This window comes from Bos grunniens, chromosome 2 (assembly GCF_055505025.1).
Source record: "Bos grunniens cultivar Pamir isolate PY7600 chromosome 2, Bosgru_T2T1.0, whole genome shotgun sequence".
Taxonomy (NCBI): domain Eukaryota; kingdom Metazoa; phylum Chordata; class Mammalia; order Artiodactyla; family Bovidae; genus Bos; species Bos grunniens.
This window is the reverse complement of record NC_141166.1, coordinates 41,276,295-41,343,960: the sequence shown is the minus strand read 5'-3', so window position 1 is coordinate 41,343,960 and position 67,666 is coordinate 41,276,295. Positions and strand designations below refer to the sequence as shown.

Sequence of the window (67,666 nt, the reverse complement as noted above, 5' to 3'; positions counted from 1 at the left end):
AAAATAGAATAGTTGATACAAATAGCAAATAGTAAGATGGTAGCTTTAGGCCCAAGTATATCAGTTTATTTCAGTAACTGAAAACAGCTAAACTGCTCAATTAAAAGGCAGTGTCAAACAAAAAGCAAAACTCAAGTACAATGAAATTTCTATTTTTGCAGATCAGAGTGGTATAATATTGACCATTTGAAATTTTTCTACCAGAAATATATGCTGCTTAAAGGGAAAAAAAAGGTTGAGTATGAAAGAAAAATGATAAATCTCACATATGTAACCAAAACAAATCAGATCTAAGATTATTAGACAAATTAGACCCTATGTTAATAAATTAGGCATAAAAAGGGTAGCTTATGAGTCCACTGAAAAGAGAGAACACTTCTAAAACTATTAATTTAGCCTCAAAATGACAAAATAGAAGAATAAAAGTAGAATAATTTGGAACCATACTGAGTTTAATTTTTAATTTTTTTTTAATTTTTGAGTTTAATTTTGTTTGGTACTGATAGAACAAACAAACAAACTAAAAGTAAAGAGAGAAAGAATTTTATCAAATTGTCTACCTAATTGTCAAATATAGAGTATGGCACTTAATGCCTATAGAAAACATATTTTCAAGTGCATGTGGAACATTTACCAAAATAGGCCATATGTTGTGCCATACACAAATCTCAGCAAACTCCAAAGAGTGAAATTATGCAGAATAGATTATTTTACCATAGTTGGAATTAAGCCAGAAATCAATAGCTAAAGATAACTGTAAAGACCCCATGTGTTTGGAAATTAAGAAATAAACTAGTAACATCCTATAGGTTAAAGACAATATCACAATAAAATTTTAATGTACCTTAAGCTACTTAAAGATGATATTTAGATAGATGTGTAACAAGTATAGCAAAATGGTACTGATGGAATACTCACTGGAAAATTTTGTTGTATTCAGCTCAAGTTTCCTTTCTGTCCAAAAATCTAAATCTAAAATGTTCTTGATTTCATAATCTAACACATTTGCTGTCCCTCTCAACTCCATGTCACCTACAAATTGGTTAGGCCTAATAATAACATAATGGTCATCTGAGTTAAATTCACCCATTCCAGTCCATTTTAGTTCGCTGATTCCTAGAATGTCAACATTCACTCTTGCCATCTTTTGTTTGACCACTTCCAATTTGCCTTGATTCATGGACCTGACATTCCAGGTTCCTATGCAATATTGCTCTTTACAGCATTGGACCTTGCCTCTATCACCAGTCACATCCACAGCTGGGTATTGTTTTTGCTTTGGCTCCATCCCTTCATTCTTTCTGGAGTTATTTCTTCACTGATCTCCTGTAGCATATTGGGCACCTACTGAGCTGGGGAGTTCCTCTTTCAGTATCCTATCATTTTGCCTTTTCATACTGTTCATGGGGTTCTCAAGGAAAGAATACTGAAGTGGTTTGCCATTCCCTTCTCCAGTTCTAGGAATCAGCGAACTAAAATGGACTGGAATGGGTGAATTTAACTCAGATGACCATTATATCTACTACTGTGGGCAGGAATCCCTCAGAAGAAATGGAGTAGCCATCATGGTCAACAAAAGAGTCCAAAATGCAGTACTTGGATGCAATCTCAAAAATGACAGAATGATCTCTGTTCGTTTCCAAGGCAAACCATTCAATATCACAGTAATCCAAGTCTATGCCCCAACCAGTAATGCTGAAGAAGCTGAAGTGGAACGGTTCTATGAAGACCTACAAGACCTTTTAGAACTAACACCCAAAAAAAGATGTCCTTTTCATTATAGGGAACTGGAATGCAAAAGTAGGAAGTCAAGAAACACCTGGGTAACAGGCAAATTTGGCCTTGGACTACGGAATGAAGCAGGGCAAAGGCTAATAGAGTTTTGCCAAGAAAATGCACTGGTCATAGCAAACACCCTCTTCCAAAACACAAGAGAAGACTCTACACATGGACATCACCAGACGGTCAACACCAAAATCAGATTGATTATGTTCTTTGCAGCCAAAGATAGAGAAGCCCTATACAGTCAGCAAAACAAGACCAGGAGCTGACTGTGGCTCAGACCATGAACTACTTACTGCCAAATTCAGACTTAAATTGAAGAAAGTAGGGAAAACCACTAGACCACTCAGGTATGACCTAAATCAAATCCCTTATGATTATACAGTGGAAGTGAGAAATAGATTTAAGGGACTAGATCTGATAGATAGAGTGCCTGATGAACTATGGAACGAGGTTTGTGACATTGTACAGGAGACAGGGATCAAGACCATCCCCATGGAAAAGAAATGTGAAAAAGCAAAATGGCTGTCTGGGGAGGCCTTACAAATACCTGTGAAAAGAAGAGAAGCGAAAAGCAAAGGAGAAAAGGAAAGATATAAGCATCTGAATGTAGAGTTCCAAAGAATAGCAAGGAGAGATAAGGAAGCCTTCCTCAACGATCAATGCAAAGAAATAGAGGAAAACAACAGAATGGGAAAGACTAGAGATCTCTTCAAGAAAATTAGAGATACCAAGGGAACATGTCATGCAAAGATGGGCTCGATAAAGGACAGAAATGGTATGGACCTAACAGAAGCAGAAGATATTAAGAAGAGGTGGCAAGAATACACAGAAGAACTGTACAAAAAAGATCTTCACGACCCAGATAATCACGATGGTGTGATCACTGACCTAGAGCCAGACATCCTGGAATGTGAAGTCAAGTGGGCCTTAGAAAGCATCACTACGAACAAAGCTAGTGGAGGTGATGGAATTCCACGTGAGCTCTTTCAAATCCTGAAAGATGATGCTGTGATAGTGCTGCACTCAATATGCCAGCAAATTTGGAAAACTCAGCAGTGGCCACAGGACTGGAAAAGGTCAGTTTTCATTCCAATCCCAAAGAAAGGCAATGCCAAAGAATGCTCAGACTACCACACAATTAAACTCATCTCCCATGCTAGTAAAGTAATGCTCAAAATTCTCCAAGCCAGGCTTCAGCAATACGTGAACCATGAACTTCCTGATATTCAAGCTGGTTTTAGAAAAGGCAGAGGAACCAGAGATCAAATTGCCAACATCCGCTGGATCATGGAAAAAGCAAGAGAGTTTCAGAAAAACATCTATCTCTGCTTTATTGACTATGCCAAAGCCTTTGACTGTATGGATCACAAGAAACTGTGGAAAATTCTGAAAGAGATGGAAATACCAGACCACCTGACCTGCCTCTTGAGAAATCTGTATGCAGGTCAGGAAGCAACAGTTAGAACTGGACATGGAACAACAGACTAGTTCCAAACAGGAAAAGGAGTATGTCAAGGCTGTATATTGTCACCCTACTTATTTAACTTATATGCAGAGTACATCATGAGAAATGCTGGATTGGAAGAAGCACAAGCTGGAATCAAGATTGCCGGGAGAAATATCAATAACCTCAGATATGCAGATGACACCACCCTCATGGCAGAAAGCAAAGAAAAACTAAAGAGCCTCTTGATGAAAGTTAAGGAGGAGAGTGAAAAAGTTGGCTTAAAGCTCAACATTCAGAAAACTAAGATCATGGCATCTGGTCCCATCCCTTCATGGGAAATAGACGGGGAAACAGTGGAAACAGTGTCAGACTTTATTTTTGTAGGCTCCAAAATCACTGCAGATGGTGACTGCAGCCATGAGATTAAAAGACGCTTACTCCTTGGAAGGAAAGTTATGACCAGCCTAGATAGCATATTGAAAAGCAGAAACATTACTTTGCCAACAAAAGTCTGTCTAGTCAATGCTATAGTTTTTCCTGTGGTCACGTATGAACGTGAGACTTGGACTGTGAAGAAGGCTGAGCGCCAAAGAATTGATGCTTTTGAACTGTGGTGTTGGAGAAGACTCTTGAGAGTCCCTTGGACTGCAAGGAGATCCAACCAGTCCATTCTGAAGGAGATCAGCCCTGGGATTTCTTTGGAGGGAATGATGCTGAAGCTGAAACTCCAGTACTTTGGCCACTTCATGCGAAGAGTTGACTCATTGGAAAAGACTGATGTTGGGAGGGATTGGGGGCAGGAAGAGAAGGGGACGACAGAGGATGAGATGGCTGGATGGCATCACTGATTGATGGACGTGAGTCTGAGTGAACTCCAGGAGCTGGTGATGGACAGAGAGGCCTGGCGTGCTGCGATTCATGGGGTCGCAAAGAGTCAGACACGACTGAGCGACTGAACTGAACTGAACTGAATAATAACATATATGTAGCTTCCCTTATGCTCAGCACTGTTCTGGGTGCTTTACTTGTATTATTTCATGCTCATAATAATACCCTAAATTAGCTACTAATTGTTTACCCATTATACAAAACAAAACAAAACAAAACAAAAACAACAACAACTGAAGCTTGGAGAGATTTAAGTAGCCAACCCTGGGCCACACAGCTCCTAATTGATAGGCCAAATCTGAACCAAAAGTCTCCATGCTTAGTCATTACCCTATGGTTTGCCCCTTTAAATCTCAGGGCAATCTAAAACAGACAAGATTAGAATGCTGAACAATTTAAAGACTACACTCTAAGTTAACCCACTTCAGTTCAGTTCAGTTCAGTTGCTCAGTCATGTCTGACTCTTTACGACCCCATGAACCACAGCCCACCAGGCCTCCCTGTCCATCACCAACTCCCAGAGTCCACCCAAATCCATGTCCATTGAGTCGGTGATACCATCCGACCATCTCATCCTGTGTTGTCCACTTCTCCTACCCTCAATCTTTCCAAGCATTAGGGTCTTTCAAATGAGTCAGCTCTTCAAATCAGGTGCCCAAAGTATTGGAGTTTCAGCTTCAACATCAGTCCTTCCAATGAACACCCAGGACTGATCTCCTTTAGGATAGACTGCTTGCATCTCCTTGCAGTCCATGGGACTCTCGAGAGTCTTCTCCAACACCACAGTTCAAAATCATCAATTCTTCTGTGCTCAGCTTTCTTTATAGTCCAACTCTCACATCCATACATGACCACTGGAAAAATCATAGCCTTGACTAGACGGACCTTTGTTGGCAAAGTAATGTCTCTGCTTTTGAATATGCTGTCTAGGTTGGTCATAACTTTCCTTCCAAGGAGTAAGCGTCTTTTAATTTCATGGCTGCAGTCATCATCTGCAGTGATTTTGGAGCCCCAAAAAATAAAATCTCTCACTGTTTCCCCATCTATTTGCCATGAAGTGATGGGACCAGATGCCATGATCTTAGTTTTCTGAATGTTGAGCTTTAAGCCAACTTTTTCACTCTCCTCCTTAACTTTCATCAAGAGGTTCTTTAGTTTTTCTTTGCTTTCTGCCATGAGGGTGGTGTCATCTGCATATCTGAGGTTATTGATATTTCGCAATATCAATATCAATATCAAGATTCCAGCTTGTGGTTCCTCCAGCCCAGCGTTTCTCATGATGTACTCTGTATATAAGTTAAGTAAGTAGGGTGACAATATACAGCCTTGACGTACTCCTTTTCCTATTTGGAACCAGTCTGTTGTTCCATGTCCAGTTCTAACTGTTTCTTCCTGACCTGCATACATGTTTCTCAAGAGGCAGGTCATGTGGTCTGGTATTTCCATCTCTTTCAGAATTTTCCACAGTTTCTTGTGATCCATACAGTCAAAGGCTTTGGCATAGTCAATAAAGCAGAAGTAGGTGTTTTTCTGGAACTCTCTTGCTTTTTCAATGATCCAGTGGATGTTGGCAATTTGATCTCTTGTTCCTCTGCCTTTTCTAAAACCAACTTGAACACCTGGAAGTTCACTTATGGGACCTATAATGTCAGTAGGCTGGTTATCACACACACCTTTCATCTTGTCCATGAGGGTACAATGAATGATTTCATTGGCTGCTTTGCATAGATGTCTGCAGTCCGTCTGCCTCTGGCTAGCTCATCACTTAAATGAGGACATTGGACTGTTTGGCCTGACTCCATCTTGGGGCATAGATGCTGGATCCTGGGGATTGTGGCTTCTCTTTTTGGGTCCACACAAATTTTTGGTTTAATAATTCTAGAATTTTGCTTAGAAATGGTGTCAAGATTTAAAATACAGTCTGACCCAGGAGGGGAGTTGGTAAACCCCCAAATACATTTTTATCAGGACACACATGGTATTAAGGGAAACAGGATTCTTGGCTACGGGTCTACCTCATTGGTACACTAGCATTGCTTTGCAAAATTTAACTAATTTTAAAATAACATTAAAATAACTTTTAAATAATAGTTCAGTCTGTCCTAATTCCATCTAGACAAGTCTATACCATTTGCTTATAATTGTCCTTGATTATATGTTTCTCCTTCCAACTTTTATACATTATTTTAGAAGCTGAACTTATTGAAGCTACTCTAGGACAGTCAAAGCAGTATCTTTAGATTCCTTACAGTTTTTTCCTTGGTGGAGTCCTGCGACCCCATGGACTGTGGCATGCTAGGCTCCTCTGTCCATGCAATTTTCTAGGCAAGAATAATGGAGTGGGTTGCCATTTCCTACTCGAAGGGATCTTCCCAACCCAGGGATTGAAACCCCGTCCCTTGAGTCTCCTGCACTGGGAATCAGATTCTTACCAACTGAGAACCTGGTGCCGCCTGGGAAGCCCATTCATCAATATGTTGTCAGAATTTCAGTTCTGAACAATTCCTTTCCCTTTTGGGTTCAGCCTTCCTTTCAGTGATGTAGATATTGCTATTCAAAGTGTGATCCTTGGACCAGTAGCACTGACAACACCTGAGACTTGCAGAATTGCCACCCACACCCTAGACCTACTAAACTTGCAATCTGGTTTTTAACCAAATCCCTGGATGACTTGTATGCATGTAAAGTCTGAGAAGCACTGTTATACATCAAGGACTCATGACTTCTCTTTTTCTGCACTTGTTAAAAACGGCTGCCTGAATCCTACAGCAAGTTCTATCTGGCTGTACCCACCTGCCTGACTTCTATTTACTCTGAGATAATGGGGTTGTTTCCTGTGGTGTCACTTCATCAGATGGTGCCTTCTTTTGGTAAGCATTAGATTTAGAGAAACTGCTGTTCCTCTTTCACTTCCTCTAACTCCTAAGAGAAGTCTGTTTTTGTTTCTACTTTCCTTTATTTCCAAGACACAGAAGCTGAGATATCTCCTCCTTAATTATCCTTTTATATTGAACAAACAATTTACGATGTACTATATGTTAATTCAAAGGCACTTTCATATTGGCTATTTTATTTGGACCTCACAACTGTTCTATGATGTAGCTAGGGTTAAAATGCTCAGAGCATAAATTACTATTCTTATTTGTCAGATAAAAAAGCTGAAGCTTAGACGCTAAAGCAACTTGTGTGGAACCATACAGTAAGTAGCGGCAACGTCACTGCTGTTATGCGGACCCCTTCTATTCTTGCCACTACTTGTATTCGCTCAAATCTCTGGGCTGTGTCAGAGGGATAACTCCCCACCCTAGCATCACCTACCAAGATAACACTCCCCTATGAAAAGTGCTCTGGCTTATCTACCCAATGCTCAACTTCCTTTTAAAATTTGCTAATTTTAAATTAGCAGAATCCTGATGCTACAGATGGATTGTGTTCAGCTGTATACATATTGCTCGGCCTCCCTTTATGTTAGGGGTGGCCAGGGACACCCTTCTGGCCAAGGAGATGTGAACAGAGGTCATGAGGCATGGATTAGTATGCTGGGGCTGCCATAACAAAGCACTACCAACTGGGTGCTTAAACAACACAAGTGTATTATCTCACTGCTTTGGAGGCTTTAAGTCTGAAATGAAGGTGTTGGCAAGGTTGGCGCCTTCCACGGGCTGTGAGGGAAGGATCTGTTCCAGGTTTCCCTCTTCAGTTTGGAGTTGGCTGCCTTCTCATTCCCATGGTGTTCTCCCTGTATGTACACTTTGGTATCCCAATGTGGTCTTTTCATAAAGACATCAGTCACATTGGGTTAGGGCCCACCCTAATGACCCCATTTTAATTTTATTACCTCTGTAAAGACCCTCTCCAAATCAGGTCACATTCTGAGATATTTAGGAAACATTCTGGGGTGTTGGAAAAGACCCTGATTCTGGGAAAGATTGAAGGCAAAAGGAGAAGAGGGTGGCAGAGGATGAGATGTTTAGATAGCATCACTGAATCAATGGACATGAATTTGAGCAAAGTCCAGAAGATAGTGGAAGACAGAGAAACCTGGCGTGATGCAGTCCATGGGGTTGCAAAGAGTCAGACATGACTTAGTGACTGAGCAACAGCAACTCCAACATACCCTTTTTAGGGGTGTGCAATTCAACCCTGACATGGGAGACCATGGGCTTCTGGGGGAGACTTTGCTTTCCTCGTAAAACGGGACAGCCAGAGGGTGCCGTCTTTCTGCCTTGTATTCAGTCTCAGGAGTTGGAGCTGCCCGTCTTATTGGGATAAATAGGGAAAAACCAGGAGAACTAAGGAGTTGAACCAACGTTAGGAACTTCCTGACTCTTCATCTTTTAACATGAGACAAATTAACCCCTATGCTAAAAGTCCTTGTAGCAGGTTTTCTGTTATTTATAGCCAAACACATACTAATATATCACATTCTCAAAGAGCTAGCTTTATGTGATTTTATCAAATAATACCAATTAATCCAGAGTAAAAGTGCTAGTTATTATCAAGCTATGTGTACAAATGATTTAGATTGAAAATGAGATGGACCGAATTGAATAATGAAAGTACTGTACCTCTGCAGACATTCTAGAAAACAATGTCTAAGAAAAATATGTATGTTGGAGGCTGTCCACCAACTGCCAGCCAACTCACTTTTGTTGCTAGTTCTTGAAGGTGACTGGGTCTTCCAGCCCTCAGTGATGTTCTTGACAAGCCAATAAAAAAGATCCTGCTTGCTATTCTTGCGTTTATACTAAGGCTGCAGTGTGAGAAAACGAGGTCATGACTTGTAACCCTCAACAGTGGAAGTTTCAGCAAGTCCCTCCTTGTACTCCTTTGATGGCTGAACATGAGATCACCTCTGCAGTTAAAATTTAGAGTCTTAAATGCACCTCTGTCCCCTTTCACAGGCAGGCATCCTGTAATGATCTCTTGGAATTCTTGGGGAAGTTAAAGAAGTCTGATAGCAGTGCCTGTTGTGTTTCCAGATACTCTTTAAGTGTAAAACAAAACACTGGGGAGAGAGCAAGCTTCAGTTATCAAGGCAGGAAGTATCTCTCTGAAGGGGAACAGGCACTAGACTAAGGCAGGAGGGGAACCTTGGAAGAAAAATTTAAGGAGGCGCTCATGCGCAGCGCAGGGCAGCAGAGGGTCAGCCCCTCTTAATGTTTGCCCTGGGTGTTTCTCCTGCCTTCTTCCCAGCCCTGCCTATCAGTAAGAATGATCTCTAACGGACACTGTTATCCCCTTGAATTCATTTCAGTTGCTATACATCTGCTTTTTACTTTTAGCTGGTATGTTTTTATTAATTTCAGTTGACTAGTTATACTTTTCACCATAATCCTGGTAAGGACACAATCACAGAAAAAGATATTTTCTTTCTACGCAAGCATTTAATGTTTTACAATGATAACTCCAAATAAGTGAGTACCTATGTGACCAAATATATTATGTATAATAGACACTGAGAATTTCTGCAGTCCAGGCATCCGCATCCCACTTGGTAGATGAGTCTGTGCTTAGCATGTGTGCTCAGTCATTCAGTCGTGTCTGACTCTATGCAATCCCATGGACTGTAGCCCGCCAGGCTCTCTCTGTCCACGGGATTTCCCAGGCAAGAATACTGGAATGGGTTGCCATTTCCTCCCCCAGGGGATCTTCCCAATCCAGGGATCAAACCCTCGTCTCCTCCCTCCTGCACTCGCAGACAGATTTTTTACAACTGAGCCACCTGGAAAGCCCACAGATGAGTCCCAGAGAGAATAAATGACCGGCCTTCACAGCCCCACAGAAGACAGGCCACTCCAACACAGCACCATGGCTGCACTCACTTCCTACACTCTCGTCAGGCCTCGAAATCCCTGCTTTCTAAGCTTTTCTTGCTTTAATTCCCATAATCACCACAAATTCTACCTCTTCGTCTCCTGATCAGGTTTTTCTTTCTTGAGTAAAAGATTTTACTATTGCTTTGCTTTTGTGGTTTCTTGTTTTCCAGCTTTAAAAAAATTTTTCATTGAGTTTCAGAGTAGATCAGTATGTCAAGTTTTCTTAAAACATTCTTCAAGCCATTTTTTTAATTTAAATGTCTAGAGGGCAGAGCTAAATGGGGCCACTAGGTAAGAAAGCAGGACGGCTCCACACACATAGAGGGGATGAGGAAGGAGAAATGGAAAGGCAAAATCTTATTAGGCTTTGTAGGTCAGGGAAATCCTTTCTAGGCTGGATTTTTAAACCTTCTGAATTTTAATTGGAAGCATTTCTCCAGGGTATTTACTTTAACATGACTGTGCACTCTCAAAAAAATACTCCCTATCCATATTAGAAAAATATTACAAATCCCAGGAAGACAAAGTTGCATTAGAAGGAAGAATTTGATGATATGCCCTTTCTGCTTCAGATGTAACCATGAAATTTCTGGTAACTACAAAAGTTGCCAGACTTCTATTGAGCATGTCTGCTGAGAAAAACCCAATGCTCACGGGTGTGATGCATGACTATCTGGTCCCACCTAGGAATCACCAACAATTCTTAAAAGAAGTGAGCAGTACTCTCTTTGAGAGATTTATGTTCATCCTCACCAGAAAATACTCCCAAACGAGACAGTAAAAGATTAGTTTGAACATATCTTTATTAACCTGGGGCTATTGTTGCTGCCAAGTCGCTTCAGTCGTGTCCGACTCTGTGCGACCCCATGGACTGCAGCCTACCAGGCTTCTCTGTCCATGGGATTCTCCAGGCAAGAACACTGGAGTGGGTTGCCATTTCCTTCTCCAGGGGCTATTGTTAGAAAGGTATAAAAATTAATGAAAAAAAACTTGAAGTCACCCCAATTTCCAGCTTTGACTTGAATACAATATATTGCTTATTCTCTTTTAAGGAGAATAAAGAATCTACCTGCAATGTGGGAGACTTGGGTTTGATCCCTAGGTTGGGAAGATCCCCTAGAGAAGGGAATGGCTACCCACTCCAGTATTCTGGCCTGGAATGGGGTCCCAAAAGTTGGACACGACTGAGGGAATTTCACTTTCACTTAAAAAAAATTTTTTTTAATATTATGTTGAAGTATAGTTGGTTAGGTCTTCCCTGGTGGCCCAGCAGTAAAGTATCTGCCTTCCAGTTCAGGAGACCCGGGTTCAATCCGTGGGTCAGGAAGATCCCCTGGAGTAAGAAATGGCAACCCACTCAAGTATTCTTGCCTGAGAAATCCCATGGACAGAGGAGCCTGATGGACTATGGTCCATGGGGTCACAAAGAGCCAGGTACGGCTTAGCGACTAAATAACAACAACAACAAATAGTTGGTTAACAAGGTTGTGATAGTTTAGGTGTACAGCAAAGTGATTCAGTTATACATATACATGTATCTTTTCTTTTTCAAATTCTTCGTACAGTTTTACACACACACATACAAATACACATTCCAAAAGATAGAAAATTTCAATTGTTTCCTTATAACAAATGCAAAATCAAGGGACAGCTAAGTTATTGCTCATCTATTTTTAATTAGTGCGTACGTACATTTTTACCCAAACTGGAAATGATTCTCTTCATCTGGCATATAGGCATATTACTACCACTGCGACTATTGGTAACAAGGCAGATTATAATAGTACATTTGTTTAAATAGTACTTTTTGCCTTTCTGTCTGGCTTAACGTATTTTTATAGTATTGTCTTCTCATTATTATCTCCCCATAAAGGAGGTGACATCATTTCTGATTTATAGATGTAAAAGTCAGGTACTGAAAATCTAGGTGATGAAATGTGAGGTCAAACTGTCATGAAAAGTTGATCCTTCAATACACTTCCTATATTCGAATTATTTAGCTCTTTTTAAAGACAGAAAATGGAGTAGAGTAAAATGTAAGGAAGAATTTTCCATTGAAAGAGTGCTTCAGCCTTAGAACACATTTTCAAGTCAGGATCCTCCTTTCCAAATTCCTTTAAACATAGCACAGAAGACTAGGGATTTTGGATGGTTCCAAAGCTGACCCACCTGAGCCAGGGCATTTCCTGGACAAGCTTGAAAGAACTCTGAGTAAGAATTCTTGTGATGCTATGACTAAGTGATCGTGCCTTGCCTGCTTCATCCACCTCTTACTCATATTTTCCCAGAACTCTGCTTATGAAGAATCACTTTGGCCTCTCCTTGGAAACATACTCTCCCACACTACTTTAGAGTTTTTGCCTTACTCCAGGGCAGTCTCCCCATTTGACACTGGGGTTAGAGGGAAGTTTCCTGTCCATGAGATTCAAAGCTAGAAGTGGTCTCAGCACTAATGAGGGATACACGACATGTCCATTGATTAGCCATTCATTTGGGTAGGGGTATCTCTTCTCTCCAGGTTGCTCCCTGATTCATTGGAGCCAACTCCCCACCTTCAACTTCATTTCTATTCTGCAAGTCTCATGGATCTTTGCAGTCACAGGAGGCTCAGAGAGACAACAGTATATGGGCATGGCCATGACCTCCACTGTCAGCGTTTAACATGCAGGATGATTCAGCCCAGCCATGAAACAAGAAGTGGATGAGAGTGGAGATGGGGGGGCAACCATCCACACTCTGCAACCGGTAAGATTGTTAACCTCCCACCTTAGCAAGGGCAGAGTAGAAACTGCACGAATCAATCTAACATGCAGGCTCTGTGCGTTTTAACTCTAGCTTAGGTGCTTTCTTTGCTGCCATTTTCACATTTAGACCTAACAACATCTTTTCTTGAAAACGACTGTGCTTTGAGCATATGTTCAATGCTTTTACATATACTAGTTCTCAGTTCAGTTCAGTTCAGTCGCTCAGTCATGTCCGACTCTTTGTGATCCCATGAATTGCAGCACGCCAGGCCTCCCTGTCCATCACCAACTCCCGGAGTTCACCCAGACTCAACATCCATTGAGTCGGTGATGCCATCCATCCATCTCATCCTCTGTCATCCCCTTCTCCTCCTGCCCCCAATCCCTCCCAGCATCAGAGTCTTTTCCAGTGAGTCAACTCTTCACATGAGGTGGCCAAAGTACTGGAGTTTCAGCTTTAGCATCATTCCTTCCAAACACCCAGGACTGATCTCCTTTAGAATGGACTGGTTGGATCTCTTTGCAGGCCAAGGGACTCTCAGGAGTCTTCATTGCACCTTGCTTCTATCACTAGTGGATAGCTATTGATTTTTGGTCCTCTAGTATCCTGAATTATCCCCATTGATAACCCTACTCTGATTTTCCTCTGAGAATGACCTCTTTTCCCCTATCAGCCCATGAACTTCAGGATAAATTTCTCACTCTCAGCTCCAGGGCTGTCAGTCAGTTCAATTCAGTCACTTGGTTGTGTCTAACTCTTTGTGACCCCATGGACTGCAGTATGCCAGACCTCCCCGTCCATCATCAACTCCCAGAGTTTACTCAGACTCATGTCCATTGAGTCAGTGATGCCATCCAACCATCTCATCTTCTGTCATCCCCTTCTCCTCCCACCTTCAGTCTTTCCCAGCATCAGGGTCTTTTCAAATGAGTCAGTTCTTCACGTGGTGGCCAAAGTATTGGAGTTTCAGCTTCAGCATCAGTCCTGTCAATGAATATTCAGGACTGATTTCCTTTAGGATGGACTGATTGGATCTCCTTGCTGTACAAGGGATTCTCAAGAGTCTTCTCCAACACCACAGTTCAAAAGCATCAATTCTTCGGTGCTCAGCTTTCTTTATAGTCCAACTCTCACATCCATACACGACTACTGGAAAAACCCTAGCTCTGACTAGATAGACCTTTGTTGGCAAAGTATTGTCTCTCCTTTTTAATATGCTATCTAGGTTCATAATTTTTCTTCCAAGGAGCAAGTGTCTTTTAATTTCATGGCTGCAGTCACCATGTGCAGTGATTTTGGAGCCCCCAAAAATAAAATCTCTCACTGTTTCCACTGTTTCTCCATCTATTTGCCATGAAGTGATGGGACCAGATGCCATGATCTTCGTCTTCTGAATGTTGAGCTTTAAGCCAACTTTTTCACTCTCCTCTTTCACTTTCATCAAGAGGCTCTTTAGTTTTTCTTTGCTTTCTGCCATGAGGGTGGTGTCATCTGCATATCTGAGGTTATTGATATTTCTCCCAGCAATCTTGATTCCAGCTTGTGCTTCATCCAGCCCAGCATTTCTCATGATGTACTCTGCATATAAGTTAAATAAGCAGGGTAATAATATATAGCCTTGACATACTCCTTTCACTATTTGGAACCAGTCTGTTGTTCCATGTCCAGTTCTAACTGTTGCTTCCTGACTTGCATACAGGTTTCTCAAGAGGCAGGTCAGGTGGTCTGGTATTCCCACCTCTTTCAGAATTTTCCAGTTTGTTATGATCCACACAGTCAAAGGCTTTGGCATAGTCAATAAAGCAGATGTTTTTCTGGAACTCTCTTGCTTTTTCAGTGATACAACGGATATTGGCAATTTGATCTCTGGTTCCTCTGCCTTTTCTAAATCCAGATGTCCAAGTTGGACATCTGGAAGTCCACAGTTCACATACTACTGAAGCCTGGCTTATATAATTTTTTTTTTTTTGGCTTATAGAATTTTGAGCATCATTTTGCTAGCATGTGAGATGAGTGCAATTGCGGGGTAGTTTGAGCATTCTTTGGCATTGACTTTCTTTGGGACTGGAATGAAAACTGACCTTTTCCAGACCTGTGGCCATTGCTGAGTTTTCCAAATTTGCTGGCATTTTGAGTGCAGCACTTTCAAGCTTCATCCTTTAGGATTTGAAATAGCTCAACTGGAATTCCATCACCTCCACTAGCTTTGTTCATAGTGATGCTTCCTAAGGCCCACTCGACTTCACATTCCAGGATGTCTGGCTCTAGGTGAGTGATCACACCATCATGATTATCTGGGTTGTGAAGATCTTGTTTGTACAGTTCTGTGTATTCTTGCCACCTCTTCTTAATATCTTCTGCTTCTGTTAGGTCCATACCATCTCTGTCCTTTATTGAGCTCAGCTTTGCATGAAATGTTCCCTTGGTTTCTCTAATTTTTTTGAAGAGATCTCTAGTCTTCCCCATTCTATAGTTTTCCTCTATTTCTTTGCACTGATCACTGAGGAAGGCTTTCTTATCTCTCCTTGCTATTATTTGGAACTCTGCATTTAAATGGGTATATTTTTCCTTTTCTTCTTTGCCTTTCACTTCTCTTCTTTTCATAGCTGTTTGTAAGGCCTCCTCAGGCAACCATTTTGCCTTTTTGCATTTCTTTTTCTTGGGGATGGTTTTGATCACTGCCTCTTGTACAATGTCACGAACCTCCATCCATAGTTCTTAAGGCACTCTGTCTGTCAGATCTAACCCTTGAATCTATTTGTTACTTCCACTGTATAATTGTAAGGGATTTGATTTAGGTCATACCTGAATGGTCTAGTGGTTTTCCCTACTTTCTTCAATTTAAGTCTGAATTTGTCAATAAGGAGTTCATGATCTGAGCCACAGTCAGCTCCTGGTCTTGTTTTTGCTGACCGTATAGAGCTTCTCCATCTTTAGCTGTAGCCAAAGGGCTGTACATCCAGGGCTATAGCTTGCAAATCAATCCTGGCCCATCAGAATTTCATATTTCCCTGGATTATGTGGAATGAGTCTCATGCATTCTCTAGAAGCTGCCTGTAGAGGATTGCTCTAGCTTGATCAGTCTGAGTGCTGGGTGTTGTCATGCTGCTGCTGCTGCTGCTAAGTCACTTCAGTCATGTCCGACTCTGTGTGACCCCACTGATGGCAGCCCACCAGGCTCCCCCGTCCCTGGGATTCTCCAGGAAAGAACACTGGAGTGGGTTGCCATTTCCTTCTCCAATGCATGAAAGTGAAAAGTGAAAGTGAAGTCGCTCAGTCATGTCCGACCCTCAGTGACCCCATGGACTGCAGCCTACCAGGCTCCTCCGTCCATGGGATTTTCCAGGCAAGAGTACTGGAGTGGGTTGCCGTTGCCTTCTCTGGTTGTCATGCTAGGAACCTAAAATCGTTGAGCCACATCACATAGAGGCTAACAATGAGCTAGCCCAGAGGAATCTATGACACAGAGCCAAGAAATGGGTCCTCATGGCAGGTTTGTTGAGGACTGAATCATACGGACCCAAAGCTCTACGTATTCCTACACTCTTAGTAATAAAATTCCTTTTTAGCTTTAGACAGTTTGAATTGGGTCTTCTGTCACAGTATCATTTTGCTGAAAAACTGATTGAACTAATACACAATACTGTTGTAAACACTGTAAAATGTAAAAACTTAGGTAATGCATAGAAGGGGTATTTCAAGAGTATAAGCAGAATTATGAAAGCGTGAAACATTATTCTTGATCTACCCTAAAAAGTAACCCCCACTTCCTATTTTCCCTCTTCAATCATGATATTTAAAGCATGATTCCTGTGAAGAAATTGTGCAAACTGATATATGCATATCTAGCTCATTAAAAGTTATTTGGCTGGATTTTTCTTTTACTCCTTTTGGAACTGAGTGCAGTACAACACAAACTGATCAACAAGTCTCTAACTCTGAATCCTGTCACTCTTTAACTCTTCCTTCCTCCCATCACCAGTTCTATCAAATACTTCCTTAATGTCTATTTAGTCCATTCATCTCTGCCAATTTGTTGTCACTATTTTAAACAGAGTCTTCATTATTTCTTACATGAATTGTTGAAATTAGGCATGTACATTGTGGTGTACATGTCTGAAGAAGGGGACACAGGAAAATATTTCAAAATTTTGTTGAAATATTGATTATATATTTGCTTCATGGCCCCAACTAAGTGTCTCCAAACAACAATAAACATGTATTATTTCACACAGTTTCTGTGACATAAGGTTTGAGAGTGGCTTAGCTAGATGGTTCTGATTCAGGGAAAGAGATTACAGTCCTAATGTTGGTTGGAGCTACAGTCATCTGAGGGCTTGACTAGGGCTCGGGCTCTGCTTCCAGGTTGGCTCCCTCACATGTCTGGCAAGTTAGTGCTCATTGTGGGTAGGGAGCATCTTCCATGCTGCACAGTCCTCTCCATAGGGACGTTGAGTGTCCTCATTGACATAGCAGCAAGCTCCCTCTAGAGCACATGATCAAGAGTGAGCAAGAAAGAAGCCATAATGTCTTTTATGTCTAAGCCTCAGAAGGCACTCTTCATTATCTCTGCATGTTCTTTTGGTTACATTGGTCAACCCTATCCAGTGTGGGAAGGGGTATGAGGGCATATAAAAACAGGTGGGGTCATGGCGGGTGTCATCCTGTGGCTAGGCTACTACTGAGAACTTCAGTCTGGAATGTTCAGTTTTGAACAGGAAGTACTTATCAAGCAGTATTGAGGTGAGAATGAGCAGCAGAGAGCTGGACTTCTGGATTGTGAATCAGGAGAGAGGTGTGCACAGTGAGTCATCAGCAAGATGATGACAGCAGAAGAAGTGGGAGTGAATAAGATCACCCAGAGACAGTGAGAAGAACATGAAGGACAGAAACACTGATACCTGCAGATGGACAGAGAAGGAAGAGGCTGCACAGAAGACTGAGAAAAAATCAACTAGAAAGGTGGAAGAAAAGCCAAGACAGACCAATTCCATCACAGCCAAGGAACTTTCAAGAAAGTATAATTTCTAACTTCCCACTGAATTCTAGAATTCTATGATCCCAGTTGACAGTTGTAATGATATCAGGCTTTGCTAAGAGACTGGTAAGGAAGGGAAAAGTTCAAAGGTTTTTGGAAGTCGATGCCTTACAGTTTCATTTAATGTCTAATTGTCTTTGCCAGCACAAAACAAAGAATAATTTTGTTTCATCTTTGGTGGAGTTGGTTGAATATTTTATTTCTCTACATATTCTGTCCATATATTTTCTCAGATTCTTTCCTGGTTATTAAAATAATACTCATCATTATCTGAAACGCCAGACTTGGTTATCAACTGCTCCTATTCTCCTGTCTCTTGAGGCAGCAATAATTTAGTTATGTTCTCTGTGATTTTTGAGGTTTCTAAAATCTCCAGACCACGTCTCTGGTCTGTGACATCATGGGATATCAAAGTTTGTAAGAATTCTGTCAGGATCACAGTTTGGGGTTGGTTGGTTGGTTCTCTGATTATCAGTTTGTTCAGTTGCTCAGTCATGTCCAACTCTTTGCAACCCCATGGACTGCAGCATGCCAGCCTTCCCTGTCCTTCACTATATCCCAGAGTTTGCTCAAACTCATGTTCATTGAGTCGATGATGGCATCCAACTGTCTCATCCTCTGTTGCCCCCTTCTCCTCCTGACTTCAGTCTTCCCCAGCATCAGGGGCTTTTCCAATGAGTCAGCTCTTTGCAGCTTCAGCATCAGTCCTTCCAAAGAATATTCAGGGTTGATTTCCTTTAGGATTGACTGGGTAGATCTCCTTGCTGCCCAAGGGACTCTCAAGAGTCTTCTCCAGCAACAAAGTTTAAAAGCATCAGTCCTTCAGCACTCAGCTTTCTTTATGGTCCAACTCTCACACCTGTACCTGACTACTGAAAAAATCATACATTTGACTATATGGACCTTTGTCAGCAAAGTGATGTCTCTGCTTTTGAATATGCTGTCTAGGTTTGTCATAGCTTTTCTTCCAAGGAGCAAGTGTCTTTTAATTTCATGGCTTCAGTCAACATCTGCAGTGATTTTGGAGTTCCCCAAAATAAAGTCTTTCACTGTTTCCATTGTTTCCCCATCTATCTTCCATGAAGTGATGGGACCAGATGCTATGGTCTTAGTTTTTTGAATGTTGAGTTTTAAGCCAACTTTTTCACTCTCCTCTTTCATTTTCATCTAGAGGCTCTTTAGTTCTTCTTCACTTTCTGCCATAAGGGTGGTGTCATCTGCATACCTGAGGTTACTGATATTTCTCCCAGAAACCTCAATTCCAGCTTGAGCTTCATCCAGCCTGGCATTTTGCATGATGTACTCTGCATATAAGTTAAATAAGCAGGGTGACGGTATATAGCCTTGATGAACTCCTTTCCCAATTTTAAACCAGTTCATTGTTTCATGTCCAGTTCTGACTGTTGCTGAAAAAAAAAAAAACTTTAAGAAACATATCTTTAATAGAAATATGAACTAGTCATGAATATACTAGATATTTGGGTTTTTTTTTTTGCCTTTGAAAGTCTTTAGATTGGATGTGTGTGGTTTAGAGATTTGTTGTGTTTTATTTAAGACTGTTTTAGTCAATCTATGATCTATTTATCCTGCACTTGACCAAATATATTTGCTCTGACCCATTTCATAGATAGTTGTTTGCTATTTACTTTCCAGAGAGAAAAGTGCTTGGTCAGCCAAGGAAAATACTGCCAATGTTAGCAAGAGAATCTTGTGTGATAGCTTAGCAAACCAAATTGCATTTTGACCCTCTTCTCTATGCTCTAAAGAGTTTTGACTTCAAGAGGAAAATAAAATTTATGTTAATGTAGAAATCAAAATTCTTTCCATGAAAATGAAACCTACAAATACATTAAAACTTCTACTCCTAAGTACCTTATAACAGTAACTGACAGAACTGCTCCTAATTTTTTTTCTCTCCATATCTTTTCATTCATTTCTGGAGTATGGCCTCTTCTGGCATGGAAAGCAACAAACTTTAACGGCTGCACAATAAGGCGTTTCACAATAATGTACAAAGATAGTCCAGGCCAAAAATGCTACTGTCCAGGGTGAATTTAGCTATAACTTAGTTATAGCTGGAATAACTTAGCTATAACTAGAATGCTGTTGGGTTGACCTTGGTCACTATTTATGAGTTGAATTGTGTTCCCCCCAAAATTTGTATATTGATACCTAGCTTCCAGTGTCTCAGAATTACTATGTTTTGAAATAGGGTCTTTAAAGAGGTAAAATGAGAGTTGAAATGAAGTCACTAAGATAGATCCTACTCCCATATGACTTGTATGTTCTTATATGGTATATGTCTTTATAATATAGTATGTCCTTAAAAGAAGAGGAGACTAGGGCATAGACACACTCAGAGGGAAGACCACGTGAAGACACAGAAAGCAAGTAATCCTCTACAAGCCACAAGAGAGACGTCAGAAGAAAGTAGCTTATCGACGACTTGATCACAGACCTCCAGCCTCTAGAACTGAAAAAAAATGATTTCTGTTGTTTGAACCACAGTGTGTGGTACCTTATATGGGGCCCTAGCAGACTGATGCAGCCACAGTGTCAGACGTAAAGAGTTCTGCAGGACTTCCCTCATGGTCCAGTGAATTAAGAATCCACCTGCAGGGGACACAGGTTCAATCTGTGATCTGGGAAGTTTCCATGTGCCACAACTGTGGACCCTGCACTCTAGACCCCATGGGCCCACAACAAATAAGCCTGTGTGCTGCACCTACTGAAGGCCCTGCTCCCTAGAAGCTGTGCTCCGAAACAAGCCACCACAATGCGAAACTTGTGCACCGCAACTGGACAGTAGCCCCTACTTGCTGCAACTAGCGAAAGCCTGCACACAGCTACAAAGACCCACCAGAGCCAAAAATAAATGAATAAATAATTTTAAATAAATAAATAAAGAGTTCTGGGGGATTGCATCTCTGAATTCCAGAAACACAAGGTACATTAGGCACACTGGTTCTCTCCACTTTGTCCCCATCGGTCAACCAATCAGCTCTATTCCTGACTCTCACATCAATTCACTCTTAAATATCTATTTTTTAAATTCATCCATTACATGTTACAGTCTAAGCTAGCCCCAACAATAAGTAGCTAGAGAGCTATGTCTCGCTCAGCATGTGCACACACGTGCACACACACACGAACATTTTCTTGTGCTAATAACTAATAAATATTCTAGTAAGTGTTCTAATGGCCAACAAGAGGCAAATTCTTAGCAAGCCAAGGTACTCTTGTAAATGAGCTACATGGGAGAAATTCAGAGCCCATTTATGTTATTCCCCTTCAGTCATATATTAAGACACAGGATTTAATATGAATCTGTTGGGTGTAGTGAAAAGCATCTCCTAGACATTTTTTTTGGCCCCTTAATTTAACTCAGAATATATATTTGGGATAATGCCCACAAACATGAATTAAACATAGGAAATGGAGACTATTAACATATGAACTAAAATAAGTGCTATAAAACAATCTTTTAACCTGAATTAAATCATCCCACTTATTGCAGAATGTTTATGGAATTTTTGTTCTGTAGGGCAATGATGTTCTCTTTGGATCTCCCAGCTTCTCTGAAAGGGAGGAGGCAGAACAAAATGAGACAAGCTTCACTTTACAAACAGGAAGACAGAGGTTCAAAGAAAGACTGGCCTTGCTCTCACCGTTTAATGCAGCAGTCTTGTCTGGGCATTCCTGTATTGAAGAAAATTTTAAGCTTGAAGTGTATCTTTTTATTCATTTCTTTCTAAGTGATATATACTTGTTTCACTGTAATACATTATGTACATTATAGAGCATACACTAAAAATAGAGATTTTGTAAGGATGAGTTTAACATTCATTTTCTTCTCACAGATTAGCATGTGTTCTCTCTGCTTTGGAAACCACTGAATTATTGAGTGGGGTGTGGGAGTAAGGGGGCAGATCCTTAGGTTCCCTTCAGCATATTTATTTGATCACTCTGCCTCTCACCAGTTTTCAAAAGTAAATAACTTTGTTTGTGCAAAGGAGCACATGCCAGGCACTGCTTATACTCAGGGTCACTGTATCATCTCGCTAGTATCTCCCTCAGGACAAGACATTAAACACAAACATATGGACTTTCTTTCCTTTTGGCTTGGCAGTAGCTTTCCCAAGGGTACCAGTGGTCAAACACTCTGGTTGAACTGGAATTACACTCTCCAGTATCGTTGCATGTTGCAGTTAAATATCACAGAAGAAAATAATCAAGTGATGGGGATGAGTTCAGCATGAAACATTTTGGTCTCTGTAGCTCCTTGTTGTTCAGTCTCTAAGTCGTTTCTGACTCTTTGAGATCCCACAGCCTGCAGCATGCCAGGCTTCCCTCTCCTTTTCTGTTTCCCAGAGTAGCTCCTTGTAAGTGATCATAAATGTGTGGGATAAACTAGGGCAGAGGTCTCCCCACAACAGATATTTGGGAGCAAGCATTCATTTTTAAGTTCAATAATTCTTTTTGTTTCACTTCAGTTTGTTTTTATTTGTATTAAATTTGAATTAAATTAAAATGGATTCTTCCTTTATAAGACAGTAAATATAATATGACCCAATGTTATAAAAACATCTCTATCTATTCTGAGAGCAGCTTTACCTGAGAAATCAATGATTCTTTCTGCCTTTACTCTTCTGTACTGCTTACAATATCTTTTATAATATAAAAATATATTTTGTATAAAAACTATAAAGTAATTTTCCTTTTAAAAAAGTCAGATATTCATATCTAAGTGAATGAATAAAAAATCTGGAAAATCAGTTATGCCTAAAATTGAAAGGAGACTTGGTAGATCAGAGCAAAGGAAGACATCGTTTTGTTTTGTTTTTTCTTTTTGCACGTGCTATCCCATGGAAATGAAGTTGTGGTCAGCTTTGAGCCCTCTACCATGAGAGAGACGTTCCACATTTCAGCATTCTCCTGAACTGTCTACACCGTGATCACCAGTACCCTCATCTGCAAGATAATAGTCTAGACTTAGAAGATACACCCTCAGCCCTAAAAACACTTTTTTTTCCTTTATATTCAGCAGAATGATTCATGAAAGCCCTAAATTCTAGAAACCTTGAAGTTTAAAGCTGGCTGATTTTTCAGAAATCATCTAAGAATGTAATCCCTATACGTTCCAGTTGAGAAGGTCACAGACCAGAGAGGTGCAGCATCTTGCTCACGGTCACCATGATGCAGACAGACCCTGGATGGTAACCCTGCACTCTGACTTCAAGTTCAACAAGAGCCATTCTGCTAACTCTAGGCTGGCACATTTCTGGTTCTCTTTTCCTTTCATTTGTTCTGACTTATTACTCCCATTTATGGCTTTATTATTGCTGCAATATTGTTGTAAATAGTCCCAAACCATCTGTCAGTGATGGGGGACTAAATATTTACACCACTGACTATACCAGGGCAGCTCTCCTAACCCGCAATGCAAGTGCTTTCTCCAAAGAGGCTGGGGTGTCAGAAGCCTGGAGTTCACTGTTACTGCACGGTCACTGATAATATCTGCTGTATCCCTGAGGCCATGAAGACTTGCAGCAGTGAGCAGCATACTGTACATACACAGGCTTCCTTCATAGTTGGAAATTCCTTAAAAGTGATTTTTTTAATGTTTTTGTATCCAAAAACTTATTTAATAATCACAAATAAAATTACCAAAGGTGAGAGCAGAAGTCCTTATTAGAACAGACTCACAGACATACAGAACAGATTTGTGGTTGCCAAGGAGGGTAGAGAGGTTGGCGGAAAGATGGATTGGGAATTTAGGATTAGTAGATGCAGACTAGCATGTATAGAATGGATAAACAAAAAGGTCCTACTGTGTATCACAGAGAACTATATTCAATATCCTGTGATAAGCCACAGTGGAAAAAGAATATGAAAAGAATATATAAATAACTGAATCACTTTGCTGTACAGTAGAAATTAACACAAAATTGTAAATCAACTGTACTTCAATAAAATAAAATCTTTTAATGAAGAAGTCCTTGTTAGAAACCATGACAATTAGGAGATTTGACAAATAATAAATAAGCATCTATTTGGGAGAAGGGAAATTCGTATGACATAATTTTGTATTGACTTAAGAACTCAGATATAGAAGCTAAAAAGGAAACATTTGTAAAGATGGTTTGGTAAAACAACGAGAGTAGAGATAGTAGACGTTGCTTAGAAGATGAGAGCTATTCTCTTCTGGGAAATAGACTTGATCTTTTTTTCTGACATCACTTTACTTTTCATGTAAATACATGATGATATCAGAAGGACAAGAAGGTGGAAAAACATAAGGTCTTTGATTATGAATGAAATCAACAACTAAACTATATAAAAATATTTATCTATATAACACTTAGGTGGTGGAAAAAAATGCATTGACTATATCTGACCCTGAAAACACAACTGATTAGTAATGACACTGAAAGGAACAGTAAGTTGAGTTTCCAGGTCTGGTAGGGTATTAATAATGACTTGCAAAAATTCAATTATAATCCACTTATCTCATGCTAGACGGTTCCTCAGATTATTGTCAATAATCTTTTAACCAAAGAAAATAAGAAGGAAAGAAGAACCTATTATATTAACATTTTAATACATTTATGTTTTTGTGCTCTATTTCCACTCTTTGTGTGAAAAGCTATAACCAAAGTTATGGATTGTGTATCTTCTATAGACCATTGACATCCTGACAGGACATAGTGGCCATCCTTGAACAACCTGTCTTTAACTTAACTGATCTTGAATCAGAGCTGTCAATCATTATTGGAATAGAACAGGGTGAAATTAATGCAGTGAACATATAGCCATTAAATTCAAGTCAAAGAGTATGAACTATTTTAAATAAGGCTTAAACATAATACAAACCCTTCTATGGTCAAACACAGAAACAGGGTTCTTGATTATTCACTCTGTTTGGGGAGGGGGATAGTTTACATACCATAGGAATCAGATATAAAGAAATGTCAAATTCCAAAGCAAAACTTTTAAACCTAAGAATTGTATTAAGAAGTATCCTAGTACCAGTTTTTATTTTCTAGATTCACATAAAGTAGTGTTCATCATCTCGTTTGAAAAATAAAAACTTACTATGTAAATATATATTGATTTCATCTCAATAACAAGATCAACAGTAAAAATAATAATTAGACAATCATCACACAAAATTAAAGGTTTTATACTCTGTTTGTGTTTATTATAATAATAATAGAACTTCAAGGTGTAGCAATGAAGAATTAGCTTATTTTAGAGCAATTGTGTGGGAGGCAACTAATAAAATTACATTGACATTATATATACTTGTCTTTCCACAAGAATCACAGCAATCAAGTCAAATTAAATTTAAAAGAATACACTAAAATACTCACTGCTCAAAGGTGATCAACAGTTCTTTCTTAAGCATCTAACTGTGATAATTAGGAAGATAATGCTTGATTTGCCCATAAAACTCATTATTTCTTTTTCTATTTCTGGGATTCATTTATCTCACTTACCTGTGACCTGTTTAGTATGGATCTGGGTCACTTTTAAATTAAAGAGTATACATCCTAGGGTAATGAAAACTCCACAAAAGGACTGTGGATATAAATAAAATGCAGGCATTTCCTAAATTACAAATATCTAGCTATGAACACACATGCATGTGAACAGAGGCCTGGAGAATAAAAAGTATAACCAGTTTTGCCAACCCTAATGCTTACAATGTCCCTGGTGGCTTAGATAGTAAAGAATAGGCCTGCAATGAGGGAGCCCTGTGTTCGATCCCTGGGTTGGGAAGATCCCTGGAGTAGGAAATGGCAACCCACTTCAGTATTCTTTCCTGGAGAATTCCAAGGACAGAGGAGCCTAACGGGCTACAATCCATGGGGTCGTAGATTTGGACACAACTGAGCAACTCACACAAACACACACACACACACACACACAATGCCTACAACATCAGGTAGGTAAAATATATGTGAATAGAGCCACTCTTTCTTTGTTTTTGGCTGTGCTAGGTCTTTGTTGCTGCATGTGGGCTTTCTCTGGTTGTGGCAAGTGAGAGCTACTCTTCGTTGTGGTAGACAGGCTCCTCATTGCAGTGACTTCTCTTGTGGAGCACAGGCTCTGGGCACATGGGCTCAGTAGTTACAGTACACAGGCTCAGTCAGTGTAGCTCCTGGGCACAGGCTCAGAAGTTGTGGCAATAGCCTCAGTTGCTCCACAGTATATGGAATCTTTCCAGACCAGGGATCAAACCCTTGTCCACTAGCAGCCAAATTCTTTACCACTAAGCCACCAAGGAAATCCTAGAGCCACTCTTTAAGTGGAAGCAGCCTCCATCCAGGCCACCAAATTATTGCCATATAGGAATAAGGGGCAGCAAATCCACATCCATATATAAAACCCCTGAATGTTTGAATATTGGACACACCAACTCAAAACTTTAAAAAATACTTTGTAGGTCACACAAAAGATTTCTATAAGCCATTATGAACCTTCTTCAATGTACAACTCACGATGTTCAAGAGAAATAGTTCTCCAGTCCACTGTTATTGAAAATGTGTAAATCTAGTCTGTGCTTCTAAACATGCTTTCAGAATGTAAAAGAGCTGCTCTGTGAGTGGTAAATAGGGGATGATGGTAATAGAACATAACCGACACACTGCCTTTTCAGTGTTTTCTGCCAGCACATTAATGTTTTGTGTCACACAGTAAAGGCAGCTAGCTGCAAAGTATATTAGCCCAGCTCAATGCAGTAAGTGACAGAGGAATAGGGTATTGCTTCATTCACCCTGTTTTGTCATAGAAGTGATTATTTACAATTTCCCCCAATCTTTTTTGTATTTTGGCCTTGTACCATTCTCTGCAGACTCAACACTTCCTTGAACATCCCTTTTATCAAGCCACCTTCATTTTTAAAGTCTCTTATATGCTGTTGTTGCTGTTTAGTTGCTAAGTTGTGTCTGACTCTTTGCAACCCCATGGGCTGTAGCCCACCGGGCTTCTCTGCCCATGAGATTTCCCAGGCAAGAATACTGAAGTGAGTTGCCATTTTCTGCTTCAGTAGATCTTCCAAACCCAGGGATTGAACCTGTGTCTCCTGCAGTGGCAGGTGCGTTCTTTATCACTGAGCTAGTATATTTATTAACAAACTGGTATGACTTTGATTTATAAAATACTAGAATCTAATTGAAATTACTGTTATATTGGTACTTTGTTTACAATTTTGCCTCAGTGTTAGTTGGTCTGCCTCAATCTTATTTTCCCCAAAAGTGGTTCTATTTTTGGTACAAGCTTTTGTAGAACACAAGTTCTTCTCAAGAAATATGTACATCACATTATAGCAAAAATATGACCCGTTGTTGAGATATGGATGTGAGATTTCAAGTTAGATCTGTTCACTAATTAGTATCATTAAACTAACCTTTCAATATAAGTGATTGTCTTTCAACTAAACCCTTTGTTCTTAGTCAGTTTACACTGCTGTAATAAAAATACTATTAATAAAAATAATAATACTAAATAATAATAATAATGTAATAAAAATAAAAATACTGAGTGGCTTAAAGAACAAACATTTATTTCTCATGTTCTAGAGGCTCAGAAGTTCAAGATCAAGCTACCAGTAGATCTGATATCTGGTGAGAGCCTGAATCCTGGTTTGAAGACAGCTACACTCTTACTGTACCCTCTCACACCAAGGAGAGACAGATTGACAAACATCTGGTCTCCTTCCCCTTACAAGTTCCATCATAGGAACTCCACTCCCATGACCTTAACCAAACCTAATCACCTCCCAAAGGCTCCATCTTCAAATGCCATCACATTGGGAATTAGAGTTTCAACACATGAATTCTGAAGAGACATAAATTTTGCCTACTCAACAATTACAAATTGATTAGAAATGGTACCTGGCAGCCTGCGAGACTTTGGGGCATGGTGGTGAACAAGAACGATCTGGCCCTTACTCTCATAGAGCTGAGCTCCTTATAAGGTAGATGTAGTAATCTCTGCCATAAGTGGTGACCTAGCCAACTAAAGGGTGGTCTCTGCCAAGGAAGCAGGCTGCTCCCCAGAGGCCAAGAGAGTGAAGAGAACCTCCCATCACTGTGCTCCCTCTCACTGCCCTTGGGAAGGGCAAGGGGATTCTCCCACAACACACACCTGCCACCCTCGCCCCATCACCCCCACTGAAAGAGCCAGCAGCTCCCAGGGACTCTTTGCTGCTGACTGACTCTCACCTCACAGCTCTCAGATGTGTGACTCTGGCTCTCTGACCTCAGAACTGGTTATTGGGATATGGTGTTTCTGAAACTTGAACATAGGTTTTTCCTGTACTTTTTTTTTTAATTAATTTTTATTCAAATATAGTTGCTTTGGGTTTTCCTGGTGTTTCAGTAGTAAAGAATCCACCTGTCAATGCAGGGTTCAATTCCAGAGTCAGGAAGATCCCCGGAAAAGGAAATGGCAACCCACTCTAGTATTCTTGCCCAGTAAATCCCACGTGCAGAGGAGCCTGTCCATAGGGTCGCTAAAGAATCAGACATGACTTAGTCACTAAATAACAACAAATAGTTGCTTTATAATGTTGTATGGGTTTCTACTGTACAGCAAAATTAATCAGTCATCCATATACACCTATCCCCTCCTTTCTGGACTTCCTTCCCATTCAGGTCACCACAGAAGTAGAATTTCCCCGTGTTGTTTTAGCTTAAATTGTTTCCTGCTACAGTTTTCAGCTTTGGGGAGGAGGCAAGTATCCTCCTCCATCCCAGCCCTGAGGAAATAATGTCAAGACTAACACCAGCTCCCTGCCAAGGGGATGTTTGGACACTGGGCTGCATTATTGCCATATTATTACCATGTCTGGGGCTCCTACACAAGCATTCCTCCCATCCTCTACCATCCCTCCTTGCTAGGCCTAGGGCCATCGTCTCAGGGAAGCAAGGTGTCCACATGCATAGCTAGTTCTTTCAACCACATTCAATTTATAATCTAAAAGGAACTATGCTTTGAAAGCTGTGGCTTGGAAGGGAGATGTGTTGGGGCTTTTGAGCAGTGGGATATCTCATGGAAAACCACAGAAGAGGAAGAAAGGAACTTTACTTAGGAGATAGCAGAGAGTGCAGAGGAAGGAGAAATGTTGATGATTAAAGGGAGGGATAGAGGGAGGGGTTTAGTTGCAGTGAGAGGGCATTTGTTAAGGACTTTAATGTCAGAGTAAAGAATGTGGGTCTGTTATCGTAAGCAATAGGAAAATCTTGATCAGAAAAATAACATGATGGTTTCTGAACTTGAGGGCTGTTGCATTCCAGTTGGTTGTAGAATGGGTTGGACAAGAGAGAGGTGAGAATTTGAATAACCATCTAAGAGGTTGTTAATATCTATCTATCTGTTTAACTGGCAAAGAAAATCCAAACAGCCAGGAAAGTTTAGTAATTAAAGAGAGGTACAAACTCAAGGGACATTGTAAGAGATTTTAGGAAGCCATCAGGAAGAGCTTTGTTCATCTAGATCATCACTCTTCAAAATGGAGACTTCAATAAAATGAACCTTCCAGCATTTCCACCATTTTTTAAGACATTTAGAGAGAGAAGTCATGGGAACAAAAGAATTTCCATAATGAATGAAACTCTAGTCTTTGCACTCAGTGTCCCATTGACCACAGTAGCCTGGGTTGCCCTGAGAGTACCTGCTTCTCCTCTAGGAGTCCAGATGTGGGGTCAGAGGACCACCAAGTATCTATATGTACACACAAGGTCTCCAGCTGTTGACGGTCTGAATACCAAATATATTAGAATGCAGTTCAGGAAGGGATGTTCAAGAAAGGACTCCCATACCAGTTACAAAACTCCACTGCAAATAACATGAGCCTCTTAGCACCACCCTCCCTATACCATGCCACATCCACCAATGAAGGAAATAGACTTGATGCTACATGTTTCTGCTTTGAGCATGTAAGAGAGTTGGCCTGCTCTAAAATCACCACAAATCCGTGTCCTTCACTTTCAACACCTCATCTAAAATTCAATTAAGTGAGGAAACTTTCTAAGGTTATTGCTAAACTTGGTATTTTTCCTTCCCCAGGAGCCCCAAGTATATAACCACATCAAGAACATATTCACACACTTTAAAATTTTTAATATCAATAAGTTAGGCTATGAAAAAAAACCACTTTAACATAAAGGACCCCTATAAATAGCTAATTTTTTCAGCACCTCCCAAGATTCAGTGAGCATTCATCTTTTCAAGAATATATTAATACCTATGGCACTGTTTGTGAATGTCTTATTTAGGCACTTTCTGTTGCTAATTTTGTAATTATATTCTTTGATTACTTTACGAGTGCTTCTGTCTGACTATATTATAAATTCTATGGGGGTACAAACCTACTGTATTAATATTTTGGGTATCATCCGTAGTTCCCACTGCTATTTCTTGGAACAGAATGGGCATTCAATAAATGCCCTTCCCATCAGATCAAGTTGTTAAGTCAGAAGAGAAGTCAATGGTTTATAGTTAGGTCTAAATCTTTTGTGACTGGAGAAAAAAGGAAATGGGCAAGTATTTCAGCTTTAAAATGGCATGGGAAATTTGTTTTTTTCTCTGTAGCAATCCAAGTAGATGATATTGGATTTGCCATGTAGCAAGGATCATGGAAGTGCAATACAAAACTCAGATGACAGTATGAAATGTATTTTGTGTGTATTCACAAAACTCCACAGAATCAATCACCATCCCTTTGACCGAGTTAATATGAACTCCAGTGGCAGTAACCCACGGACCTCTAATAGAATTCACTGATGGGAAATAGTAACAGTTCCCATGGAGGCATTACCTTCGCTGCTGACTGTGATCTATGGATGACAGCCTCCCAGAAAACACATTGACACAATAGGCTGTAATGGCTCAGATGGGGCCTTTATGTGATATCGGGCCAGTGATCCGCAGACAATGTCTCTCCGGGAGGTTTCTCAATTGCCTTCTCCAAAGCTTTCCCTCATGCTTTCAGGGCCTGTCCAGGTTCTTTCCGGAGCTCAGGGATGTCTGCCTGTGCTCTAAGGCTATTGAAGCTTGCCTCAAGGCATCTCCATTACACTAATGAGCCGCTGAAAAGCCAATGAGAAAATGAAGAATAGCTACAGATGGAAGGTTTTCTCCAATTTGCAATGATGTAGGTGTAGACGTGCTTGCTTATCAAGTGTAATTAAGCTCCAACAGTCAGATTTGGGCTTTATGTCTTCTCAAGCCCTGTTAACCAGTTTGAAAACTGCTTTCTCCACACCTAAAGAGCACACAAACAGAAAGAGGCCTTGTTACCAATAGGTCAATTGGTCAATCCATCAACAAATGTTTGTTAAATGTTTGTGTGTGCTAGGTCACTCAGTCGTGTCTGACTCTTTGCAACCCAATAGACTGTAGGCTGCCAGGCTCATCTGTCCATTGAATCTTCCAAATAAGAATACTGAAGTGGGTTGCCATTTTCTTCTCCAGAGGTCTTTTGACCCGGGGATCAAAGCTGAGTCTCCCGCGTCTCCTGCACCTCCTGTATTAGTAGGCGGGTTCTTTACCACTGAACCACCCGGGAAGCCCTTGGTAAATGTGCATATCCATAATTGTGCAAGATATTGTTGTAGATGTAGGAGAATAATTGGCTTCTGCTCTCAAGGAGCTTCTGATTGAGTTATAAGAGGTGAAACTGACTCATGTGACTCCATGTGTAATTATGGATGAATTGCTAGGTTGGTGTATTCTTTGATCTGGACTTTTTTGACAATTATGCACTCAAAGTTGCTTAATAAACACCTGTACTTCACTCATCATTGCTTTAATATAGTGACACAATGGGCATATGATGGCACTGAGCAATAACTCAGGTAATACAAAAAAAAGAATAAGATTGGACTCACCAGTGGGTGCTAAGAAGACCTGAACCGTACATTCTTAGAGTAAATCAAGGGCGTATGGGAAGTAGGACTGGGGAGAAGGGAAGAGAGGGAATTACTGACATTTACAAACACCAGTTATGTCCCAGACACTTTACAGGCTGCCTCATTTTCCCTTGACAACTGCCTCGTGAAGTAGAGATTGACATCATTCTACACAGGAAGGAACAGAGGCACAGAGCGATTACCTGTCTTGCCCCATGTCACACAAGGAGAAAAATTAACAAGTCAGAACTCAAACCCAGATCTGTCTGCTCTAAATCCCACACTCTTCCCACTCCTCAACATCTCTTTCTCATCTTCTATCTTCTTTTTAACTACTGTCTCTTGCACCCTGTTATGGGAATGGTGGTGGTGGTTTAGTCGCTAAGTCATGTCCAACTTGTGACCCCATGGACTCTAGGTGGCCAGGCTCCTCTGTTCATGGGATTTCCCAGGCAAGAATACTGGAATAGGTTGGCATTTCCTACTCTAGGGGATCTTTCCAACCCAGGGATCAAACCTGCATCTCCGGTATTGGCAGACGGATTCTTTACCGCTGAGCCATCGGGGAAGCCCATTAGGTGAAAGAGTCTTTTTCAAATAATTCCAGGCTGGTGATTCTGGGTTGGGTGGGAAAAGGGAGGGATTGAGCACAAGAAAACAAAGGTGAAGAACAGATTTCAGAGACTGCCTTCTGCCAATTCACACAGTTCAGACCAGGGCTGGTGGACTGCCAGGATGCCTGGTCTGAAACACTGGCCAGCACCCATTCTAACCAGTCAGTGTAAAAGTTAGTAGGGGTATGACAGACTTTTAAATAACATCCCCCAACTCCTTAATTGGTTTATGAATTTGAAGACACTGAATATTGGTTCTTGAGAGGAATAATGTCAAATATTAAAGGAAGGAAATACAAATAACACTTATTGCTGAGAGAAAATTTATACTGAGAAAAATATCAATTCTTTCAGTCACATACTTTACATATTTTACATAACCCTTAAGATTATTAGAAAACAAGCATAACATTTTTTAAATAAAAATTTAAATACATATTATAATTGGTCTAAACTTACAACATAGAGGACTTTGATTTTTATTTGTTGCATAGATCCTTTGAAAACATAATAACTCTTCTAGCTACCCTAATCCATTACCAATATCTAACTTCTCAGTGGTTTAATTAACATCTAGATTTTTTCTATCCATAGAGGAACATAAAATATATTTGAAATCTGCGTTTGCTTTACAAAATTTAGTCATATGTTCTACTCTGTAGCTTCTTTCTGTACATAGTGTCCAAGGACAGCATTCCTTGTCAATATATAGAATCCAGTTTGTTCTTTTCAATAAGTACATGGTCTATGTATGGATGTATCATAACTTCTCAAGCTTTATTGACATATATTTATAGTATTTTCAATGTTTTTATAACTTAGGTAACCCTACCAAAAACATCTTTGTGCACTTTTCCCACTTTCATGAATATTTTAATAAGAAAAATACATCCTTTTAAATACTTTGATATCCTTTTAGCAAATTACTGTAAATATGTATCTGTGCCTATTTTATAGAAATCAATATATATATTTACTCTTCATTTTTATAATTTATTGACATATTATTATGCCAATATGATAAATTCATATTAGGATAATATATGACATGTGTTCTTCATCAGATACAATCACCAAATATAACACTGCACTTATAATTAACAGCAATTTTCTTTCAGTCACAGCTGATGGGTAACCAAAGAAGTGAAAACCAAGCACTATCCTAACAGGTTTCAGAAACACTGTCAGAACTCAGAATAGTAACTCAGTGAGGACTGGAATAATCATAGAAGGCTTTTTCAAAGAGCTGGAACTTCAGCTGCCTTGAAATATAAGGAGGATTTGGAGAGCTTAAGACAGTAGGGCAATGGCAACCCACTCCAGTACTCTTGCCTGGAAAATCCCATGGACAGAGGAGCCTGGTAGGCTGCAGTCCATGGGGTTGCTAAGAGTCGGACACAACTGAACGACTTCACTTTCACTTTTCACTTTCATGCATTGGAGAAGGAAGTGGCAACCCACTCCAATGTTCTTGCCTGGAGAATCCCAGGGACAGGGGAGCCTGGTGGGCTGCCATCTATGGGGTCACACAGAGTTGGACACGACTGAAGCGACTTAGCAGCAGCAGCAGCAGCAAGACAGTGGGGCAGTAGAGAATGTGAAACTAAGAAGTCAGTACCATGGACAGAGCAGAGATGGACCAGGAAAAGAGTGCAGTTTAAGGAGTTGTGAGTAGAGCTGTGAGAGGTGAAGTGAGGTTTTATGATGAGGATTTTGAAAAGCAGAATCAGAAGGTCTAGATTTGATGTAGAAATAGGAAATCAGGACCAGTGGTCAGTTTATGAGAATAATCAACAAAGCTGACAGCCATAGGAAGTAAGGCTTAAAGAGGGAAAAAAGTGTCATATTGAAACAATGGTAGATCCAAGGTCTGCACTAGTAATCCCACAAATGAAAGGAGAGAGTTAAGTGAGACATTCCACAACGTGCTCCACAATAACAGCTACTGCTTAATTAGAACTTGCCCTATGCCAGGCCCTGTGTTAAGTGCTCATCAGCTCCTTAATACTCATCATGATGACCCTTTGAATCTATGTAATAACTAATCTCATGGATAAAATATGCTCAGGCTCAGAGAGGTTAAGCAACTTACCCAAGGTAACAGAGATTGCAAATTACAGAGTTGGGATTCCAATCCATATCCATATTGAAAGCCAGGAACAAGGGCTGAAATACAAATTTACATTATAAGCCTTATGAAGATACCATTCCATGTTAGATCATAGCATCAATAAAGGAGATGGTCCTTCATGTTCTACAATGTTTCCCTCCTTCCAAAAAAACTGTAAAAAGATAGTTTCTTTTAAAAGTGACCAAGTTCAAATCATTTCTGGGATAACTCCACCCAAGCTGATGAAGTCCCTAAGAGGCATAAATTCTAATACCAGCTTTGACAAATCATGAGTTACCTCACATAATATCACTTAGCTTCTTGGAATCTCACTCTCCTCATTCACAGTGAGGTATAAGGAGTGGTATAATAGGCCCCTGCCTCCCAAATACTCTGATGCTCCTATTCTTTGCATATTTGTTGCTAAATGAAGCTGGATAGAGGACTGAGCTAGCAAAATCTAAATCTTACCTGGCTCCCAAGATATAACCTCTTATAATTCCTGTATGCATCCCTTAATTTAATTATTTATAAAATAAATATTTCTTGAGTACCTACTATATGCCAAACAATTCTCTAGATGCTGCCTGTATAGCAAGGAAAAAAACATTGGTCTCACCTTTTTAGTAAAATAACGAGAGCTAACTTTTACAGTGTACCCTTTGTTCTTATATGTGATTTAAGTATTAACTCATTTAATCTTTACAGAAATCTTATAAGGTATTTCTTCATAAGAATGAGCCATAAGGAGAATTAGTAACTTGCCCAGGATTATACAACCACATAGCAGAATCAGGTTTTAAACTCAGGCAGCTGAGCTCCAAAACCCCAACTCAGCCTCAACATTTTGCTCAGTAATCATCACATTATCCCATTGCCCATAAGTAAAGCCACCACTTGGCCAAAGTTGAAATGAATGTCTTCAAGAAAAGCCATAGGATTCTATGACTTGAACTTTGGAATTCCAAGACTATGTTTGAATTCCAGTTTTCACACATGCTAGTCAAATTGGTGATTTTAATTTCTCTGAGACTCAGTTGCCTTGTCTATGACATGTAGGTAAAATAATGTCCACCCCATAGGGTTGTCATAAGTCATAAGGTGGAAGACAATGTTGAGTACCACAAAGGGAGTCAGAATAAGTACTCAAGTTATTTTAAGAGAAGACCCTAGCACTTTGGATGTTGGAAAGTATTTATAGATGCAGAACCCATCTTGACTTCAGTCATCTGATCACCTACTTTGAAGAAACCTCAAGAGTCTAAGATATGCTAATTCAGAACTGGAGGCCTTTAAACATCAAAGTGCATTTTCATGGAAGAGTAAATTCTTAGGGGTTACCCATGCATCCTATAATCACCACGAACAAGGGTGGAAATACGCAAAGCCATGGAACATTCTAGAGCTATCTACCCTGGGGGAAGGTTAAGTTTCCTCTCTGATGGGGGCATCCTTAATAGCAAAGATGCCTTGTGTTTTGTGTACCATTGATTGTATAATGGTCTTCAACACCTCAGGATCATTGTGTTGGCACCAGAACAGCCCCATAAGGAAGATTAGCAGGACTATTTTGCACTTTAATTGATTTCTTGAAACATTTCCTAGATGAGACCATTATTTGCATTTTCCTGATGGCTAATCCAAATGTACATCTTCTAATGGTTGGGATGTGACACACAATAAATTTGTGACAGTAAAAGTAAAAAGAGTCACAATACCTAGTCCCAAGTCTCCAGATGCTAAACCACCTTCTTTTCCTATTATCTGCCTATATGAATAAATGAATAGGCAGACTCATGGAATACAATTTCAAAGTATTACAAAAATTCAATTAAACCTACATGGAAACTGGTAATAGATGAGATAACTCTCAAAACTCCTTGTACTAGAATTATACAATACAAGGCAAAATCTAAATCACAAACATGACTGCCATTTGCCTAACCTTTATATCAGTCTTTGGTAATACAGGATCCAGAACAACAGATTAGCATTCAAATCCTTATTTTTCCAATTTACCAGCTATGGAAATCACTTCTCTATGACTCAGTTTTCTTATCTGTCAAATAGGGAATAAAAATACTCAATAAAAATACCCCAAAATACCCAACCACCACCTTGGGCAATTATGAGAACCAATGATATAATGTATGTAAACTGCTTAGCATGGGGCCTGCCACATAAAAATCCAAATTCACTCTTATTACTATTTTATATACATTTAATGTATTCTATACAGTACATTATTCCATATACAAATAATGCATTTTATATATTGGTTCTGATCTTTTTTAAAAAAACTCCAGAAAAGGTGGTGTTAACCCCTTTGTATAGGTAACACAATGCAGGTTCAGGCCAGACATATGACTTGCACCAAATTAAATAGCTGCTAAGTGTCAGAAACAGGTCTTTCTGATCCTGGAGTTCAGGTGTTTCACACAAGGCATTCTGTCTCTCAGAGTCACCTTGGCCCCCAAAGAAGCCATCATGCTGACTGAAATAACTCCCATCCTACGTCAGTTTCCACTGCCAACCCAGCACTCAGCTCTAAACTCGAGACTCCAGTAAGGCTGCCCCAGACAGAGACAAACCAACACGAACATGTTTACAACATGCCTTTCACCATGGAAACTGGCCATTTTGATGGGCATATTTTAGCAGGAAACAAAGTGGCTTGCTTTCCAGAGTGCTTGCTCTTGCATTTCATAACGGAAGGAGAAGAGCAGCATTTTTTTTTTTTTATTGGCCCATAACCTTTCAGTTATGTGAGTTTGGCACAAAATGACAGCTGTTAGCACAGCAGGCCACCTCTTGGCATTCCAGTGATGGCTATATTAGTGCCACCTCAGGCCCAGACCTGTCATAAGCCTTTCGTGAATCAAAGTGCCACTAATTTTCCTCTTATAAAGACCACAAGATGGTATCCAGGCTGTGCCTTTCAATTTATATTGTTCTGTCATGCAGCAGCGAGATCATGAATTTTAAATGCCTACTGTGATTTGGTCCTTTAACTGAACCACGGGCCTGATGCCATTACAGAGAGAATGGTGCAAAGTAAGTATAATAGTATTTTTACAGTGAAATCTACTTACAATAAATTCTGAGAATTGAGAATAAATTTTATGGAAGCTCCTCATTAACTACTAATTCTCCCTTCTCCTCCTTGCCCTCGCCTCACCCTCTCATGCATTACATAAACCTTATCTTAAAGGACTCAACATAGGACTAAAACAATCATCTCACTGCCTTCCATAGATGCTGGCAATAAAGAGGAGATGGTGGCAATAAGATAGAGTACAAGGGTAGAAAAGGAAAGAACTGGAGGCAAGTGTTGACTATGGCTTCATTAATAATTCATAATCTGTCTCTAAAAACCCAGGCTTCCCCTAAACTTATTCTCTCAAGGGATGTAACCAATACTCTCCTAAACACCCAGGATTGAAGCAATGAAACCAAACCTTTGCCCTGTTCTCACTTCGCCACTCACACTCAGCCACTAGGTCTGTGGATACTTCCTTCACAATATCTCTCAAATCCAACCTTTGTTTCCATTCCCACTGCCACCACTTTCACAGAGGTCATTATGAACTAACTACTGAATCATTGCAATTGTTGTTTATTTGTAAAGTAGATAAGAATTCAGCTCTTGATGCAAGAAAATCTAGGTTCAAATTCTTAATCAGCCACTTGCCAACTGTGTGATCTTGGATCATTTATTGAATTTTGGAAATACTGAATATTTCCAAACTGACTCAAAGAAGAAAGAGAACAATGAGTGGCTACCTCTAGTGTTGTTAAAATAATCAAGATAATACATCCAGAGTGCTTACATTATTTTTTGACTATTTTGCATGATCCATTTTCTCCCTCTTTACTTCATTCTACATACCTATTTTGTGTGCCAGCAAATTTGGAAGACTCAGCAGTGGCCACAGGTCTGGAAAAGGTCAGTTTTTATTCCAATCCCAAAGAAAGGCAATGCCAAAGATTGCTCAAACTACTGCACAATTGCACTCATCTCACATGCTAGCAAAGTAATGGTCAAAATTCTCCAAGCCAGGCTTCAACAATATGTGAACTGTGAACTTCCAGATGTTCAGGCTGGGTTTAGAAAAGGCAGAGGAACCAAAGATCAATTGCCAACACCCACTGGATCATAGAAAAAGCAAGAGTTCCAGAAAAACATCTATTTCTGCTTTATTGACTATGCCAAAGCCTTTGACCATTCTACAATAAACTGTAGAACATTCTTCAAGAGATGGGAATACCAGACCACCTGACCTGCCTCTTGAGAAATCTGTATGCAGGTCAGGAAGCAACAGTTAGAACTGGACATGGAACAACAGACTGGTTCCAAATAGGGAAAGGAGTACATCAAGGCTGTATATTGTCACCTTGCTTATTTAACTTATATGCAGAGTACATCATGAGAAATGCTGGGCTGGATGAATCACAAGCTGGAATCAACATCGCCAGGAGAAACATTAATAACCTCAGATATGCAGATGACGCCACTCTTAATGGAAGAAAGTGAAGAAGATCTAAAAAGCCTCTTGATGAAAGTGAAAGAGGAGGGTGAAAAAGTTGGCTTAAAGCTCAACATTCAGAAAACTAAGATCATGGCATCTGGTCCCATCACTTCATGGGAAATAGATGGGGAAATAGTAGAAACAGTGGCTGACTTTATTTTTTGGGGCTCCAAAATCACTGCAGATGATGACTGCAGCCATGAAATTAAAAGATGCTTACTCCTTGGAAGAAAAGTTATGACCAACCTAGACAGAATATTCAAAAGCAGAGACATTACTTTGCCAACAAAGGTCTATCTAGTCAGAGCTATGGTTTTTCCAGTAGTCGTGTATGGATGTGAGAGTTGGACTATAAAGAAAGCTGAGCACTGGAAAATTGATGCTTTTGAACTGTGGTGTTGGAGAAGACTTTTGAGGGTCCTTTGGACTGCAAGGAGATCCAACCAGTCCACCCTAAAGGAAATCAGTCCTGAGTGTTCATTGGAAGGACTGATGTTGAAGCTGAAACGCCAATACTTGGCCACCTGTTGTGAAGAGCTGACTTGTTTGAAAAGATCCTGATGCTGGGAAAGATTGAGGGCAGGAGGAGAAGGGGACGACAGAGGATGAGATGGTTGGATGGCATCACCAACTCAATGGACATGAGTTTGGGTGGACTCCAGGAGTTGGTGATGGACAGGGAGGCCTGGTGTGCTGCAGTCCATGGGGTTGCAAAGAGTTGGACATGACTGAGTGACTGAACTGAACTGACATACCTATTTTAAGTTTCTCTTACTAAAATAAAGCAGCAACAGGTCATATTCTGTTCCAAAACTGAACTATACTCCCAGCATGTGAGATGAATAACAAATACCTTGGCCTCTCATTGAAGACCTTTTTCTATCAGGTCCTAAGTTATCTTCCCACCCTACCTCCATTTCATTACTGTTCACAGGTCATAGCACTCTTTCCCCCTTCATTTCCATACCATCTCCATCATCCAAACACATGCAAATTTAATCTACTTCAAATCCAGCATCCTTCATAAATGTCTTCTTGACACTTCAACCCAAACTAGCCTCCTTTCTCCACCAAACCCTATTTCCCACATCATTTATGTTGCAAGGGACATATTGCCAAACTTGAACTCCTTTTTTCAAGTATTTACATCTTATATTTGCAATTGAATAAGGATGTTTTTCAGTTGCAACCCAAGGGACCACCTTACAAGTGAAATGGTCTCAGACAAAAACCTTTTGATTCTTTAGTGAGTGATTTCTTTTGGTTGCAGTCCAAAATGTACACCTCACATGACACCTTACTTGATAAATTTCAGGAGAAAAATGGCTTTAAACAATGTGAACTGGGACCCAGAAAGGGCTAAGAAGATTTCAGTGTCCTTGATGTGGTAGTAGCCAAAGTGAAGCCAGTGGTGACTATCTAAGATTGAACACCTCTTCAATGCAGATGTCTAACGCAGGTCACTGAAAACAGGGAAAGGGGCTCTTGGGTTTATGGCCATATGTTAATGGACAGAGATAGAATCCTTACCTCATGGGAAAGAGACCAAGGAGCCATGATCTACCTCACATGTTGAGAGAGCAAAAGAGGAGAACCCTATTGTAGGTGACATCCTTAGTATTCCTGTTTCTAATGATGGAATTCATACCACAAAGCATGTTGTTCGAATGAAGCCTTCATATCATTCATTATGAAGTGAATCATAATGAATAAGAAATAAATCAGTTGTGAATAAATAAATAAATATCAGTGTGAATTGATTCTATTTTAGCCTTATAAAATAGAATCACACTGCATGTCCTTCCTCCATCCTTACCAAGCAAGCAATCTGTTTTCCCAGCCCCAATTCAACAACAGTGTCTTTGTCCTGATCCATTTGACAAGTTATAAAGCCAAGTCCCTCTTTCCCAGAAATCAGTGACAGTTGGGCCTGGAGCACCAGAGAGTGAGCCGAATCAAAACCAGAAATGAACCAAACAGACCAGGGAAAAGTGGTGGTAGGTTCTTCTCAGAAAACTGTATCACCATGGCAGCAAAGGCACAGCACAGGGAGGTCAATGCGAGATAAGGATGCCACAAGCGAAGAACAAAATAGCATAACCAGGAGAATGATGCAAGCTAACTAAAGGCAAATGTTTGGACTGTGGTAATCTTCATCATCATCATCATCATCACTGTCCCCGCTCTGGACCCCTTAGCCCCCTTTGAAGTGTTTTGGAATTCAGAATTTGTGGACTTTTGAGTCTATTGATAATATTAATTTAAATGCATCTGTATTTCTGCAGCAAATCACAGTAAGTGGGATTAAATAGAACCAGTAAATAGCTTCACGTCAGTTCAGGTCAGGCTTTGCCACCAAATGAGTTTTGACTCCAATTTACAAACAGAACAGCTTTTGTTTTTTCAGAATGTGGGGTAGGGGTGGTGTTCAGAATTACAAATGAGACTGTGGACTAAGAAAACACTTACCAAGTGCCAGGTGATGAAGGGTATGAGGACCTCCACATGCCTAGGAGATTGAATCTTGGATACTGGGCATCATCTCTACTGCAAAATGATGAAGCTGAGGCCCCAGGAGATTAACAACATTCTCACAGCCATCTCAAAGTTCGCTTACAACTTGAAAACACAACTATAGATAGGTACGTAATTTAGAGATAGAGATCCTCTTTTTTCTGACTATACAAGTAGTCACTTGGCAAGCCATTCACATGCAGTGAACCCAGATTTCAAAGAAAAATTTTATTTGAGGTAGATCTATTTAACTATATTCTAGGGTCTGTATTCTTCTCATATTACTGATTGATTGGCATTGCCATTGCTCTCAAATTGCTATTTTGGAATTCTTCCTTGATGACTTTGGGTTGTATTGGAATAAAGAAGATCAGTTATTTTGATGTTGACCATTTCTTCTAATGACTATTTTTAGGGAATATGTCTAAGGTTATTTAAAAAGTCATTTGATTCTATAATATCACCAGTAATTATCTGGTATCATGAGGTCTGCAAGAGAAAATTTTGTTTAAAAGACTAATTTTTAAAAATGGTATGAGAAGAAAAGATCACACTGTCCTCAATACAGTCTGTAGATCATATTTGTGCCTAACTATTATGTATGGATGTGAGAGTTGGACTGTGAAGAAGGCTGAGCGCCGAAGAATTGATGCTTTTGAACTGTGGTGTTGGAGAAGACTCTTGAGAGTCCCTTGGACTGCAAGGAGATCCAACCAGTCCATCCTAAAGGAGATCAGCCCTGGGATTTCTTTGGAAGGAATGATGCTAAAGCTGAAACTCCAGTACTTTGGCCACTTCATGCGAAGAGTTGACTCATTGGAAAAGACTCTGATGCTGGGAGGGATTGGGGGCAAGAGGAGAAGGGGACGACAGAGGATGAGATGGCTGGATGGCATCACCGACTCGATGGACGTGAGTCTGGGTGAACTCCGGGAGTTGGTGATGGACAGGGAGTCCTGGCGTGCTGTGATTCATGGGGTCGCAAAGAGTCGGACACGACTGAGCGACTGATCTGATCTGATTTGATTACGGAAGTACAACAAACAATTACGTGTCTACCTGAACATGCAGGGGACAGCTTTGCTGACAGACACTCTGTCCTTGCACATTGGCGCTTTGCTCTTTCACCTGATACTCACTCCCTCCTGAAGCCACTCCTTTATGTAGACATGCATGTGCATGCGTGTTCAGTCGCTAAGTCCAGTTCAACTCTCTGTGACCCCTGGGACCATAGTCCACCAGACTCCTCTGTCCATGGGATTTTTCAGGCAAGAATATTGGAGTGGGTTGCCATTTTCTTCTCCAGGGGATATTCCAGGCCCAGGGGATTGAACCTGCATCTCCTGCTTTGGCAGGTGGATTCCTCATCACTGAGCCACCTGGGAAGCCCCCTTAAGGGAGCGTGCAGCTCCAAGTTAGACATTCTGTAAGCTCAGTGCCCTTGGCTCCTACTCCCAGCACCACTCTAAAGATGCCTCTCCTTTAGTCACTCTTGCATCGTGACTGACTCAGCTGAAACCATATTGGGAAGGACAAGACAACAGACCAAGGGGGAGTGGACAGAAGCCACCCACCTTCCCTACCCTCTCCCCTATGCCTACTTTCTTGAGTTCCTAGGTCTTCTCATCAATGACCTCACTCTGTAACCAGGCAACATTCAGAGCAATTTTAAAAGCCATGACCCTTAAGAAATTCATCATCCAGAAACTTCTCCAATTTTCATGGTGCCCAAACTCTCTCCCTCAAGTAGACAGATCCTTTTGGAAAGTAAATACCTATTACTTGAGATTTGTTTTCCCCAAGTATTGGTTTTCAAGAATAGAAACCTAGTCATTTGCCACATCTATTTCCCTTTGGACTTGAATGTTCTGAGAAGTAAGTTGATTTCTCACACTTGAAACAACAAAAATGCAGTCGGGAGAGAGTGGAGTGTAGCTAGGCTAGGAGAAGGAGAGGCAGTCCTCCTGCTAATGTGTGCATGTGAAGATTTTCATTTGACGACTATTAATAGTAATGAGGGTGATCTGCCAAAATCCCTGCGCACTGAAATGAAAATATATGCTTTGGTATAGAGATTTCCTCTTACACTGTTGATAATTCATTATATGATGTGATCAACTTATACTATAATAATGGCACTTATACATCACACTTTGAAGATGCTTTTTATTGACTTAATGTGAATATTATTGCCATCGTTTATTACAGAGAAGTATCTTGTAGTAATTGAAATACAATACGGTATCATTAATCATCCTGAATACAAAATGTTAACTTTAAACTGGTCACACTGTATTAAATGCTCCTCTACCCATAAAGCAATTTGATTTGCAAGTCTGTAAAAACTGGATGTTTAGAATTTAGTGGGACTAGCACTTGGAACACATTTCTCTATGTTAGACTTCTCAACAGTTGGCTTTAACTGAAGTAAGTTTTATTGTTTCATTTGGCCAGGTTTTCCCTTCCAATGTGTACTTTACTGGATAAAAATGATTGTTTGAAGTCGTTTTCATACAACATAAGAACAGGATTGTTTTCCCATCTCTTTAAATTGACCCTGAGAACTAGTTACCTACCTTCTTCATATTTGCAAGATTTAACAGACTGGGACCTTAAATAAAGTAAGTGGCACTGTCAGAGGAAAATAATTCATGGAGACTAGAGGTACGATTACAGATCTCTGCCCAGACATTATTCTGGTGTGCGCTGCTCCAAAAGTCTCATTTGTTGTCAAATAGTGACTGATATTTTATAGGTTAAATGATTTGATTAAATTTTATAGGTTAAATTATTCATATTTCTTTTCACTCAACTGTATCTAATTAAAAAGTCACTTATAACCTGCAAACCACAGGTAAGGTTAAAAGAAGTTTTGTTTTTTTTTTCTTTAGCTGATAATACACAAAGGAAGAATTATTTGGTTTTGGATATAGCATTTATTTTATAATGAAGAAACATTTCCGTTTACTTTTAACACATCTTTTAAATCAGAAAATATTTCTCAGACATATGACAATTTATCTACATTATTAAATAGTTGAGTGTTTAAGAAGCTGCTTTCTTTATTTCAGTCATTTACAAAAATAACTCACTGGGTGGTATTTTATATTTTAAAAATTTGTACTATAATTCCATTTTGGTTCAAAGTCTTTTGTGGATTACAGAAGTAATGTGTGCTCATTATAGATAATCTAAAATATACAAAGAAAAAATTAAATCACCCATAGTGCCTCAAGGCAATACTTTCAAAGGCCCATGTAAGCATTTTGAATGGTGCAGAGATGTTTAAAACATGCTCTGAAGACTGTTGCCTTTCCTTTTTATTCAGAAAATGGCTATAAGCAGTTTAGCAGCCTCTGTGTCATAGGTAACGGAGTGATTCTCTGTCATTTTAAATTCAACTTTTGTCAGTAGTACTTCTCTTCACAGAGACATTTATTTTTGACCACTTTGCAAAGAGATTAAAATGAAAATGTATGAAGAGTCCCAGAAGGTATTCTGCTTTGAAAAGCTGTTTACTTGCCTTGGGCATGATTTGGGAGGGTAAAGGTCAAGGATGAGTCACAGGAAAGCCCCACGGGCTGTCCATTCAGACGTGCTCAATACTCTTTCATCTCTCTCTGTTTTTGTTGACACCAGCTGTGTCTACCTTAATCCTCCTGTGAGTTTACATCTTTTTTTCTTAATAATCTGTAAGCAAACCATAGAAAAGGGGCTTGTGCAGACTAGAAAGTAATGGTGGGGGAGCAGGTGATGGAAAAAAAAAAGGCAGAGGAAAAAGAAGTGTAACGGGCAGCAAATTCCTTTTTATAAAATGTCAGAGAAACCAAGAACATTTGACAAGATTTGATTTGACCCAGAGCATCAGTAGAAGCTGTGATTCTTAAATATCCAACACCTGAAACAAAGCAATGTTAATATGCTGAATTTCCTAAAGAATCTCAAAATGTTTCCTATAGATTTCTTTTTTGTAAGTGTCACAGATGACAAATATGTTTCATGATTTGAAGGCTTTGGTGATCATCAACTTTAAATACAATTAACCTAGGAGATTATATGCAATGCTGGTATTTCATATGCAAGTTTCCAGACAGTAGGGCTATCTAAGTAAGATGTTCTACCTGAATACTCCCTTTCCTAAAGCATGAAAGTAAGGGTGACATAGAATTTAATGGATTTTAAACCCTTTAGTGTGGGAAGCATGGGAAATAGGTGATAGAAGGAAAACTGGTACCTTTTAGGCAAAAGAAATATGTGAATGCATGGAAAAGACAAAAGAGGGGAGTTTAAAAGAGAAAGAAAGAAAACCAAGAACAGAGACAACAAAAGTCCTGAAAAACTTTACTGACATCGCCAACTATCTGACGAATCCAATTAAGAACACATTAATTGCTTGACTCTAGATTGATACATTTATTGATGGATAATGACCAGTGGTGGCCCCACCTGTGGAAGGCAGCTGTTGAAACTCTGACTTGAGGTTTGTAGGAAAACCAGTGCTGATGCTGTGACCCACAAGGAAAAACAAAGGGCAACAAAGGCATCAAAGACAGATACCCTAGGCAACATCTAGGGATTTTTCAGCAGAATATTCTCTCTTTTTTCTTCCAAAGGAAAAAAAATCTTTAATATGAGCCATCAAGGTTGGGGTGTGATGGAGAAAGGAAAGAAGAGTTGTCTGTCTCTCTGGAGAGATGGAGCTGAGCCTGGAAGTGATGGGTAGGGCTGAGATGCTGAGTGCCCTGCAGTAACCCATGGCAACAGCCATTCCCAGAACAGCTGTCAAGCAGTGACTTAAATGGATGACCCAAGTGCTTGGTTTGTTTTTATTTGGTTGCCTGTTTTTTAACCTCCTGATATATGGCTTTGAACACTGAGAGACACTGTTTTTTGCAAGAAATAAACTGCTAAATATTTTAGGTTGAGAATGTACGTTTTCTTAAATACCCAAAGGAAACAATTTTACTTCCAGGAGCACAAAGAACTAGTTCACGTATTACCCTTAAAAGCCCAGATTCCAAAATTTAGTGCATGCTTTGTGCAAATACTATTATTCGAATTAATGCTTTTTCAGGTTTTAAGAAAATAGTGCTGCCAAGGGCAAGTTCTCCATTCCTACCCAGCCTAGCAGAGGCACAGTACCTGGACCTGAGCCTTAACTCTTCCACCAGCTATTAGTTCTCCAATTCAAGGCAACTATGGACCCCCTCCACTCCCAGTCTGTACATCTACAAAATGAGCGTGATCATAGCAGCACTATGAGATTTGAATTAATGCAGGGACAGCACTACACAGGGCATGGCTCCTGATTAATGTCCAGTAAAAGTGAGCTAGCTATCATTACCGTTTTTATCAAGTGCAAAATGCCATCACTGTATGATACACCATTGTTTTATATGCCACTAAAACAAACAATGGATGCAATACACTGCAACGCAATGCTTTCTTACTTGGCTTTTTTTAAATTTTCTACTTCTGCAAAAGTTCTTTTAAAGTTATATATATATATAACACTCTAATGCATACATTAAAAGGGAAATGTACATTAAATAAATACCTTTGTATTCCTAAAAATCTTTTTAGCATTGAAGCTGGTTCCACTGAATTTCTTTTTGAATTATCAAGGCTCTGTACATAAAAACACTAGGAAAAATTGCTGATGATACAAAATTGGGTTTATTAAACTGCTGAACAAGGGAAAACACCACCTTGATCGAGTCTCAGCAACGTTTTTAAAAGAGGAGACAGGGTAATTTTAGGATTTAGGGAGGTCTGTGAGTAGTCAGAAGGTGGTTAGGGGCAAAAGGCTGTAAGCAGGATAGGTCAAGATTTGTAATGAGATGAGTTGCCAGAAGTCCCATTATCTTGAAATGAATGGGTCTGAATAAGCTGATGTTAAAACACTTAGTTTGCCATGTATATCATGGTTTGTATAGCTTATCTGCTTTGTAATTATACTACAGTTTTGAAAGCTGTGGTTTCTGTTTTATTTTTGACCCATTGTCATCGATGTCCACATTTTTCCACCCAATGTCATGCTCTGTGCCCTTAAGGCCGTTAGTGATGCAGTACCTCTTAAGGCCTCCAGGATTCCTTTGCACTGCTGCTGCTAAGTCGCTTCAGTCGTGTCCGACTCTGTGCGACCCCATAGACGGCAGCCCACCAGGCTCCTCTGTCCCTGGGATTCTCCAGGCAAGAACACTGGAGTGGGTTGCCATTTCCTTCTCCAATGCATGCATACATGCTAAGTTGCTTCAGTCATGTCCGACTCTGTGCAACCCCATAGACGGCAGCCCACCAGGCTCCTCTGTCCATGGCATTCTCTAGCCAAGAGTAGTGGAGTGTGTTGCCATCTCCTTTGCACTAGCTGGCACCTGTTCTGAAGATTTCGATGCCCATGTACATTGGCAACCCCACTGACAACCACATTTCAATGGCTGTCCTGCTTATGGTGATCTTGAGACACCTCCTGATTTCAGAATTGACAAATATGAAAAAATGTGTCTTAGAATCAGTGAAATACAGTAATAACTTGATAACAACAATATCTAATTCTCATCTTGAAGAGAAGAACCAACTATATATTTATGTTCGCATTAGAGAATAAGCCACTTATAAGAGATATGTGAAAGATCTGTCATAAAATTACAGGACAAGAATTCTTATCCCTATAGATAAGCCCATATACCCCCTAAATGAGTCTGAAGGGGAGTTTTTATTGTTTGGTTTGTTCTGATCCTTATCATTCTGGCATTAATTTTGTTTCCTTAATTTAACAGTTCACTCACTTTTCAAATCTTTTTCTAGTAAGAAGGTATCTGATCAAAGGAGAAATAAGCTAAATCATGTAGACAGGAAAGTCTGACGTGTCCTGCCTATAGTATTGTCCTGCCATTGTATGAAACTAGAAGAGATATAGATACTCAAAGGTATGTTTTTAATTGGATTTTTAAAAAACAGGTAGCTTTAAATTTCATTCTGTTGTTCCTTTCCCAATGGCAAAAACTATTAATAAAAATGAGCACAATGAACACTCTCAAGAAGAGAAGTCCAGAAGCAAACAATCCCTCCGGACCCTGACCTTCAGCCTTACTGTGATTTCCAAGAACCAGTGAGTATGTGTCTCTGTGTGTGCCTGTTCATATGCTGGAGGGAGAGAACAGAAAATCCATTTCTAGTATCAATATTATGCTTTCCTCTGCAAGATTACCCAAATGTCAGGCTTACAGAAAATGGTTATGTCACCTTATGACTAGAATGGGTCAAGGAAAAAGTCTCATATATTACCAGGGGGAACATGACATTCTTTGGAGATTCCATATAGTAAATGGGACTCTGTTCCCTTCCTTATCTGATAGGGACTCAAATTAAAATAATACTAAGTCAAAATAAAGTGTAAAGAAACTCAACAATGTCCTGATTTCTCCATGACTATGTTGATACATTTTTTGAGATGAAAAGTCTGGGTTTTTTTTGTTTGTTTGTTTCTTAACAAAAGAACTATGAGCTACCCCTCCACTGCTAATGTCCTGAGCATATGCTTTGTCTGCCTACTGGGTGATCCACACTGGGTGGCATCTTGGTTTGCTTTTGGATCCGGAAATGCTCTCAGCTTTAGGCTGTGCAGAACAGAGACATTCAAATAAAATTGTGAACTTTTTTTGTGTTCATTTATAAGCAACGTCCCTCCCCTACCCCTATCCTAACCTGATGTCAAATGGGTTGCTTTTCCAAGTACGATTTAAATTTTTTTCACTGCAGATTATTCACCCTGTTGGGTTTCTTTATCTGAAATTATCCCCGGGGAAACTCTGTGTTTGAAGCACAAAATGATATGAAAAGTCAAGCTAAAAAAAAAAAGGCAAAGCTAAAAGCTGAAGGCGGATGTTGGAAGCAGGAAAATCATTCCTTGAACTCCCCAGGAGTTGATCAAAGAGACAGCCATAAATTGCAACAAAGGCAGAGATCTACTCTGCTCTGAAAGCCAGCCAGAAACACTGGAAATGTTTCATTATTTATTTCATTAATTCTGTGATAGCAATCTCTACTGACAAGATTTGCAAATCTAATCATTTATTAATGAAACGTGTCTAGTGGGTTGTGCCCAAGATCTTCCTCAGGTCCCAGCCTCTGAATGGCTGAAACCCTTTGCTGGCTGCCAGCTTTCTCTCTTGCCACAATACGACATTAGGATTTCCAAGGTCCTCACCAGGGACTCTCTCTCTGAGCTCATAGGCATATTCAAAGATGGCTGCCTGCACAGTCCCGCTTTGAGGACAGCACGATGGCCATTTTCCAGTATGAGTAAACATGGCTTCATCTATTCATAGAAAACCTTCTCTGAGAATCACAACACCATGTGTGTGGTTTTAAGTCATGGCACAGACAGGAGTGGATCTTCCAGGCTGTATGTGCATTGTTGTTACTCACTCTGATGCAGAAAGGCTTAGCCTGACTCTTGACTAAGACACTGATTTTTCCTGGAAATTTCACCATGGTTTCAGATATTTCCAAAATCTCAGCCTGTTTCCTTGGCAACTGTCTAAGCTTTATTCCCTATGAACCCATGTGGCATGATTCATCAGTAAACAGTGAAGCAGCAGCCACCCAACTTACATGTTTCCTAAAGATTTCCTGGAAAGTGATCCTTGCCCTGAGCTATTGATATTTCACAGGCACTGTTGTTGATATTTCATAGAGCACAGCTAAAAAATAATAAAAGTCCCATAACCTTGTGCATAGGGAACAACAGCATTTATGGAGATAATGAAATGCAGAAATGAAAACCCCTCAGCAAAGCCCCTTTAGATGTGCCTAAGCTATGTTCATTAATCTGTGATAATTAGACTTATTTGCAGAGGTTAACAGCAGTGGCACATGGTAATTAAGCACTCCCTCTCTACCAGAGGGATCGAAAATGCTTCTCGTGTGACACACGACCAGTCTTCAAGACATTTTACATTTGCTTTAGGGCTCAGGTTTCCTATAGGGGAAAGAAATTGTATTCTATACAGCCATTACCAGATATCACTTTCTATAATGTGCAGCAACATTGAATTTCAGTTGTTAGTTCTAGAGTAAGAGTGACCTAGGGTTAGAGCAATTGGCTCCATTACTCACTGGCTGTATCAATTTGGACAAGTTGGTAAATCCTTTTGCCTCAGTTCCACCATCATAAAATGGGGCTGAAAATACCTTCTTCAGATTGTTCTGGGTTTTGTTATCAATGATGATAACATTCATTTGCCATTCACTGGATGTTTACAATATGCATGCACTGTTTTAAGCCCCTTACAAATACCCATTAAATCCCATTTTACAGATGAGGAAAAGAGTACGAGTAGCTTGCCTAAGACTACACTTAGGGAGCAAATAATTTAATTCACTTTGAGGCATCCAAGTCCCTTGTGAGCTTCCCAAAGTGAGTGTGAACTCACTCTTTTGAAAAAACACATTTCCCTTTTTCCTTTAGAATAAGAATGAGAGTTATGCACAAAAACAGCTTTATCTTTGGCAACAGTCATAATGTGGGCTTAGGCTAGGTGTAGTGGCATAATTTTATCTTTGAAGGAATCCACTAATAAAGAATTATTGGAATGTAGAAAGTAAATATAATCATAAGGGATTTGATTCAGGTCATACTGAATGGTCTAGTGGTTTTCCCTACTTTCTTCAATTTAAGTCTGAATTTGGCAATAAGGAGTTCATGGTCTGAGCCACAGTCAGCTCCTGGTCTTGGTTTTGTTGACTGTATAGAGCTTCTCCATCTTTGGCTGCAAAGAATATAATCAACCTGATTTTGGTGTTGACCATCTGGTGATGTCCATGTGTAGAGTCTTCTCTTGTGTTGTTGGAAGAGGGTGTTTGCTATGACCAGTGCGTTCTCTTGGCAAAACTCTATTAGTCTTTGACCTGCTTCATTCCGTATTCCAAGGCCAAATTTGCCTGTTACCCAGGTGTTTCTTGACTTCCTACTTTTGCATTCCAGTCCCCTATCATGAAAAGGACATCTTTTTTTGGTGTTAGTTCTAAAAGGTCTTGACAGAACCATTCAACTTCAGCTTCTTCAGCATTACTGGTTGGGGCATAGACTTGGATTACTGTGATATTGAATGGTTTGCCTTGGAAACGAACAGAGATCATTCTGTCGTTTTTGAGATTGCATCCAAGTACTGCATTTCGGACTCTTTTGTTGACCATGATGGCTACTCCATTTCTTCTGAGGGATTCCTGTCTGCAGTAGTAGATATAATGGTCATCTGAGTTAAATTCACCCATTCCAGTCCATTTTAGTTCGCTGATTCCTAGAATGTCGATGTTCACTCTTGCCATCTCCTGTTTGACCACTTTCAATTTGCCTTGATTCATGGACCTGACATTCCAGGTTCCTATGCAATATTGCTCTTTATAGCATCGGACCTTGCTTCTATCACCAGTCACATCCACAACTGGTTATTGTTTTTGCTTTGGCTCCACCCCTTCATTCTTTTTGAAGTTATTTCTTCACTGATCTCCTGTAGCATATTGGGCACCTACTGACCTGGGGAGTTCCTCTTTCAGTATCCTATCATTTTGCCTTTTCATACTGTTCATGGGGTTCTCGAGGCAAGACTACTGAAGTGGTTTGCCATTCCCTTCTCCAGTGGACCACATTCTGTCAGACCTCTCCACCATGACCTGTCCGTCTTGGGTGGCCCCACAGGCATGGCTTAGTTTCATTGAGTTAGACAAGGCTGTGGTCCTAGTGTGATTAAAAAGCCTATTGATGAAAATGAAAGTGGAGAGTGAAAAAGTTGGCTTAAAGCTCAACATTCAGAAGACAAAGATCATGGCATTTGGTCCCATCATTTCATGGCAAATAGACGGGGAAACAGTGGAAACAGTGTCAAACTTTAATTTTGGGGGCTCCAAAATCACTGCAGATGGTGACTGCAGCCATGAAATTACAAGATGCTTACTCCTTGGAAGAAAAGTTATGACCAACCTAGATAGCATATTGAAAAGCAGAGACATTACTTTGCCAACAAAGGCCCATCTAGTCAAGGCTATGGTTTTTCCTGTGGTCATGTATGGTTGTGAGAGTTGGACTGTGAAGAAAGCTGAGCGCCAAAGAATTGATACCTTTGAACTGTAGTATTGGAGAAGACTCTTGAGAGTCCCTGGGACTGCAAGGAGACCCAACCAGTCCATTCTGAAGGAGATCAGTCCTGGGATTTCTTTGGAAGGAATGATGCTAAAGCTGAAACTCCAGTACTTTGGCCACCTCATGCGAAGAGTTGACTCATTGGAAAAGACTCTGATGCTGGGAGGGATTGGGGGCAGGAGGAGAAGGGGATGACAGAGGATGAGATGGCTTGATGGCATCACTGACTCAGTGAACATGAGTCTGAGTGAACTCTGGGAGTTGGTGATGGACAGGGAGGCCTGGCATGCTGCGATTCATGGGGTCACAAAGAGTTGGACACGACTGAGCGGCTGAACTGAACTAAACTGAACTGAGAAAGTAAATATTCCAATTCTCCCCAGTTTTAGTAATTATACTAAATAAGGGAATACATGCAAAGCTCTTTGTGTGATGCTTTGTGCACACTAAATACTCAATAAACAATACCTACTATTATGATAGAAGTGAACGGGCAGAAAAGCCACAAAAGGGTGAACCATATTTTTTGCTACACATATGCCCATGAATGTGGACTTACTCAAGATTGCAGTCATCCGTAAGTTCATACATGGTAAGATTTTGATCCATTTCAGTCAAATAGTAGCTAGATCTCTTGTAGTATTTAAAAAATGAAAGATTGAAAACTGAACCCTTAGATGAAAATCAACTAAAAATGGATTAAGACTTGAATTTATGATCTGAAACTGTAAAACTTCTAGAAGAAAACAGGTGGCAAGCCCCTTGATATTGGTCTTGGCAATGATCTCTTTGTATTTGAAACCAAATACAAAGGCACTAAAAGCATACAAACAAGTGGGGTGACATCAACTAAAAAGCTTCTGTGCAGCAAAGGACACATCAGCAAAATAGGAAAGCAACCTATGGAATGAGAGAAGGTATTTGCAAACCACATATTGAATAGATAAAAGGTGAATATCCAAAATATACAAGGAACTCATGTAACACTATAGCAAAAAAATAAACCTCACAAATAACCCAATTAAAAAATGAGCAAAGGACTTAAATAGAAATTTCTCCAAAGATGTCTAAATGACCATCAAGCACATGTAAAGACATTCAACATCACTAACTACCAGGGAAATGCAAATCAAAATCACAGTGCCGTATCACCTCACACCTATCAGGATGTCCATCATCAAAAGTACAAGAGATAACAAATGCTAGTGAGAATATGGAGAACAGGGAACCCTTGCACACTGTTGGTGGTAATGTAAATTATTAAAAGCACTATGGAAAACAGTATGGAGGATTCTTCAGAAGTTAAAAATAAAACTACTATAAGATCCACCAAATGTCACTTTTGGATATATATCCAAACAAAACAAAATCACTATCTCAGAGAGATATCCATGCTCCCATGTTAATTACAACATTATTCACAATAGCCATGGTGTGGAAACTACCCAAGTGTCATTGATGTATGAATGGAAAAGAAAATATATACACACACAATGGCATATTATTCAGTCTTAAAAAAGGAAATCCTGTCATTTGTGACAACATGGATTGAACTGGAGGACATTCTGCTAGGTGAAATAAGCCAGATAGAGAAAAGCAAATGCTGCCTAATATCACTTATATGTGGAATCTAAAAAGAAATGTTGAACTCATAGAAACAGAGTGGGTAGAATGGTGGTTGCCAGAAAGGATTAGGAAGAGGCTAGTAAAAGTGTATAAGCTCTCAGTTATAAGATGAATAAGGTTTGAAGATTTCAAGTATAACACGGTGGACTACGGTCATTAATACTGTATTGTATAATTGAAATTTGCTAAGAGAGTAGAATTTGGGCTTCCCTGGTGGCTCAGATGGTAAAGAATCCACCTGCAATGCAAGAAACCTGGGTTTGATCCCTGGTTTGGGATGATCCCTCAGTGGAGGGCATAGCAACTCACTCCAGTATTCTTGTCCATGGGGTAGTCCCCATGGACAGACGTGCCTGGGACTATAGTCCATGGGGTCTCAAAGAGTTGGACATGACTGAGTGACTAAGCACAAGAGAATAGAATTTAAACATTCTCATCCAAAACAGAAGTAAATATGTGAGATGATGGATGTGTTAATTTGATAGTGAGAATCCCTTCACAATGTATACAAATATCAGATCATCATATGGTACACTTTAAATATATTACCAGTTTATTTGTCAATTACACCTCAATAAAACTAGAGAAAAGTAAAGAAGGGGAGAGGGAGACAGAGAGGGGACAGACACATGGAAATGGGGGGACGAAGAGAGAGAGAGACATATAAATAGCTTAAAAAGGTAACCAAACTTTCCACTTAAATCCTGGAAAGCGAAATTTAAAAGCTCCGCAGGCCTTGAGAAGGAGAGAGGGGTTTTTCCTATATTTTAAGATGCTATCAGACCAAGTCAGGAAGGAATAATGGGAGTATAGCTGCTTTGCCTCAAGACAAGGCAGCTGCTCTGCCTCTTTAAAATCAGGATAGCCTCACGTTTGTCACCCTTACTTTCTGTTCAGGTTCTGGTTGAAGCCATGCGCATCTCGCACGAAGTCTAGAATAAGGATCTCAGCAGAGAAACGAAAGCCCAAAGACTGAGCTTGGCTGATTTTCCACACACAGCTGGTACATTCATTAGCAGTTCCTGACTCTTCTTTCTGCACGAGTGTGCAAATGGGCAGCACGGCACTTGTTTTTGCAAATCCTCTTTTTTTTACTTTTTTTTTTTTTTAGCTTTTGAAAGACAAGCATTGACACTTCCCACAAAGAAAATCCCTTTGCAGCACTAAGGAAAGAATTAAAGGAGGCCTAAGGAATGATCTGGGAAGTTCTACCAGTCCTCATTCACGCGGGAAATGAGTTCCACGCCTTTCTGCAGCTTGATGGGAACAGAATGTCGTCTCCAATTCACGCCTGCTTTGCTGGGGCTTCACCTTTGTCATCTGACTTGAATTTCCCCAGCATGATCAACTTTATTCAGCTTGTGGCATGCTGACATTCTTATAGAAACTAGGTAACACTGACATCAACACAGCTTTAGTTGCTTTAGGGTTTTGTTTTTGAGGGAAGGGCAATTTTGTAAACTGGCAACAAATGGCATCTTTTAGAGGGGTTTTCTATTCATACATTGAAAGGAGACACAAGGTTCAACTACATAATTCCTCAAGAGTAGGACTTCATCCACCCCCATTCTGTGATATTGAATGGACTCGATGTGGTGGAGTTCTCTTAAAAAATTTGTAAAGCTCTTCAGACTGCACAATTTCCAGGACAGGCAGGAGTCTTTCTTTTCACTAATAGGACCAGACAGAATATGAATTCTGGCCTTTCCCTGCTCTCCAAACTGTCTTTTCATTTGATGGCCTCTTTACTTAAAACTCCTTCTTCCCCCCGACCCTCCACCTCCAATTTATGACACTGGATTTCATGATGCAAAATAAGAGATAACCCTAAGCCTCACCGATAAGGTTCTGCAGGGGATTGTTCAAGTAATCGTGTGTCTTGGGTTTGAATGAAGAGAATCTAAGCTGGAAGGACAAAGATTGAAAGAGATAGAAAAAGATTTCTCTTGTTAAAGTAAATTAATTAGTTGGATTTATATGAGGAGACAGAAGGGAAGAAGCCAGGCTGTGCCCCATATTAATAACTCACTTGGGAGAAGCCAGATTGGATTGAAAGCAAAAGATGGGGGGAGGGGGAGCACTGTGTCTCCTTATACAAGAAGTAGCCTCAGTTTTCCTCTCTTTGCACTCTGTAACCTTTACATACACAAACACACACTCAGATTCTTGACATGAAAATGATGTCATCTTTCTTTTTGACTCACCAGCTAGACTACATTAATCCCCTGCAGCGTGAAGGCCAGCAGGAGGTTGCTTAAGGGACTTCAGGCCTGTGAATAAATGATGACCCAGTGGTTAGGGGCGGCAGCCTAGATACATTCAGGATGCATTAAAGCAATTAGCTAGAAGAGGAACGAGTACAATTTCCAGTCCCCAAGAAGGACCAGGCCTTATTTGGAACAGGGTGAGGGGCTTTACTGCCGAGGGCTGGTAAGAGCCACTTAGCAAAATGGCTACGCATGAAAGGAGTGTGGGGCTTTCTCCCTTGGCCTTGCTTGATACTAAAGCCCTTTAGGAGGGATTTCAGGATCATGGGAGCTATGAAACTAATTACTTTTGCTAATTGGTAGAGACAATGGTAGAGACAAATTGACGGAACCAGTCTTGTCACAGATGATTCCAAATCATGGTTTGCATACTGGTGTGCCACTGGTTGAATCTGGTCCATGGATGCTTTTTGCTTGGCCAGACCATTCAGTTTAGTGAAAGCGAAAGTGTTAGCTGCTCAGTCATTTCCAACTCTTTGTGGACCCGAAGGACTGTAGCCTGCCAGGCTCCTCTTTCCATGGAATTCTCCAGGCAAGAATACTGGAGTGGGTAGCAATTCTGTTCTCCAGGAGATTTTCCCAACCCAGGGATTGAACCCAGGTGTCTTGCACTGCAAGGAGATTCTTTACCATCTGAGCTACCAGGGAAGCCCCATTCAGTTCAGTTCAGTCTCTGAGTCGTGTCCAACTCTTTGCAACCCCATGGACTGCAGCACACCAGGCCCCTTTGTCCATCACCAACTTCCAGAGCTTACTCAAACTCATGTCCATTGAGTCAGTGATGCCATCCAACCATTTCATCCTCTGTTGTCCACTTTTCCTCCCTCTTTCAGTCATTCCTAGCATCAGGGTCTTTTCCAATGAGTCAGTTCTTCGAATCTGGTGGCCAAAGTATTGAAATTTCAGCTTCAGCATCAGTCCTTCCAATGAATATTCAGGACTGATTTCCTTTAGGATTGACTGGTTTGATCTCCTTGCAATCCAAGGGACTCTCAGGAGTCTTTTCCAACACCACAGTTCAAAATCATCAATTCTTTGATACTCAGCTTTCTTTATAGTCCAACTCTCACATCCATACCTGACTACTGGAAAAACCATAGCTGTGACTAGAGGGACTTTTGTTGGCAAAATAATGTCTCTGCTTTTGAATATGCTATCTAGGTTGGTCATAACTTTTCTTCCAAGGAGTAAGCATCTTTTAATTTCATGGCTGCAGTCACCATCTGCAGTGATTTTGGAGCCCCCCAAAATAAAGTCTGTCACTGTTTCCATTGTTTCCCCATCTATTTGCCATGAAGTGATGGGACCAAATGCCATGATCTTAGTTTTCTGAATGTTGAGTTTTAAGCCAACTTTTTTACTCTCTTCTTTCACTTTCATCAAGAGGCTCTTTAGTTCTTCTTTGCTTTCTGCCATAAGTGTGGTGTGATCTGCATATCTGAAGTTATTGATATTTCTCCCAGCTATCTTGATTCCAGCTTGTGCTTCATCCAGTCCAGCATTTCTCATGATGTCCTCTGCCCATTCAGTTTAGGCCAATATTAAAAAGTCAGAAAACTTCACGAAAACAAACAAAATCACCACCACCACCCAAACCCCACAAGTCTGGAAATGTTGCATCAGTGCTCCTGCTTGACACTAATTTGCTGACGCTGAGTACCACCTTTCCTCTTATACCAGCCACATGCTCTCCAGTTGGCCACAGTCCTCACCACTCCCCATGGCATTACACTTAACCCACTAAACTCACTTACTAGACTCATTCACATCTACCTGGGCCCCATAGGGAATTGAGCTTGTGACCTCTACTCAAAATGGCTTCTGAATTAGGTTCAACCAGAAACAAAAGGTTAAATTCTAGAGTCCCTGAGCACAGTTTGCACATGGACACTCCTCAGTCCCACTCCTAGAAGGGTTTCCTCTAGCGTCATGTAGGAACCCAGACTGTTTGTGAGGCTGCCACCCTCTCAGATGCAGAGTTGTAGCCTTGGGATGCACAGACAGCTATCTCAGCTTGCTCAGGAATGGAGATCATGAAGCAGCAACCAGAACAAAAGGGCATCTGAATACAATTTTAAATTCAGTGACAGGTTTGGGCAGTATCCATGCCCACCGAAATCTGAACAGTCAAAAATGTCACAAGCTAAATAAAATGCCAGCCAAGAACAGTCTCAGAGATCCAGAAGCTGCTTGGCATGCTTGGTGACACATCACAACACAGCAAGATGTGAGGACAGAGCTCCTAACAGACCAGAAGTCCCCAGCCGAGGTCCACAGTGCTGATGCCTCTGAACAGACACTAGCCTCTTCCCATAATACTTCCCACATACTTAAATCAATACAACTTTGTCTAGGTTTTCTCTTGTTCAGATGAATCTCCAGTTAGAAATGTCATTTAAAGACAAAGAGCTCCAATGACCTAAAGAAACCAAATCACACATCTTCCATGAAACTTCCACCTTCTTCCTACTCTCCCCAAACCTTCACATGCTTTTCTCACTTCTTGCTTTTAATCTCTCTTCTTCTCCCTCACAATCACTTAGCCCCAATGGGAATGAAGTGCTAAGTGGCTGCTCCCTTCTTCCTCTCAGCTGACGCTTTTGGAGCTTCTAAAAGGCATCTTCCAGACTGCTGTTGACACAAGAGCCTATGTCAGTAATCCCTTTGCCTCACACTAAAAGACAAGGCATGTTTCAAAAAGATGGCTGAAAAACACGCATGACTATAATGCCCCCAAAGAGACGGTAACAGACTGCAGTAAAAAGTACCTGGTACAGGGTCAGAAAATGAATAATGCAAACCTTCCTCACATGCTGAATTAACCTTGACTTATTTCATGCTTCCCCGCCCCCATCCACTGACTTTTGCTTCTCTCCAGCCTGACGTTGGCTGGAGTCATTCAGGTGTGCATTTTAATCCCTCTAGGAAACTTCTTCCGCTCTATTTGGATCACAGAAAGTGAGAGCGGTTGGATAAGCTTCTTGTCCAGCGAGAAGGGGTGTCATATGGAAGCTTGCAGAGATGGGGCCCTTGGGGCACCTGCCGGCCCGTGGGAAATGACCACCAAATGTTCTTCCACTGATACCGGTAGCCAGAGGCTAAAGCAGCTTGGGATTTAGAAAATGTCCCTCTTTCTAATTTCACAACACTCATTTTTCTTTAAAGATTTTTCCCCCCAGCTTCCTCACTCACATTACCAATCACAGCAACAACAACCTCCTTTGCCACATCAAAAAAAAAAAAAATCAAAAATCCTTTTTCTCACTCAGTTCTTGCAAAGGAAACAGAAGCAGGCACTCGTACCTGCTTTAGAGTCACCTCACCCATCCCACAGTCCATTACAGAGTACAGCGTTATCTTCCCATCATTTTCCAGGCACAAAGCCATGTGGGGCAGCAAGGTCTGTGAGAGCTCAATTTTCACCTAAATTGTACTCACAGGCCTTTCACCCTGATGAGGTTGGCAGGAAGAGCGGGAGCTGGTTAAGAGACACATGTTCACATGTGCAGGACTAAGAGGAAGATGTGGGCACATCTGGGCATACAGTGTGCTTTCTTGGTTATGGTTTGAAATAAATACTGTATGTCTTAAATGCAGTGCCACTGAGACAAGATAGTGTGCTCCACGGCGAAAGGGAATCTGGGTTTTATCTTGAGAAACTTGTTCTTGTCATTATGGTAATTTCTGTGAGAATCCTTTCAATGTTATCCAGGAGAACATTCTGCAATGGAAATGTTCTTTATCTGTGTTGTCCAGTATGATAGCCACCAGCCACATGGGACATTGAACACTTGAATTATTTCTACTGTGACTGAGGAACTGTATTTTTAATTTTATTTTAATTAATTTAAATAGCCACTTGTGGCTAGTAGCTATTATATTAGACAGTGTGGGACTATATGTCAAGACATACCCTGTTCTCTGTTCTATTTTGTTTTTGTTGTTATTGTTTTAACCAGTTTAACGTCTACCAGTTTAACGTCTCCAAATGCTTCCTTCATAAATTTCTTCAGTATTATCAGAAACAAGGAAGGCAGGGAGCAAACTCTGGACTATGCCTCCTCCTGGCCCAGACCTGAAAAAGGTGCTTTGGTGCACGAACCTCATTTACGTTCGGTTACAGCTTTACAACTCTGTTCTGAATGCTAACTATCCCCATGTCACAGCTGAGGAATCTGAAGGTGATGAATTTCAGTAAATGGCCTAAAATCACAAGATGAATAGCTTGTAGAACTGGAATTTGTGTCTTTGGATCTAGCCCAGTACTAGTTCCATTATAAATAAATGGTATTATTCTCAATCCTATTCTCATTTCACAGACAGGGGGGCAAAAGTCATTAATTACAAAAGAAATTTCAAGAAGTTACTCTATGAGTGGTAGGCATGGAGGTTTGTGGTCTTTAGCTACAAATTTCTTTCAGATCCAAGTGCACAGTGAAAAGTATTTAATGAAGGAGCATATGGCAAACTTGCACTTCTTGGTGCCAATGGTGTGGTCTGAAATGACTAGTTCAAGGTCATTCTTACTGCTGCTGAAAGATTTCTGAGAACTGCAAGAAGAAGAAGGAGGTATGTATTAGACAAACCCGGATCGAGAGATTTGGAATGTGTCCAAAATAAAAGGTCCTAAGAGTCAGGAAGGAAGCACCCTTCATCCAAAAGAACTCAATGCCTTGACTGGGGGAGAAAGTGGAAGAATTACCAAGGTTTGGGCAAGTTCTGTTGAAAGAGGTGTTTCTTCTCTTCCCAGGCCACAGCTGGAATCCCTGGCTACGGTACTAACCAGGAGGGTAGTGAGCAGAAAGCTCTTGTCTGCTGGTAGCCACTCACCCAAGAAGTTCCCTAGAAGGTGATGCTGATTGTAATTAGAGCCTCATCTCTGAGAGGGGGGTTGTCTCAATTCCCAGTCCTGTGCAGGCAGCTGGTGGCGGGAAGCTGCCGCCTGGCACGCTCTCCAGAGAGAGTCTCAGCTGTTCCTGCCGTCCAGAATCATCACTCGGTTAAGTTTCCCAGGATAGGGGTGGAGTGTGTCGGGGGAGGGTGCATGGCAGCGATTCTCCTTGGGAGAAGCCAGTGGACCCCCCACCACCCAAACACACACACACACAGGAGGCTTCTCACCGTGTGTGCCTTCCCAATCGGGGCGGCGGGCTTCAGTTACCCCCCGGTCCCTTGCTGGCTGTTCATTTTCTACGCCAATAGGCTCTGAGGTGACAAGTTCAATTCCCAGTTCTGTCAAACCTGCGTTTTCTTCCCTGACCTACTTTTCCCACTCTGCAGTGTTGGAACAATGCCTCGCTCTGTTCCCTCTTTAGACCCATCTTTTGCCTGAGCTGGTGCAGAAACCCAGACCTTTGCCAGGCTTTTTTGCCTTGAATCCCTGACAAGTGTTGATGGGAAAAGAGAAAAAAAGGAGAAGGAAAAAATAATCCTCACTATAAAAGAGTTCGGTTCCCCCACAGACAGCCCGAGTCAGGTGGGAGTAAACGCTGCTGTGGGTAAGGGAAGAAAGCTAAGATCAGGCTCCTCCACTCATCCCTCTCCCCTTTACCTCTCACACCCACCCTCAGTTCCCAGGCATAGTGAGAAGCAATTGAGGCCATGCCAAGAACACTCCTGACCCCCTGAGCATCAAAGAAGCGGCTGCCGAGTTTGAGGACTGGCACCGAGGGCCCCTACAAGACGGCTCCCAGCCACCCTCACTCAGCACCTCCTCTGTGACCGGTTCCCGCAAGGAGCCTGGGGCAACTGCTCCCAAAGCCCTCCAGCACCAACTGTGGGGCTGGCACCCCCCAAAGTTTTCTCAGGCTTATGGCCACAAGGTGCTATAAAAAGAGTTCTAATGAGGTGGATGAACCTAGAGCTTATTATACAGAGCGAAGTCAGAAAGAGAAAGACAAATATCGTATATTAACACATATATACAGAGAAGGCAATGGCACCCAACTCCAGTACTCTTGCCTGGGAAATCCCATGGACGGAGGAGCCTGGAAGGCTGCAGCCCATGGGGTTGCTAAGAGTCGGGCACGACAGAGTGACTTCACTTTCACTTTTCACTTTCATGCATTGGAGAAAGAAATGGCAACCCACTCCAATGTTCTTGCCTGGAGAATCCCAGGGACGGGAGAGCTTGGTGGGCTGCCATCTATGGGGTCGCACAGAGTCGGACACGACTGAAGCGACTTAGCAGCAGCAGCAACACATATATATGGAATCTAGAAAGATGCTACCAACGATTGTGCAGGGCAGCAAAGGAGACACAGACATAAAGAACAGACTTTTGGATTCAGAGGGAGAAGGAGAGGGCTGGGATTATTTGAGAGAATAGTATTGAAACATATACATTCCCATATGTAAAATAGATAGCCAGTGCGAGTTTGACGTATGATGCAGGGAACCCAAGACTGATGCTCTGTGACAATCTGGAGGGATAGGGTGGGGAGGGAGGAGGATGGGGTTCAGGATGGAGGGGACACATGAATACCTATCAGTTCAGTTCAGTCGCTCAGTCATGTCCGACTCTTTGCGACCCCATGAATTGCAGCACACCAGGCCTCCCTGTCCATCACCAACTCCCGGAGTTCACTCAAACTCACATCTATCAAGTCCATGATGCCATCCAGCCATCTTTAGAGCCGATTCATATTGATGATGGCAAAAAAAAAAAACCATCACAGTATTGTAAAGTATTATTCTCCAATTAAAATAAAGGAATAAATTTTTTTTAAAAAGAGAGAGAGTAGTGTAACTCAAGAGCCAGGGAGGAAGCCCAAGTGAAGTTTCTCTGTGATCTGTAAAGCAAATGTGAAAGTGTTAGTCGCTCAGTTGTGTCAGACTCTTTGCAACCCGACCCCATGGACTGTACCCTGCTAGGCTCCTCTGAACTCTCCAGGCAAGAATACTGGATTGGGTAGCCATTCCCTTCTCCAAGGATCTTCCTGACCAAGGGATCAAACCCAGGTCTCTCACATTGCAGACAGATTCTTTACCTTCTGAGCCACAGGGAATGCCAAAACAAATGTGAAGATTTGCAGATAAGTGCGGGATAATCCAACATGGGGAGAGGCGAGAGGTAGAGAGCAACAATAAAATCACGTCATCTTTAGAGACTGAATGTTGTATGGGGGATTGTTCTGTGAATTTAATACACTAAGTGAATTTACATATACCAAGTGTCTGTCCATCTCAAGATCCTATAAGACAGGTACTGTAACACCCCCAATGGTACAGATGGTGAGGTAGAGGGTGGTCCATGGCTAGTCAGTGGTCATGTTGGGACATGGACCCAAAGAATCTGCTCCCGTTACCCCCAGTCTGGACTCTGCACCTCCGCCCTGCTAACACCATCCTCTCATCATGCTTTTCCTGGCTCTCCATCTTACACTCAGGATACTTGGTCACGGTGTCCTCTCTAGCACCCTAGCAACCTTCCTGTCCCTCTTCACCTTCCAAGTCTAGGCTGCCCACCCAGTCAGTCCTGTTAAGGCAAGTGTGTGGGGAAATCTATGGGTGGATTCCGGGGAAGATTTTCTTCTCAGAGAGGAGAACTCTCCACAGGAAAATGGTTTTGCTTGCATCCTCCTTCTTGCTGGTTCTGCTGCTACGTGAGGACACAGAGCCTAGTGCTGTGGCATCTATCTTGCAGCCATGAGGGAATTCACCTCTAACATACGGAGGATAGAAACAAGGGAAGAAAAGTGCCAGGAACTTGAAAATGCCATTGAGCCACTGCACCAGCCTTAAGCTGCCAACTTTCTGATGTATTGTTTGATTAAAAAAAAAAAAAAAATAAACTTTAAGCCTTATATTTGTATCTACCAATAGTTAGGGATTCTATTACTTGCCACCCAAAGCACCTACTATTCGAGGTACCTAGAAGCAGCCCTTCAGAAAGGGTGTGAAGGACATCCTGTTCTCAGTGTTGGTCACTGTCCACCCTGACTCACACATCTACTCCCCTCCCCAAGGACACTCCAGGAAAGATAACCTGGCCACCACTCTGCCTCTTTCCAGGTGGCGCTAGTGGTAAAGAACCCACCTGCTAATGCAGGAGATGTAAGATATGGGTTCAATAGCTGGGTCTGAAAGATCCCCTGGAGGAGGGCATGGCAACCCACTCCAGTATTCTTGCCTGGAGAATCCCATGGACAGAGGAGCCTGGCGGGCTACAGTCCATTGAGTCGCAAAGAATCAGATAGGACTGCGGTGACCTGGCCCGCACAGGCATTCTGCCTCATTTCCTGGCCTTTGCCCTCACTACTCCTTTCTGCAGGGAAAATCTCTCCCCAGAGCATCACAGGGCTGCATTTTTCTCTTCACTCAACTTCCCATCCTATATATTGTGTGTTTCCTATGTAGGTAGGAATTGTTTGTTCAAAATCTCTCCACACTCTACAGTCTGTCCATCTTACTTAGAACATGGCCCAGCTTATAGCAAGTGTTACCTGGAACATGGCCCAGCTCATAGAAAGTGTTCGGATATTGGTATGCAATCTCCAGCTAATTTTGCGGTGTTTGCTAAGGTGTCTCAGTGGGTCCTTCTCCTCTTCTTCCTGCACCTCCTCCTTCCTCTTCTTTTCCTGTTTCTCTTCTTCCTTCTCTTTCTTCTCTTCCATCAAATCTGACTGATGCCCTTTATGCTTCCTTTGATGGTACAGATGAACTCTTTTCCAAATTAATCTTCCCAAATTTGTAGAATCACTGCTTGTGTTCAAGCAGCTGAAATGTCAATTTGATCATTTCCAGTGAGAATCAGTTTTAAGGGTATCATTGCAAATTGGGATGCTTTGATGGAATGACAATGTAAGGATGTTTTCAAGCTTCTTATGTTCATTTCACCATATTATTATAGTGGTTTTCAGTCTTTCAGACATTTTAATCTATGCTTAATTATGCTCATTCCCAGAGGCTCCTTAAAAGCAAATGACACAATTTTTTTAATCAAATAAATAATACACATGAGGCCTTCTAAGACTTGATAGAAGCCTGTGTGATCAACTGAAGAGAATGACTGTGATCAGAGGGCCTGAGAAACAGGGGTTTGTAAAGAGTCATCACCTTCCTCTCTGGCATTTCTAGTAGCTCAAGGAAAGTCTTCCAAGGCTGAGAAGATATCATTTTTGCCAACATTGTATGCTAGCCTGTCCTCTCAGCTGGGATAGAATCTGCTAAACCTGATTCTTCTTGGTGATCAGTTTTCTATGCAGAAGGATAAGTATGGTTCATCTTCCCTCCCTCCAAGGTGGCACCACGGAGTCCATCTGGCTGCTTTGAGAAAAGGAGAAAGAACCTCAGTCCCAACTGCTATGATAAAATACAGCCTGAGTGGCTTAAACAATGGACACTTATTTCTCACAATTCTAGGAGAGTCCAAAGACTCTTCCAAGGAGGCTATGGAGTCCAAGATAAAGATACTAGCAGATTTGATGTCTGTTGTGAGTCCTCTTCCTGGTTTTCAGATGGCCTTCTTGTTGTGTCCTCATATGGCCTTTCTTTGATGTGTACACATGGAGAGAAAGAGATCTCATTTCTGATCCTCATTTTATAAGGATATTAATCCCATCATGAGGGCCCTACCCTCATGATTTAATCTATCAATAATTACTTCCCAGAGACCTCAACTCCCCAGAACCATCACACTGGGGATTAGGGCTTCTACGTATGAATTTGGGAAGGGCATAAATACTCAGTCCCATAGCAGGCTCTTCTGCCACTTTGTAATAATGACAAGAATCAGTATAAGATGAGGGCACTGGGCATCCCTTTCTAGGGCAATCAGGCAACTTTCAGCTCATGATGGGTATCCATCACATGATTTAGCCTGTCCAGAGCTTTGTCACCCTTCTTCTGCTACATTTTGTAATATTCCCTCTTAACAGTTTTCAGAAGGACTATCAGTTAAAGCTCCTCACCCTTATCTAGCTACGAGGTTGACATGAGGCCCAAGATGGGTAAAGCAGATTCTCTTGGGAATTTTTATCTTGAAAAGAACAAGGACATAATTTGAAGACAACTCAAAACACTGGTATTCCCCTAAAGAGACTGTCCACTGCTTCATGCTACCTAATTCTTTGAAAGTGAAAGAGAAAATGTGAGCTGCTTCTATCATGCCTGACTCTCTGTGACCCCATGAACTGTAGCCCACCAGGCTCCTCTGTCCATGTAATTCTCCAGGCAAGAATACTGGAGTGGGTTGCCATTCCCTTCTCCAGGGGATCTCCCTAACCCAGGGACTGAACCCAGGTCTCCTCCATTGCAGGCAGATTCTTTACCATCTGAGTCACCAGGGAAGCTCAAATCCTCTGGTTCTAGTATTTTCTGACACTTGGTCTTCAGCTTTGGCTTTTACTAAATGACTACTACATATCCTTCAATTAATTGCTTTTTTTCCCTTGTGAGTTGCCAGGTTAATATGTGTAACTTACAATAAAAGGACCCTAAATTATAGACTTTTTAAACAATGAAGCCCAGAGCTCTACACCTGCTCCCACCACTGAGGCCTCTGAATATGTTTATGTTATGTGTCCTCTTCTAACTCTGGTAATCAGTGTGAAAAAGGACCAAATAATTGAAAAAATAAAAATAAAAAACCCAAAACCCTGGGTCACTCTCTTCCCAGTTTGCCATGTCATTCTCAAGTAGAGAACAAAAGCAGCAATTCCAGAGGCTAAAGAAAAAAAGAGCCTTAAAAAGAAATCTTATCTGTCTTAAAAGCCATGAATGAAATAAAGGAAAAAGTGTTCATCACACCTGACTCACATGATTACTCTGGGCCAGCCATCAATATGTAGATAGAAAGAAAATAATTGGCATAAGCTCCTTGAAATTTCTGCCTCCAGCCTCCCCAAGGAGGCCTTGGGGAGATTCAGATACCATTTGAACAGCTAGGGCTTCATAATGAGAACTGACATTCTAGTGTGTACTACAAAAGACACTTTCCTCCTGGAACCCTGAAAAGTCCTTTAATCAGCCAAAAAGTTGCTACCGTAAAAAAAAAGGTGGGGGAATAAAATAAGTTCCTCATTTATTGTTTCTCTGCCACTGCCATGCCCGCCTCTTTCTCACAGTCCAAGCCCCCCCTGGCATTATCTATGCCTACCTCATTAATGCCACTTGCTCATCGCTATGCCAGAAAGCCCAGCTGATTAACAGGAAACCCTGAGCTGAAGGTTGCCTGGGTTTCAAGTTGCTTATACGCACAATTCACACTCCATGTGTTAGGA

At 40.8% G+C, this 67,666-nt stretch overlaps 2 long non-coding RNA genes across 2 annotated transcripts; one reads left to right on the top strand and one right to left on the bottom strand.

Moving 5' to 3' along the window:
* Positions 1–10,781: 10,781 nt before the first annotated feature.
* LOC147377959 (uncharacterized) lies at positions 10,782–20,628 on the top strand. Its single transcript, XR_015143206.1, has 2 exons — positions 10,782–12,684; positions 20,039–20,628. It is a non-coding gene; the product is annotated as an uncharacterized LOC147377959 (long non-coding RNA).
* Positions 17,896–34,426, bottom strand: LOC147377958 (uncharacterized). Its single transcript, XR_015143207.1, has 2 exons — positions 34,348–34,426; positions 17,896–19,128 (listed from the first exon to the last, which is right to left on the bottom strand). It is a non-coding gene; the product is annotated as an uncharacterized LOC147377958 (long non-coding RNA).
* Positions 34,427–67,666: the final 33,240 nt, after the last annotated feature.